Source organism: Spinacia oleracea, chromosome 1, assembly GCF_020520425.1.
Source record: "Spinacia oleracea cultivar Varoflay chromosome 1, BTI_SOV_V1, whole genome shotgun sequence".
Lineage (NCBI taxonomy): Eukaryota > Viridiplantae > Streptophyta > Magnoliopsida > Caryophyllales > Amaranthaceae > Spinacia > Spinacia oleracea.
Window position 1 is genome coordinate 50,996,049 of NC_079487.1, and position 72,089 is coordinate 51,068,137.

Consider the following 72,089-nt stretch of genomic DNA (forward strand, 5'->3'; position numbering starts at 1 on the left):
TAGGTCTGTCCGATACTAGTCTTCCCAAAGTAAGTATCTATGCAAATGATTGCGACATTGCCATGTCCACATAGTTCAAGAAACAGAACTACTAGTCATCTTGCATTTTAGTCGTCTAACGTTTTCTATGCGTCCATCTTTATAGAAAACTCCGACCAGGGACCATTTTCAACTTTTGACATTCAAGTTCACTTGATAGACATTTCTTAGTCACAGGACTGGTCCTGACAGTCTATCTTGAATATATCATCAATTTGAAGGGACTCATCATTTAATAAACCACAAATTAAATGGAAAAATGAATTCTATATCATTTAATAAACCTCCAACATGCTTGATTCCCGTAGCTGCAGTGTGCGAGTTGTGCTTCGCTTGCGGCAAAGGTTTAGTTAATGGATCTGAGATGTTGTCATCAGTTCCAATCTTGCTTATCTCGACTTCCTTTCTTTTAACGAACTCTCGTAGAAGGTGAAATCTACGAAGTACATGCTTGACTCTCTGGTGGTGTCTAGGCTCCTTTGCCTGTGCAATAGCTCCATTATTATCACAATACAAAGCTATTGGTCCTTTAATGGAGGGGACTACACCAAGTTCACCTATGAACTTCCTTAGCCATATAGCTTCCTTTGGTGCTTCATGTGCAGCAATGTACTCCGCTTCAGTTGTAGAATCCGCAATGGTGCTTTGCTTAGCACTTTTCCAGCTTACTGCACCTCCGTTGAGGCAGAAGACAAACCCAGACTGTGATCTGAAATCATCTTTGTCGATTTGGAAACTTGCGTCCGTATAGCCTTTAACAATTAATTCATCATCTCCGCCATAGACCAGGAAATCATCTTTGTGCATTTTCAGGTACTTCAGAATGTTCTTGGCAGCAGTCCAATGTGCCTCTCCTGGGTCTGACTGGTATCTGCTCGTAGCACTGAGTGCGTATGCAACATCCGGGCGTGTACATATCATAGCATACATTATTGAACCAATCAATGATGCATATATACTCCCACTTATTCGTCTACGCTCATCAAGTGTTTTTGGGCACTAAGTCTTGCTTAGAGTCATTCCATGATACATGGGTAGGTAGCCTCGCTTGGAGTCTGCCATATTGAACCTTTCAAGCACCTTATTGATATAAGTGCTTTGACTGAATCCAATCATCTTCTTAGATCTATCTCTGTAAATCTTGATGCCCAGTATTACTGTGCTTCTCCTAGATCCTTCATCGAAAAATATTTCCCAAGCCAAATCTTGACATAGTTTAACATAGGTATGTCATTTCCGATAAGTAATATGTCGTCGACATATAATACTAGAAAAGCATTTTTGCTCCCACTGACCTTCTTGTATACACAAGATTCGTCTGCGTTCTTGATGAAACCAAAGTCACTTACTGCTTCACCAAAACGTATATTCCAGCTCCTTGATGCTTGCTTCAATCCATAGATTGATTTCTTAAGCTTGCATACCTTTTTAGCATTCTTTGGATCCTCAAAACCCTCAGGCTGTGTCATAAACACAGTTTCTGTTAAAATGCCGTTTAAGAAAGAGGTTTTGACATCCATCTACCATATTTCGTAATCGTAATATGCAGCGATTGCTAACATTATCCGAATAGACTTTAGCATTGCAACAGGTGAAAAGGTTTCATCGTAATCCACACCGTGGACTTGCCTGTAACCTTTTGCAACCAAACTAGCTTTGAAAACATCAAGTTTCCCATCCTTGTCCTTTTTCAGTTTGAAAACCCATTTGCTTCCTATGGCTTGGTAGCCATCTGGCAAATCGACCAAATCCCAAACTTGGTTTTCAGACATGGAGTCTAATTCAGATTGCATGGCTTCTTGACATTGCTTGGAGCTAGGGCTCGTTATAGCTTGTTTGTAAGTCGCAGGTTCATCAATTTCAAGTAATGGAACTTCATAGCCCTCGTTCGTCAAAATACCTAAGTACCTTTCCGGTTGAGATCTATATCTTTGCGATCTACGCTGGGTTACATTTCTAGATGGTCCTTGATTCTCACAGATACTTCTAAAGATCTCTGAGTTTCATCCTGAATGTCATCTTGAGCATTCTCTAGAGTTTGTTGTTCAACTCAAATTTCTTCGAGGTCTACTTTATCTCTTTCCAAAAAGATACCATCTCGAGCAACAAACACCTTGTTCTCAGATGTATTGTAGAAGTAATGCCCCTTTGTTTCCTTTGGATAGCCCACAAGGATACATTTGTCAGATTTTGGTTGAAGTTTGTCTGAAATTAATCGTTTGACGTATACTTCACAACCCCAAATCTTAAGAAAAGACACTTTTGGAGGCTTTCCAAACCATAACTCATATGGAATGTTTTCAACAGCTTTAGACGGAGCTCTATTTATAGTGAGTGCAGCTGTGTTTAGTGCATGTCCCCAAATTCCTATTGGAAGTTCGGCCTGACCCATTATTGATCTAACCATGTCTAGCAAGGTTCTAGTCCTCCGTTCCGACACACCGTTCCATTGAGGTGTTTCAGGAGGAGTCAATTCTGATAGAATTCCACATTCTTTCAGATGGTCATCAAATTCATAGCTCAGGTATTCACCGCCTCTATCAGACCGCAGTGCCTTAATCTTTATGCCTAATTGATTCTCTACTTCACTCTGAAATTCCTTGAATTTGTCACAGGATTCAGACTTATGCTTCATTAGGTAGACATAACCATATCTACTGAAGTCATCAGTGAAAGTGATAAAGTAGCTGAAACCACCTCTAGCATTTGTACTCATTGGTCCACATACATCTCTATGGATTAAACCCAATAGTTTAGTTGTTCTTTTTCCAACTTTAGAGAAAGGTTCCTTTGTCATTTTTCCAAGTAAACATGATTCGCACTTACCATAATCCTCTAAGTCAAATGGTTCTAGAATTCCTTCCTTTTGAAGTCTTTCTATGCGTTTCAAGTTAATATGGCCTAATCGACAATGCCACAGATAGGTGAGATCTGAATCATTCTTTTTGGCCTTTTTGGTATTTATGTTATAAACTTGTTTGTCGTGATCTAATAAATAACGTCCATTGACTAATCTAGCAGATCCATAAAACATCTCTTTAAAATAAAACGAACAACTATTGTCTTTTATTAAAAAGGAAAATCCCTTAGCATCTAAGCAAGAAACATAAATGATGTTTTTAGTAAGACTTGGAACATGGAAACAATCTTCCAGTTCCAAAACTAGCCCAGAGGGCAACGACAAATAATAAGTTCCTACAGCTAATGCAGCAATCCGTGCTCCATTTCCCACTCGTAGGTCGACTTCACCCTTGCTTAACTTTCTACTTCTTCTTAGTCCCTGCGAATTGGAACATTAGTGTGAGCCACAACCTGTATCTAATACCCAAGAAGTTGAATTAGCAAGTATACAGTCTATAACGAAAATACCTGAAGATGGAACGACTGTTCCGTTCTTCTGATCTTCCTTAAGCTTTGGACATTCTCTCTTGTAATGGCCAATTCCATCACAATAAACACAGCTTGATGTGGACTTGTCCCGCTTTGTCTTCTTTCTTGACTCAGCATTGCCCTTGGACTTTCCACCTTTCTTGAAGGGTCTCCCTTTAGCCTTGAGTAAATCTTTGGCTTCACAGTCGAGTACTATCTCAGCCTTTCAGACAAGGTGAACAAACTTTGCAACTGTTTCTTCTCTTGGTTCACTTAGGTATAGTGTCTTGAAGTGACCAAACCCACTGTGTAGTGAATTGAGCAAGATAGAGACTGCCATCCTTTCGCTTATTGGTGTTCCTAGCAGACTTAGGCGATGAAAATATGAAAGCATAAGCTCCACATGGAACCTTAGTGGGACGCATACCCTTTGTTTAGTGCGAAGGAGCTGAACATGTGTTTCTTGGACCTCCATCCTAAAACATCTGTTATGAGAACTAACCTTTAGGCCTGACATTGATTCAATCAACTCATGCACATTTAGGTCCCTGTCCTCCGTGTTTCCATGACAGATATCCCGCAGATTCTTGATGAGAGTAAAAGGTTCGTAAGCTACAAACCTTCTAGCCCATTCATCAGGGATATTGTTCAGCATGAGACTCATAACCTTTTTGACATTCGCATCCCAGGCGGCATATCTTTCAGGGGTCATGTCTCTGGCATAGTATCTTGGCATGGGATGGAACAGTACATACTCAAACCCATTGAGTCTGACTACTTCGACCAACTAGATTAGCTTCCCATTCAAGAAAATTTGTTAGGTTCAGCTTGACCATAAGCTCAGAACCCTTGATGATGTTTTGATTGTTGTTTTCCATAGTTAAACTACAATTGAAAAAGAATAAACAAATAAATAACCATTCACAGTTTCTCTTAATAAATTCAAATTCTAGCAAACATGCATAATTTATCATTTATTAAGCATTTTATTCAAGTAATGAGTTCCGGCAGGTGTGAATAAAATGATTCCAAGATCCTTAAATCATCTAAGAAATCAGCACATTATGTATTTAGTCTCAATTCTAAAATATTTTAGGTAAGCAAAGCCTTTGCTAATAGTCTAGAAACTACTCTTGGTTGATAATATAGGTACATCTAAGAACTTATTAGGTAAACCTATCTCATTTGCCACGACATAAAATGACTCCTTACTTATATCGTTGAGTTTCACCAAAACTAACATGTACTCACAATTATCTGTGTACCTTACCCCTTTAGGATCAATAAGTAACACCTCGCTTAGGCGGAAACTATTACTAAGATTGATGTAAAGGTTTATCCAAGTAAGTGTTATTTTGGCATTGCACCTTTTAACTCAATTTTTAAAGTTTGGAACTTAAGGCTCTTACTATGTTGGTTAGATTTTAAGTGAACTAAAATCCTTAATCATGCAACATAATCAAGCCACAATCTCATGCATAATTAAGACATATTTAAAGAAATTAATAACTTAAAACATGCATAAGATATAAATGTGATCTAGTATGGCCCGACTTCATCTTGAAGCTTCAACTTCAAAGTCCGTCTTGAAAATGGATTGGAAAATCCGTCTTGAATTTCACCATGGGAGGCGCCATTTTCTTCAAATAGGATAAGCTATAATTTAAACTAATTACAACTATTTGATGGTACGCAGACCATATTTAAATTAAAAACTTTGGTGCATTAGACAAATATTACATTCAAATTAATGGTACGCAGACCATATTTTCTATCATATTTTGGCCATACTAGTCACTTTTCTGCAACCTGCAAAACAGTACATATACAATATATACCATTCACCCATTCATTTATCAATGAATGGCCCACATAGCTGGTTAGTAGAACATATTATGCATCACATAAATATTTGCAGCAATTAATCAAGGCTTCCAATAATCTACCAATTATTCAATCTTTATTAATTCTAATCAAGTTGTTTTAACCTTAAAGGATTGTAGACCTAATCAAGAGTTTATGACTAAAACGCTCCCACTTAAACCAATAAATTTACATGCTTTACTAATTTTAAACATAAAATTGTATTTCCTAGTCTAACCAGAAACATACAAATTTAATTAAAGTTTAAAGCTGATATAAATTATTAATTGAATCCTTTAATTTATTTTCAGTTGAATTAAATAAATAAATTTAAATTTATTCAAGGTTTTAATTTTAGTAAAATAATTAGTATAAATTAGAATTTATAACAATTTTTATGGTGGTTTTTAATCATGGATACCTAATTAACTCGTCAATTAATTATGAAAATCAAATCAAATTCTAAATTATTTGAATTTCAACAAATTAATTACAATTACAAATTAGGTTGTATAATTAACAATCTTAGGCACTTAAATTTGTTAAACATATACTGTAAGTCAATCAAAAATTACAAATTTTGCGTTCGAAAAACTAAAACCTCCGAAAAGTCATAGTTATGCTTCCAATTTGGGAATTCTGAGTTCGGCCGAAAAATAGTAATTTTATCAAATTTGTAGAATGCCTTTTACATATAGAATTGACACAAAAATCACTCGATTTCGTTTAGAAACGAAGAAACTGCCGAAAAACAACGAACATATAATTAAATAATCGCAAATTTGCAATTAATTACAATTACGAAATTAATCACCCCTTTTAATTCCTTGCAAATTTATAAAATTTAACCATGTTAAGCAATTATTATGGAATTAATTAGAGGCTCGTGATACCACTGTTAGGTTATGATACATATAATTGAATATAAATCATGCGGAAAAACCATAAAGCCAGGAATCCAAATTAATTGCCACAAAACAATTAGAATAATTTAGGATGCATACTCTTTGTAGCGTGCCCTCCCAACTGCGCCCGAACCGAACAAGAACAAGTCTAGGACTCCAAATGTCGTCCCTCCGTAGATAGTCCACAGCAAGCTCGGACCCGCCTTAGATTTAATTAACTAGAATTGCACCTAAGGTTCTATGAATAATTTTCGGATATTATGGCAAATAATATACTTTGTTTTAATCCTTAAAACTTGATGTATGATTGAAAATTATGTTGTCATAAATTTGTGAATGCCATCACATATTTATAGAGTAGGAATATGGTATTGGAATTCTACTAGGACTTTAAGAATCCTAATTCTTTTAGAATTAGAGTTCCATTAAAACTAGTAAATCAGAAAATTAATCTAATCCTAATCACTTAAGGATTCGAAGTATGCACAAACTCCAACACGCACACGAGCATGTCCCACATGCGAGCAGGCCATGCCCGCGCACACGCAAAGCCCGCAGCAGGCCTCGCAGCCCATACGAGCTCGCTGCCATGTGCTCGCAGCCTTGGCGCGCTGGGCCTGGCGTTGCCTTGGGCTGCTGTGACGCGCGCTGGGCTTGCTGGACGTGGGCCTGGCTTCGCGCCGGGCCTTCGTCTAGCAAGCTCTTCCGATGCTTATTCGTACGACGCGCTTCCGATTAATTTTCTGATTCCGGAATTCATTTCCGATACGAACAATATTTAACATTTCCGATTCCGGAATTAATTTCCGTTTCGAACAAATATTTAATATTTCCGTTTCCGGAATTATTTTCCGATTCCGATAATATTTCCGATTCTGACAATATTTCCGATTCCGATAATATTTTCCGATACGTACCATGTTTTTGATTCCGGCAACATCTACGACTTGGATAATATTTATATTTCCGATACGATCCCTATTTCCGTTTCCGGCAATATCATCGTTTCCTTAGTATCCATAATATGCGTTTGACGATTTCAGCTCCCACTGGAACCGAGATCCGTCGATTCCGAATATCCATAGATGGAGTATTTAGTTCCATTAAATACTTGATCCGTTTACGTACTATTTGTGTGACCCTACGGGTTCAGTCAAGAGTAAGTTGTGGATTAATATTATTAATTCCACTTGAACTGAAGCGGCCTCTAGCTAGGCATACAGTCCACTTGATCTCACTGAATTTATTAACTTGTATAATTAATACTGAACCGCATTTATTAGACTTACCATTAAATGCATACTTGGACCAAGGGCATTATTTCCTTCATCTTAGAGTGTGGGTATGTGAATTTGGCAGGACACGTGTTCCAAATTAATCGGTTTTGTGATTTGTTTTTTCTGAGTTTTTTTATAACAACTCATTTTTGTTTAATTAATTATGGTTCACGTGTCCCATCATGTCCTATTGTAGGCTTTCCCCTATCTGGCAGTACCAGTCTGCGGCGGGAGCGGAATTTAGGCATGCTGTGATGTGTTTCAAAACACATCACAGGGGCATTTTGTATACCATTCATTAAAAATAAAGTACCATTTCGTTAAACGGGGTACCATTACAACAGGGGAAAAAATAGGGGGGGGGGGGGGGTGCTGGCGGGGGCCATGGCCCCCGCCCATGGTAAGTTCAAGTATTAAATATGCACTATAAAAGCACTTGTTTAGTACTCTCTCCGTCCCTTAATACTTGCACCGCTTTCCTTTTCGGACCGTCCCATAATACTTGCACCGCTTCTATAAATGGAAATTTATACCAATATTTTATTATTTCTCACACTTACTTACTAACCCCACCTACACCCCTATTCCCTACAAAAATTCATTAAAAAATTCACACCCCCACTCACCACTCCCCACCTCTTACACATTTCCCACTAACTATATTAAAAAAATACCCCACTATCAACTAACACCCATTAAATTAATAAGTCAATTCAAATGTCTTAAACTCCGCGCCGGTCAAACCGATGTGAGTATTAAGGGACGGAGGGAGTATAGCTCAAGTGGTTATTCTCCTTAAAAATTTGAGGTACAAGGAGGTACAAGGTTCGATACTTAGCTCCCTCAATTTTATACTTAGTTTTTTTTTTTTTCAATGTTATAAAAATTATATGTAAAAATTTGGCCCCCCCTATGTATAATTTCTGGTTTCGCCACTGCATTACAATAAAAACATGTACCATTACGATAAAAACATGTGCCATTATGATTTAAACATGTACCATTGAAATTCAATGTATTTACATAAATGCCCCTGTGATGTGTTTTGAAACACATTACAGCATGCCGAATTTACTTCCTCGTCTACGGCCAACAAGACTCAACCTGCCCAAGAAAAATAACTAATAAATATTCTCTGATAGTGTGTCAAACCTCTGATAGTGTGCCAACCCATGAATTCAAGCAAATCAAACTTAGTAATATAACATATGATATACCACAAAAGACAGTTCAGTAAATATGTGTTTATTCAAAGTTATTAGTAAGCTAAACCTCAAAATTTAACAAAGATTAAAAAGACTTGTTATTAATGAAATCGGACAACTTTCGTGGCATATATTGTGGCACAATTGAAGATTTCTAGTAGTGAAAAATGTAATGTGATAGGCACTATTCACAACTTAGAGTTATTGATTTTCAATTTCCCGTAATAGTTTGTTTTCGTTTCTACTCCCCAATCTTTATCTACGAGTTATTATAATAACTAGTAACGATGATAGAGTATGAAGTTTTTATCATTATATAATATTTTTAAGATATCCATTATATCTACAATTATAATAGTATAAGATAACAAGAATAAAAATCACAACTATATAACATATGTAAGAGTCGTTCTCTTTACCTAAAAACTAATGCTCACGTCCAATAATAGATTCAAAAATAAAAGTTAAAATAAGGTCTTATCAGGTCAATAAGTTTCAACAAATTTCAACATATCATGTCAACAAGTTTACACTAATTATATAGTTTACTCTCTTGCAATCATGAATGATCATATCCAAATAGTACAATCCAGGGCAATCAATTTTAATCAGTTTCAAATAGTAGAATCCCAATTTTGATAACCTTGTTGTACTTCCCATATGCTAAAATAGATGTTACACTCACATATGCACAAAGTGGTACGAGTTTGAAATTATGATAGAAACCAGGATATCATAGGTTGTAGGTTGCACGAAAAAGGAAAACGAAAACATATCGATACTGGGAAACATATTTAAAGAAGCTCGAAATTTTGTTTATCGGCCAAGCGTTCCATTATTATCCTATAAAATTGAGAAATGTTTATTTCTAAGATGGGACATGTTTTGAGACGTTTTCAATTTCCGAAACGTTTTCGGAAACGGTGAACTTCCAAAGATTTTGTTTTCGAGCAACATAATATAGGAATCAAAATTGATTCATCATACCACATGTTTGGTTCGGTTCTATAATGAATAAGGTCTTATACTCTCTTGCAATCTACAGGACTTATCAAGTCCAATCAGTTCCTATAATTAAGTTTCAATCATGCCAATAAGGTATATAGTTTTACCCTTAGTTATGATGTATTTCGAATTAGATCAACTGTTTTAACGAATTAAAATATAGCCATTCGAGCCTAACCGACATAGAATTATATAATTTTAGTCTAAATAAGTTCAAACAACATAACAACAAAGAGAGTAACAAAATATATAAGTTACTTATTAGTTCAGATAAAGTAATATTTTATTATTCAATTAAATACTTAAGTACTCCATATGTGATATCGAATAAGATTCATTTGTTCAAACAAGTTACGTTTGATTTTTTAGTTAAATATTAAAATGCAGCATGGTACTCTTTATACCATAGTTTAAACAACTCGAAAGACCGAATACCCAATTTAATCCATTCCAAGTTTAAAACCGAATACTCAATTGTTTATCTCACCCCTAGTTATAAACACTTATCTTTTAAATTTTTAACTTTTAAAAATCTAAAAAACAAAACCCTTAGATTTTTATAAAAGCGGGATTAAAATTGAGAATGGCGGGCTTCCGCACATCTATAATTTTTGGGAATGGCGGGCTACCTCTCTAGTGAATAATTAGAAAAAAGAAAAGAAAAATAATGAAGCACACAAATTTCCACTCTCCTTCAACTTCTTCCCAACTCCGATCCCTACTCTTCAATGGATGAACTCCCTGCTCCACAAATCCATTCCAATTAATCAGTTCCATGAGCAACGCCAAATTCACTGGTGTTTTAACGACGTCAATCTCAACAAGTCCGAGCAATCAACACCCTTCATTCCGCCATCAAAGGTGATCCCTTATCTACCAATTCCTTGGAATCGGAGCTCTATAGTTCCATTGGCTAGAAATCATTAACTAATCCGTTCGTAAGGCGTCTCAAAGTTCCTCGGGCAATTTTCTCCTTTTCTCCCGCGCCTTAATTTTTTCCCCCAAATTTCTAGGGTTTATTTAGGATTCTTTCAAAGTTCGAATAATTTTTTAGTTTATCCCCAATTTGGTAAATTTGGTGGTTTGTCGTCGTTGTTTATTGAATTATTTCTCAAAGTCTTCCTCCCCGAATTTCTAGTGTTTTGCTGAGTTTTTGCTATACATTGTATTAGCTTCTTCAACCTTGTATTCTTATCAGTCCCCCCCCCCCCCCCCCCCAAATAATTTTTCTTTTGTTGATTGCACTTAGGTTTTGTGTTTTTTAGATAGCTTCAGTGCAGGTGCATTGATGAACTTTAGGCTATCCGTTTGAACCTACAAATAAGCAAGTGCAATCTTATTTTGTGTGTTGTGTTTTTGTTTATCGAGCAATCTACCACTTTCTTCCTGCTTTGATTTTTGTATGGCTGTAGGATCTTGCAGCTTATAGATCACACAAGCTATGCGTTGTCAGATTTTGAAGGTGACCACACCCCGATTGCCAATGATGAGTTTATCGGATCAGATGTCATCTTAGGGACCAAGAAAATAGAGGCAAGTCCATTCCAGTCTTGTTGATCTGTTGAACATCGTAGATCATCTTACATATCTCTAGTTAAGACTTATACATCTGCATATAATAATTTTGGGGGGGGGGGGGGGCAGTTGAATGTGCATCAATTGATTGTGCTGTTGGAGGGTCATCTATGTGTCGATTACTGTATGTAGTGTTTTTCTTCTCTTGTTTCTATTAACTACTAATAATAATATTCAGTAGTTATCAAGTGCCCCGACACTTACTGGACCCAGAATATCACTAGTTTCAGTCATGCAGGTATTTCATTATTCTCATCTCTTCTGATTTTCCTAAAAGATAAGCTATATAAGTAAAATCTAGCTACTGCAAGACCATACTCGTTTGTCGTGGATATTGATAGCTATTTTTCGTCATTTGATCTTACTTGTACTACAGGCAAGAAACAACACTCATGTTCTGGTCTCAGTCTCACTAAAACTTTTCAGTGACCGGTAAACTTGTCTAGTTGTCTGCCTCTATAAAATAACTTTATGTCTCTGTTCTCTTTTTTATTGGAGTTTATATTTATTTAGTTTTATATTATTGAATCATGTTTCCTTGCTCAAATTTTTTAAGATCAGGAGTGCAAAAGGCTGGGAGCTCGACTAGGTAAATACTTAACAGGGCATCAACTTGGAATTTTCTGTTTTGTGAGCATTTCATTTGGAGAGAATATTACAACTTTCTTCTCATTGGTTCAATCAGTTGCTATGCTGATCAGTATCAGTTTTGACCTCTAAAATTAACTCGTAAATCTTCCTTGGCTAGTCTGATGTTCTGAAACACACTTTTGAACTAGGTTATAACTGTTTCAGTTTTGAATATATCACTTATAATTGTAATTGTGTTATGTTACAGTTGCTGATGACCTCACTGTGCACCCTAACCTTCATGGTGGATATCTTGCTTTAATTTCATAGGTACTTTAATGATTCTCTTTCTTCTGGTCAGTAAACGAATGTTCTTCAACCTGCTTGAATGTTTTCTTCAGTAGATCAACTTCAATAATATAATGAAAATAAATTCATGTTTCCACATTTGAAACTTTTAGTATAGTACCCATATGATGTAACATAGTACTATACCAAAAATTTCCTTAATAGACTAATATTGAAGTTACTCTTAAACCGATGTTTTGTTACCTATCATAGTATCATGTTTATGTTTCCATTCAATACTAAAAATAAAATCCACCCGACTCATGTTGCTCCACAACAAGTATCTGATTTACTAATGTATTAGTTCGACATCTGTATCTTTGAGGGGGTCGAAAAAGCACGAGGCTAATGCGTGACCTCGTCCCTCGTGGGTGTGACGCTTCTTTTTGTCAAATCAAGTGTAATTGGATTTCCTGTGAGTTTACACCCAATTGACTAGTAATATAGGAGTCGCCATTCAGTTTTTAACGACAATGAGAAAAACTGACAAAACCCGGTTATCGTGACATAAAGGGAGTGCAATTATGTTTGACCACGACGGCCGTAGGTTCCCTTGTGATCCCTGGTGTGGGGATCTCTCAACATACACCCGCAAGGTAGAGATTGAGGGTTCGGGGGACTGTAACTACCGAGAGGAGTACTCGCTCTTCGATAACTCCAGAGGCAGGATATCCTTACTAGCTCAGCATAAATAATTGAAGGGACATGTGTTAACTATTAAACTAATCTGAGTTGATTTTAACAATATGCAACATATAATACTAATTCGAGCGCGATTATCTGATTTAGATTGTATTAAGGGACCTAGCATGATAATCCGATTTCCCAAAAATATTATATTTATTAGGCGTGATAGAACAATCAGATTCAATTAGTTTAACATATCATAAAAGGGCGAGGAAAGAAATTAAATCATGGAAAAGGGACACATTACGACGCACCCTTGAGAGGTGCGTCACGGTTCTCAGAAAACTAACCACTTTGACTTTGCTATTTCTCCTTTTATTTAACGAATCTCAAGTTACGGGACATTTCCTTCCCGCAGCAGGTACCGGCACCGGGGCCACATTTGCCGGCGAGTCACCATCATCGTCCGATGATACCGCTAGCCTTTTTTTTTTCTATTTGTAGGCCGGGCCTAGGGTTTCAAATCCCTAAAATAAGTCAAGCTTAATAACAATCTACGCTGACTTTCTGAAGCCCTACTTGCAACCTTAAAAAGAACCCTGATTTCTCCAACGAAAGCAATCGACATGATGATTCCTAGCGAAAACTCGCGAAAAGGAATCAAGCCGTTTACTAATTTGGGGCCAATCTTTCGCAATATACCTCAATACAGCACCAATTGATGGGGAGGATACGTTCTGTTCGATTTATGGATCGATTGCAACAGAAAGCGTGATCAATTCCGCAGCATGAGGCTTAGGCTTAGGGGTTGGAGTCAATACTCAGAATAATAATTGTGTGTTGTTCTTTTTTCACGTCGAACTTGGGCTATATTTATAGAAAAGAGTTCGTCGAAAGATAGAATTGTAGAGCTCTAATCCACGAGGAATTAGGAAAGAACACGTCCCAGGTAATTTCAGCGCCCAGGCCTGGGCGCCGAAGATTTCGGCGCCCAGAGCCAGGCGTTGAAATAGGATCTGGGCTGTTTTCTTAGTCAGATTCGGATTCCTAGAATCCGGAGTGTTTGAGACTTAATCGAGTCTTTTAGTGCGTATTAACCTTGTGACGAAATGCGTTTGGGCCCGTTACGAACTCTAGGCTCGTTAGGATTTTAATTAATACGTGACTCTTATTTTCGAATCATACTAGGAATAGGATTGTAATCTCTATCTCATTTAGGATTTATGTTGGAGTGCATCACCTAATTCTGACAGGTTTCTATCTTTTATGACTTGCCACTTTTAACAACTACCCATTACGGCAGTTACTATTTTTAGCAAGTTTCCATAAATAGTAGGTTCCTATAAATAGCAGGTTTCGGGTGAAATGAAAAGGGGTGATCGAGATTCGTTATTTTATAGGAGATGCGTTGTCAATTGGAGATTTATGCTTTCATCATCGAACCTTCACTTTCGGGAATGGGGACAAAAGTAGGTGTCTACAGTTAGCCCCCACTTTGACTAAGTCTTGGAGTAAGACGATGGTCAAAGTACTAGACGGAGTGCATCACACAAGCCATGGTGACCTGTTTTTTGCGAGGGTCTCACGAGCCCCCGACTGATAACATTTGACTTAAGGGTCATCACTTGAAGTGTCGACATATCCCTCACGTGTCATTGGGATTTGTCAACGGATAGTATAGAAACTCCCTCACTTTGTCATTGGAAGTATCCAAAGAGGCGTAGAAAACTCCCTCACTTTGTCATTGGGAGTAGCTACTTGATGTTTTCGAAATCAAAGCTATAAAGTGTAATTGGGCCTTGCCAAGCCCAATCACGAGGTAAAAATGTTTTTAAAGATTCTCATTTTCAGGGTTAGCTAAACGAGAAAACCCCCTTGTTTTTATGGGACGTAAAACGAAGGAAAATCCAGCACATCGTTCTTTTTTTGAAAAAAACGGAAAACCAATCCTTTAATTTTTGGAAAAAAGGAAAACTACTCACATCGCCTTTTTTTTTTTTTGGAAAAACGGAAAACCAATATTTTAAAGGGAAAGCTACTCACATCGCTTTTTTGGAAAAACGGAAAACCAATCCTTTAAAAAAAGGAAAGCTACTCACATCGCTTTTTTGGAAAAACGGAAAACCAATCCTTTAAAAAAGGAAAGCTACTCACATCGCTTTTTTGGAAAACCGGAAAACCAATCCTAAAAAAAAGAAAGCTACTCACATCGTTTTTTTGGAAAAACGGAAAACCAATCCTTTAAAAAAAGGAAAGCTACTCACATCGCTTTTTTGGAAAAACGGAAAACCAGAAAAGTTATCGCTGCAACGACTAAGGACCTGCGCGGCTAGTGACGCAGACCCCGCCGGCTGAAGATGGAGAGCCTTGTCCGTTGAGGGTGGACGTCCATGAATTCGTTATTCGATTTGGAACTCGCGCGGTTCGTGGCGTGATCTTGCCCAATTGAGGTGGGCAAGTCCCTATTTCATTGGTTCTTGTGATTTCTTTTGAGAATTTCTTTTCTTATTCATTCTCGCAGGAGCGAATTCTTTCGAGGGATGCTCGGATTTTCGTTGTAACCTGAATATGGGTTGACAACGTGCTTAGACGGACCATTGCTTTGTGGTCATCTTCTTTCGTGGTTTTTGAGCTAGTCTTTATGGCTCGATTTTGCCACCACTTGGGTCTTTGATCAGAGGACCACGTACAAGTATCAACGGCGACCTTTGCTCTGAGATCGAAGTCCGTTTTTCTTTAGTTTATCCAGACATGGGACTGTATATAGCGTAGTCCGGGAATATGATTTTAACTCCGCGCACTCTTTGTTGGAGTATATATTTTTTCGCGAGCCCCCGAGCACTTGGGCTTGTCGGTCATTTTTCGCCAAGAGAGGGATGTTTATAACGTCTTTTAATCATGTTTGGGGTCGCGCTCGTATGTGCGAGCGACCTTTATAGTGGTGTGCTATTTTGGTGAAGTCGTGGAGTGCGACTTCAGTTTTCGGGCGACAAAGTTTATTTCCCATAACATCCGGTTTGGCTTGGCCCGGATTAATCTTTTGACAGACAAACATTTTTTATTTTGAGAAACCAACGACTTAACGATTTTTTTTTTTTGGTGTTTCGAAGAATGACTTTGATATTTATTTTGCTCATATTTGTTTTGAAAAGTGTACACATATATTCCTTGAGACAAGTCTAAGTTTCGATCAAGTTTTAACATTCATTTTTGCTATTTGGGTGCTAAAGGTGCTTTTGGGATTGATCTTAATGCAATAGGGCCTCGTGTCTAGCAACACGGTTTTAAGTCCTATCCTGTTCCGCGTTTTGTGAAATCTGGGCCTTGGGCTGCATTTTCGGCGCCCAAGGCTAGGCGTTAATTATTCCGGCGCCCAGCCATGGGCGCTGAAAGTCCTTTCCTGGCGAATTTTGATTTTCGGATTTCTTAACGCGTTTCCCAATGGGATCAGGATGTCACTTGATGTCTTCAGCTATATATAGGGGCTAGATACGTCCCTATTTCCCATCACTCTCAATTTCCTTCTCTCTTGTAATTGTTGCGTTTTAATTACTCCTTGCTTTTGTCATGTCGATTCCTCCTTTCTCACGCCAACGGGCTGTTAGGCGTTGGCTACGAGCCCTTACTCCTACAGAAAAGGCTTTGTTGAAAGAATACCACTTAGAGGCACTTTTAGGCTTACAACAAATTAATATTGATTACAACTTTCTGCATGCAGCCCTAAGCTTTTGGGATTCCGATCATCATGTTTTTATTTTTCGGGGCAACGAAATATGTCCTTTGCCAGATGAATTTGCTGCGATCCTTGGTTATCCTACTAATGCTACTCCTGCCACTCCTGGCACCATTGAAGAGGGTAAAACAACCATAGGGGCTTTCCTAAGACTAGATGCTAACATGCTTGCTGAGATTGTTGTAGGTGATGAGGTTAATTTGGCAAAACTTGTAAAACATCATTTTAGGCCTAGTAAAAATATGACCGAACAGAAATTGAACATTCGGGCCCTTGTATTTTGCTTGTTGAATCATTATTTGCTGTCGAATAATAATGGCGAGTTCGGTGACATAAGGTTGATCCCCTTGATTAGCCAGATGGAAAGTTGCTATTCTATTATGCCGTTGGTTGTTGCCGAGACTTTGATGAGTGCGGATGAGCTGAAGAAGGTTGCCAAATCTGAATATTTTAAGGGGAGCCCCCAATTGCTGCAGGTAATCGATCTTTTCCTTGCGCACATATACGTTTTTTTTGTATATTTTTTATTCGCCCCGCATTGGAGCTGATTTTCAGCGCCCAGGACTGGGCGCTAGGATTTTCGGCGCCTGGCCCTGGGCGTTGAAACTGCGCCCCAGGAACCGTTTATTATTTTTTTGATCTGATCGTACCCGTTTTTTGCAGATTTGGCTCATGGAACGACTAGGCTTTTGGAAACTCCTGCCGATCCTAAACATTATCGCCCTATAGCCTTGGGTAACCGAAAATATTTGCACCGAGGCCAAGACGAGGCCGAGTGGGCCTCCTTTTTTACTCATGGTATCTGTTCTATTAAGTGGGTGGTACCGTGGTGGGGTTTGACTACTATGACGGGGGGTTCTGATGTATCGGTTTATGTTTCCTTGTTGGGGCTATCTCGGCCCATTTATATCTTCCCTTACCGAGTCATGCGTCAATACGGTTTAAGGCAGACTATCCCCTTTTCTGATACGGTACCACCTAAAGTAGCGGCCTTTTCACAAGCACAGGTTCAAGCATGGGCTAAGTATTATGATGGTCTCCCGCGTTGGGCCGTAGCTACAAATGGCTTTGTGGGTCTTTCTGAAAACTACAAGTTGTGGATGAGCTCCGATGATAAGGCTGTGAGGACCAAGGCTCGTAATGGGGAGCCGGCTGAGCTTTTGATACCTCGTATTCGGGTTAGATATGAGGGCCGTGATTCTGCCAATCCTCGCACCCATGGTATTAAAACTGTGAAAGCTCGTCCTGATCGAAAGCGAAAGGAAGTTCCTCCCCGTTCTAGTTCAAGGCCCAAGAAGATGCCTAACATGAAGGGGCCTGCCGTTGTTAAAGGAAATGCAGGCTCTCGCGGAGATCGTCGCCGGAACAATGTATGGGTTAGGAAGGCTCAACCGCCAGTAGAAACAGTAATCCAGTTGATGTTGATAATCCTTCCCCTACCATTGTCTGTGCCCTTGAGGCTGAGCGGGCTATAACCGAGAATGTTTCTGAAGCCTTGGCGTCTTTGGAAGTTAGTGTCCAGGAGCCAGTTCTTATCGAGATTGATATAGGGGCAGCGCAGAAGACTGTAGGGGTGGATCCTGCGAACGTTGCCCTCTACAAGACTTTATTTGATGATCCGGAAGAACTAGAGTAGTGTAGTTCTTGCTAGGGTGTAGCTGCCCTTTATTTATTTCAGTTGTGTTTGTTTTTCATTCCTTAGCACTTTGTTTTCCTTCTTATTATTTTTTAATAAAGGCGTATTTTATTTTCATTTTTTGTCTAACACTTTTTGCACAATGTATATATGTTTTTTTTTATTGGACCGAATCCTTGGTAAGGATTGCCTACGTATCTTGTCAGAATCAGGTCGCGCGTAGTTCTAGCTAGAATAAATTCTAGGATGCCGGATTTTAATAGATATGCCCTGAGGTGGAAGCATATTACTTAATCGGTCAAATGAGTGAAGTATTATCATTATTTTCGTCTGCCGCTTTTTTTTGCCGTAAGCCGCGTATTATGTTATTTTTTTGTACGGCTATATTTTTTTTTTGGTAAGCCTATTTGGATACGTGCTGTACCCCCCAAGTGTTCGTTATTTTTCCGTTATGTGCGGATAAAATGACGAGCACTTCTGGAAAAAAAATTTAGGCAGGCAGAGAGTTTCAGCGCCCAGGCTGGGGCGTCAAAGATTTCGGCGCCCAGCCCTGGGCGCTGAAAATGATTTCTGGCGGTCGCTTTTGACGCTTTGCTTCACATGTTCTTGCATTAATTTCTTTTTTTCTTCGTTTTGTACTTTGCTTTTTGCTCGTATTTAAAATCAATTTTGAGGCTATTTCGGAGGCTTTTTTGACTGTTAGCGTAATACGCATTTTTGTCCGGATTAATTTTTTCTATTCGTGACTCGAAACGGCTTTGAAAATGGAGTTAGGGTGCGGAAGATATGAAGATCTTTGTGTAAGCTTTTGGGTGGGTTGAGGTGTGTGTTAATGAAGGGTATGGTGGGGTTACATTTTATTAATTTCCTTTTTTAAGCAACATTTGCATTTGTTTTGGATTTGATTTCCTTTGATTTCTTTGGGTTGCATGGGTTGACCTTTATGATTACACGGGTTGACTTTTTATGTCTTGGAGATATGAAGGGGATGGTACGGTTTATTTTGTGGATTTCGGGAATTGGTTTCCATGTCACGACTTCAAGACCGAGTGGGCCTTGCTGTTGGGCCTAAAGTGGGCCGCCTCTTTGCAAGTACGTTTGGTGCTTTATTTAGTGTTAGAATGAAAGTTTTTTAGGAGAAATCTTACGCCTTTATTAATTTGGGAAGTAAGGGAAACACACTGAAATAAAATTGACCTATAATCTAAGGGGTCTTAGGACCATCTAAAGCCTTTATTTTTTTTTTCTACCAATCTAAAGAACTACTAGGTGCTTTTTACTAAGGTGTTCTATATGGCTCAAGCCTTGGGTTTAGTCTCGTAAAATCTTGGTCCTTCACCGGTACTCATCTTGAATTCTATTCCTTCTGCATTGACCCACTGATATGTCTTCACCCATCCGTTCTTGATCTCTTCTAGTGTTGATGCCGGAGAGATTAACCGGGTTGGATCGAAACCTTCATCTTGTAAAGCTAGGGTAGTCATCACAGTCTCGTCCTCCATAGGCCTCGATTCGTTAAACAATGTCCATAGAGCCTGGTTGTCCAATATTTCAGCTATTTTAGTCTTGGTGAGGTGGGGTGCCTCATCCAAGGTGTGGCAGTCGTGGGAAACTTCAATTCTGGGCCAAGTTTCAGTAAAGAGGTCCTGGCCCGATTCTTGAGACAGGTAGATATCTTCAGCATCATCATCCCACACATCGCATACTTCTCTCTCGATTCGATCCATAGGGACCACAGCGAGTGGTGCACCTTGAGGTGTAATGTACACCGTAGGGTCGAAGTTCTCATTGTCTGGTAGGTCGAGAGAGATGTGACAAGAGTCGAGTGGGCTCTTGTTGTTGTTGGGTTTGCCAACGTTGGGGAGAGGTATTATTTCCTCTATCATATCCTGGATCATGTTTTTTAGTGTCCAGCAGTTTTCAGTATCATGCCCATTCCCTTGATGGAACTCGCAGCGAGCGCCCTCGACCCAGTGCTTATTTTTTACTGAAGGGTCGGGTGTGGGGCCTATGGGCCTTAGTTTTCCCTGATTGGTTAGTCTTTGGAAAGCTTGTACTAGAGTCGACCCGAGTGGGGCAAACTTTCGATTTCGGGTCCACCTTCCCGGGCTCCTTCGGGTTACAGCATGGACCTTTTGGGCTTGGGGCATGGGGCCCCTGCGGTAGGTGCTACTCTTGTATGCAGGTTTGCTTTGTACTGTTTTTGTGAGGTCATCCTCGATCTTTATTCCCATATCATAAACCCTCTTGAAGGTATCAAGGTTCAAGTATCTAAGATGCTGTTTGTAAGTTGGGTCCAGATTGTCAATGAATTTTTGGGCTAATTCGGTTCCAGGAGGCCAAATGACCAGTAATGCAAAATGTTTGGCTTGCGTAGCCGCTAAGGATTCGTTTTCCATTTTTAGTTGGTTCACGAGCAGGGTCATTTGGGTTATTTGGTTCTGTACCTCTTCTATAGACATGTTTGAGGGTGCGAATCGAGTTTGGGGGAGCGGAGATCCTTGAAATGGGGAATGACGCATGGAGCTTGGAGTTACTAAACCTTGCGTTGGTGATGTAGCTTCGAGACGCACTAACCTTTGATTTTCAGATTGGCACCAAGTGGCAGGACCAGTCCTATGCATAAGATAAGCTAAAGTTTAGGCCCCAAAGTTTCAAGCATTACTTAGTCTAGACTTTGACTCTCTCTATTGGTTTTTTCGCTCTTTCTTTTATTGGTACACTCTTTGGTTTTTTGGTCATTCTTTGGATTTTCGAAACACTTGCCCGTGTGACATTCATAGTTATTAGCATGTTCGGTTTTGGTGCCAAGCATTGTCGTCGTAGGAGGCCTAACAACGACGCAAAGAGTTTTTTCTTTTTTTATTTTTTTTTTTCTAAGTCGCTTCTAGAATCGAGTGCTTTTTCTTACGCCCTCGTAGCATTTTTTTTTTTTTTAAGGAACGTTTTTTTTTGTGCTACGTATTTTCCTTTTGCGCGGGCACCGAGGCTGTTGCGCCTGACCAGAAGGCCAAGCAGCAACTTCAGTGCCCAGCGTAGGGCGTGAGAAATTCTGGCGCCCAGCCAGGGGCGTTGAAAATGCGTCCCTGGCTGGTTCTCGTTTTCTGTTTGCGTCTACTTTTGTTTATGCGACTTCGATTTTGCTGGCTTGCCTAATAACGTCCTTTACGCGTTTGTGCAGCGTTTGTGGGATTCGTTACAGGCCATCCCGAGCGTCGCTTATTTTTGTGGTGATCGTCCGGGTTTGCGGAACACGTATTTCGGTATAACTCTTTGGCAAATTGGTTTATGAATTTTTGGGCAATTTTTAAGGTCGTTGGTTTTTCTAGGATATTTTTTCACACATAATCATATATTTCGCTACACATAACTAACATTCCATCATGAGGCAATAATAATATGTCATGTAGTTCATGATAGGCTTCTATAGGTAGTTATTTGCGTCTGGCTTGGTACCGCTTCTATCGCAGATCCAACACATGCCCCGGTCGAGGTAGTGTCTTTAACAGACGAATTTCGCCAAGAGGCCAATCACGATGTAAGCCAAGGGGGCATGCACCAATGAGAGGGACCTAATGGGCGAGCGATTGGGTTTGGGACGGGTGTACTACTAGCGAAAGTGCCGAGTGGACAACATTCGAAGCGTATGCACCCCCTGGTTGGCGATGGGTATCCTTAGTCCCAACTCCCGAGATGAAACATCAAGGGAGCCAAGATTCGTTATGCGGTTCTGTCCGTTCACATTAATATGCTGATTTTCAGGTCGTCCCAACTTGATGGGGAAATAAACGCGGGGTAGGATCGTTTCACCCTTCGGCTATTTTGATTACCTACAAGCACGAGTATTTCCTTCACTATCCCCAGTGGAGTCGCCACTGTGAGGGGGTCGAAAAAGCACGAGGCTAATGCGTGACCTCGTCCCTCGTGGGTGTGACGCTTCTTTTTGTCAAATCAAGTGTAATTGGATTTCCTGTGAGTTTACACCCAATTGACTAGTAATATAGGAGTCGCCATTCAGTTTTTAACGACAATGAGAAAAACTGACAAAACCCGGTTATCGTGACATAAAGGGAGTGCAATTATGTTTGACCACGACGGCCGTAGGTTCCCTTGTGATCCCTGGTGTGGGGATCTCTCAACATACACCCGCAAGGTAGAGATTGAGGGTTCGGGGGACTGTAACTACCGAGAGGAGTACTCGCTCTTCGATAACTCCAGAGGCAGGATATCCTTACTAGCTCAGCATAAATAATTGAAGGGACATGTGTTAACTATTAAACTAATCTGAGTTGATTTTAACAATATGCAACATATAATAATAAATCGAGCGCGATTATCTGATTTAGATTGTATTAAGGGACCTAGCATGATAATCCAATTTCCCAAAAATATTATATTTATTAGGCGTGATAGAACAATCAGATTCAATTAGTTTAACAGTTCATAAAAGGGCGAGGAAAGCCATTAAATCGTGGAAAAGGGACACATTACGACGCACCCTTGAGAGGTGCATCACGGTTCTCAGAAAACTAACCACTTTGACTTTGCTATTTCTCCTTTTATTTAACGAATCTCAAGTTACGGGACAGGATACGTTCTGTTCGATTTATGGATCGATTGCGACAGAACGCGTGATCAATTCCGCAGCGTGAGGTTTAGGCTTAGGGGTTGGAGTCAATACTCAGAATAATAATTGTGTGTTGTTCTTTTTTCACGTCGAACTTGGGCTATATTTATAGAAAAGAGTTCGTGGAAAGATAGAATTGTAGAGCTCTAATCCACGAGGAATTAGGAAAGAACACGTCCCAGGTAATTTCAGCGCCCAGGGCCAGGCGTTGAAATAGGATCTGGGCTGTTTTCTTAGTCAGATTCGGATTCCTAGAATCCGGAGTGTTTGAGACTTAATCGAGTCTTTTAGTGCGTATTAACCTTGTGACGGAATGCGTCTGGGCCCGTTACGAACTCTAGGCTCGTTAGGATTTTAATTAATACGTGACTCTTATTTTCGAATCATACTAGGAATAGGATTCTCTCGTAATCTCTATCTCATTTAGGATTTATGTTGGAGTGCATCACCTAATTCTGACAGGTTTCTATCTTTTATGACTTGCCACTTTTAACAACTATCCATTACGGAAGTTACTATTTTTAGCAGGTTTCCATAAATAGCAGGTTTCGGGTGAAATGAAAAGGGGTGATCGAGATTCGTTATTTTATAGGAGATGCGTTGTCAAGTGGAGATTTATGCTTTCATCATCGAACCTTCTCTTTCGGGAATGGGGACAAAAGTAGGTGTCTACAGTATCTATTCAATCATCATCTCCTTTGTGAACTTAATTACTTGGTGGATGCTTCAAGTATTCATATCATATCATCATATGTGAACTTTCTTACAAAATTGCAAAGTGTTCTAGCATATGTGGGGATTAATTTAGTTCTTAAGGCTTTGCAGGTGACACTGAGTTTATGGTTTAGTTTACTCAAGTGTCGTAATATGCTCCACAGGTCCAATACTCATAGAATTATTGTATGATATAATCTTTCTACATACTAGCAACCTGTTCATTACATATTCTAGAAAGTTGGAATCTCCTTTGAGTAATGAGAAATGTTGTTCTTAGTTCCTGAATAGGCGATAAACGCTGGACTCTCCATTGAGTACTGAGATTGGTTTTTGATTCAAAGAATTATAATTTTCAGATTTAATGATTTATTAAAGTGTCAATTTTTAAGGTCAAAACATGATTTTATTAATGATCCACTAGTAGGATTTTAATTCCGATTGTTCAAGCGATTGATTCACATAATTTAATGACGATTTAAATTATGGGAATCAACTTAAATTTTCAGATTTGTTATAAGCTTTAAAGAGTTGATTTTTAATGATTTTAAAGCTAAAAAGTCAATGTTTTTATGCTAGGATTTGAGTTGACTATTTGAGACTATTAATTTAACGAATCACGGTCAATTTCTAATTAAACCAAGGGTTTTAGTTTCTTAAATAGTTTCTGGAAATTTAGTTAACATGATTAATAATTAAGTTTCTCCTTTGTGTTTATAGGAGTTGATTTCTAGTGAGTCGTGATTCGCACAGTGGCCCCCGTACTTAGGTATTCCAGGTACGTACAAGACTAGGGTGACCACCCATCCCTTGAGGACTTTGTGAAGTTTATTGAATGCGAATCATGTGAACTTATGTGTTGGAAATTCATCTATGTGAACGAGCATGTTATGAATTGGAGTATGCTTTATAGATTATGTTGAACTATCATGTTATGTACTTTTATAATCGTTGAATTATGTCAAGCATGTTGTTCAAGTTGGTTTACATGTATGAGTGTTGCGCATGCAAGTTATTATTATTATTATGCTATAATACGGGACGTCTAGCATATGTTGAGCCTACGGAATATTGCCGGAGTGCATTGATATTCTACCGCAAAGTGTAGAATATGTTTAGAGAGTCTATGTGAATTGAACTAAGGACAATTCGTGCTAAGGGCACACCTCGCTTGTTAATAGGCATTGTCGGGTGATCTCAAACAGTGTTTTTGAGAAGGAATAATGGGAGTAATTTCACTTGAGTCTATGTTTGATCACAAGTCCTAATGGATTAAAAATGAAGTGTCATTGTTGAGTTGTTTGATTGTTTATGTCTTGTGTAGAGTCTTGAGTCTCCTTGAACATAACCTACTAATTAACGTAAAGTGTAACCCGAATGAGCTTCAAAACTCTTGGGACGTATATACCTTGAGTATGAACAATGGGGGGCGTCTGGTCGGAGAACTTGTACTCCTTGAATGATACAAGACGTTGTTTCATTCTTTCGTTTTAGCTCGTTGTGCATTGGAATTCCGTCGGTATGGTCCGACTGTCGGTAGGAGTCCGACTTGTTATTATTTGGTGTATGGTGGGCTCCCATCACCCTTTTCTTTCCTTTCGAGGATACTTGATTTACCCGTTCGAAGCTACTTTCTTTATTAAACTGTGAGTCAAGAGTCGTGTCAAGTGTCGAGTCTTGTCTCCATGTTTACTTTTTTATTAAATGGCTTATGCATGTGGATTATTAATTCGTTGAGTGAAGAATGTAGGATAGAATGTTATTCTAGCTTGTTCGTACTCAGCTTTCGCTGACTTCGTGCTTCATGTCTTTTGGTCATGGCCTTCGCCTTAATGACCCTATGATGATCCATCGTTGTATTTGCGTTGTTGGGGAGTAGATTTTAAATAAGCAGGTTTGTAGAGATAACTTGCGGGAGAAGTTATCATGGGATTCGTGTTGAGAGTTTAATTCTTCCGTATTTTATAAACTCTATTTATAGTCATGGCTACTACTATTGCTATTATGGTTTGAAACTTAGTTAATGGATTTTATAAACTATTTAATAATTTGGTTTGGGCCTTGATGGTTCCAGATTGGTTTAATGACCATTAACTATTTAATATGTTTTGAAAGTTAGTTAAATTCCGCTGTGTAACCCAAAATTTTGGCTGCATAGCTATGCATGCAATTCTGCATGCATATGAGCTTCAATGCTTCGTTTTAGTAGTTTCAGCCTTCTTTTTTATTGCACTATTATGTTTCCTTTTAAAAAAAAATAAATAAAAAAATAAATAAAAATAATAAATTTAAATTTTTTATTACACATGTTTTCCAGAAAAAAACATCTCATTATTTTAGTAAGCTGGAAGCACACATAAGGAACAAACAAATGGGCATTTAAAGTAATTTAATGAACATTCATGTTCAGATAATGAACATGACATTTATTTTCTATCTCCATCCTCTATTTTAGTGGTTGTTGCCTCTTCTCTTTCTAGGCTTCTAATTTTTCAGCTTCCTTCCTTTCGGCTTCCACTTTTTTCGCTACAACGATCTCTTTTCTCTTTCTTTTTCTTACTTATTTGTAGATTCTTTTTTGGTTTGCTCCTGTCGTCAATTCTTCTTCAATTCTTACAGCCTCTCTTAATACCATATCTTCCATTTCTAAATCAGTCTTCTTCTTTTGTTGTCGCATTCTTATTGAACTTTTTCTTCCTGCAGGAAAATCATAATGTTTTTAATTGAACATTATTCTGTATAAGTTGAACATAAGACTTGAGAAACTGAACATCACACAAAAGTGTTCTTATTTATGAAAATATCATAGTTTAATTAATAAGTTGAATTTAATTGAACATGAGACTTGAGAAACTGAACATCACACAAAAGTGTTCTTATTTCTGAACATCATCTTTTATAAATTGAATTTTATATTTTATAAGTTGAACATGAAAAATTATAAACTGAATATGACAATATTTAGACAACGCACTTTTGATATTTTAGTAAAGAATAACAAACATCTTCTTTTTACTGTTGCTGCTTGCATTTTAGTTGAATATGACTCTGTACATAGTTCTTTATAAATTGAACATGAGACTTGAGAAACTGAATTGAACATCACACAAAAGTTTGAATATATATATTAGTTTTATAAGTTAAATTTAGCTGAACATAATTTTGTATAAATTGAACGTAAGACTTGAAAAATTGAACATCACACAAAAGAGTTGAACATTAATAGTTTTATAGGTTGAATTTAGTTGAACATGATAAATTATAAACTAAACGGGGATCCCTTTTTAGTGGCATATTCATCTTACGAGGAAAACACCCAAAAACAAAGTATCCTTACACTCATCCACTACCTTACACAAAATTCTCAGTGTATATTATCAAAGTAAACGCCATCAACCATTTTATAACTCCTGAAATTTCAATTCCAATACAAATCACACTAATTTCTTTAATAAGTTGAATTTAGTTGAACACGATTCTTTATAAGTTGAACATGAGACTTGAAAAACTGAACATCATGCAAAAGTGTTCTTATTTATAAACATATCATAGTTTAATAAGTTGAATTTAGTAGAATAAAATTCTTTATGAGTTGAACATGAGACTTGAGAATCTTGTTGTTATTAATTTCATCAAAAATATTAATTTGAACATCTACTATTACAATTTGTACATGACAAATTTTATACAACACCACTTCAGATCATTAAAAATAATGAACATCTACTTATAAAATCTGAACATGATTAAATTTCAAAGACACAGCAGGAACATTTGACATATATACCTTTACAACTTACACACAGAAGCTAGATTACTTTCATAGAGTTCATCATTTCCAAGGCCTTTAACGGTCGGCTAACTATTTTTAGGTCTGCATTTCAAGAGGAAAGTAAGTAAGCTAATCGTATTCACAAAAAAAGTGAACTAATATTAGTAAACTAATCGTATTTAACATATACGTAGTATTAGTTTTATATGTTAAATTTAGTTGGACATGATTTTGTACATAATTCTTTATAAGTTATATAAGTTAAATTTAGTTGGACATAATTTTTTATAAGTTGAATATGAGACTTGAGATAATGAACATCACACAAAAGTGTTATTATTTGTGAACATCGTCTTTTATAAGTTGAACATGATAAATTATAAACTGAACATAACAAATTCAGAATTAATATTCAGAAATAACTAACACAACCACCAAGAGCAACAATCCTAACCACAATATACTAACAACAACAACATTATCAAGTTACCATGTGTAGTTCATTCTACAATTCTGAACATCGAACTTTATAAATTAAACATCCAAGGTGATAGATCTGAAAGGCTGAAACACTAAAATTCACTGGAATTGAAGAATGAAACTAACAAAATCCAAATAATAAAATTAATCTACAGAAATCAGAAATTCCTATTATAATTTTTGCTGAAACTGAAATTTAATCAATCAAAGAAAATAAGTTAAAAAGTAGAATCGAAACATTAAAAATTACCGTAAAAATTATACCAGTTTACTGCAACTAATTGAACTACTCCATCTAAAGGAATCAAAAAAAACATTCAGATCTAAATAAAAATAGACGAAATAACTAATTTCGAACTAATATATTTTGTATATTAACACTTAAACGCAATTAAACTAAAGAAAAACACAAACAAAAATGAAAATGAAAAGAAATAATACCAGATTTCTTCGGCGTTAGCGACGACGTTCGGAGAAGCGTTCGTCGATGTTCGGAGAAGGCGTTAGCGCCGGTGGCGGAGAAGGCGGTGGCTCGCTTGGGAGGTGGCGCGGTTGTTTGGTCGTAGCTAGAGAAAATCGACGGCGGCGACGAAAAGTGGAGGGGAGGAGGCTGGATTGTTTGGGAGGAGAGAGAAGGAGTGACATCAATGGAGGAGAGAGAGTGAGAGGTTTTTGATGATTCAGAAAATGGTGAGAGGTTAGAGGAGAAAGAAAATAGGTATTTTATATAGAATAAGCATGTGATATTTTTCCCAGAAACACGGTCGTTTAATTGCATATGCACACATAGATGGGTGCATAGCTATCTATATATTAATTATTACGCTGTGTAATTCTGGTAAATAGCTTTAACCGTTATCACGGTGGCGGTAATATCTTAGTATTTTAAGTTGGAAAATGTTTTATAAAAAGCAAGGAATTATTAGGGTGTTATACACCCGTACAAGATTTGTGATAACTTTTTTTACTAATCAACTATATATATATGTATATCCAGCTGCTGTTTAGCTTAGTTTTCGATGGAGAGGAATGCTCTTATTGGATGGGCTGCTGTTTAATTACATAGCTTCTAAATGCAGAAAAGATTTTCTTTATGCAGAAATTAAAATTACCATAATATCCCTAATTAATAAAATAAAAATTTATTAAATAAAAAGTGGTGAAATAGTTTGGATTAATATATCTGTATCTGTGTGAGGACGGCATGTCGACATCCCCTAATTACTTTTTTTTTTTTTTTTGAGATAATTACTTTACTCTATTATTATTTTTTGGTGCAGGAGGGGAAGCAGGGCTTCCATAAAGAAGAAAAAAAAACGAAAATAAACAAGCTAAAGCAAATAAAATCTAAAGAACTAAGCTACTGGACTGCTAAACCCCTCGCCCCCTCAAGCTGCAAATCTGTAATTGCCGGGACTAAGCGGAGCTATTTAATTGATAGTATTTTTTAAAATAATTTTTATTAATTAATTAGGGATCTTTTTGTAATTTTGTTTTCTGCATAAAGAAAATCTTTTCTGCATTAAGTAACACCCTTATTATATTATTATCACAAATTTAATTGGTTTTAAAAAACTAAAAATAAAAAACTGAAACTAGTTGTGTGTTTTATAAAAACTAAAAACTACAAAACAAACACAATACCGAACAAGGCCTTAGATTTCGGTTTTATTTTTCGTTTGTTTTCTGTTTGATTTTGTGTTCTTTTTGGGCTCTGCAAAAAATATCCAGCTGAAGTTGCAATAGACATAACGATTAGGCTCGTAGCAATTTAGAATACACAAAGTCTTATTTACAAGTGGTGTACAATAAATATTGTACACCAAAGTAAAGTTGACTCAAAATGATTAAAAGTTATTTTTATGGACATGCTTGGATTGAGTGTAATGGATTGTAGGAGTAATAAAAGTCAAACCACTTTAATAAAAAGGCAATGAAGGTGAATTAAGGCGGTTGCAAGGAGGATGGTGTGGTGATATTGTGATGAGAAGTTGTGGTAGTGGTGGTGTTGTGAGAAGAAGGGAGGAAGGGGGATGTTATTAGTTATTACCCCCAAATTAGGGTAATAATCACCCTAGTGGGATGGTGGGTAACTATTCCCCCCATAATGAGGGTATTTGTTCCCCCTTTCCTTTTATTTTTTCCTTGCCAACACTAGCTAGCTTATTCACTTTGCCACCATTTCATCCCCTCATCATCACCTTCAATTACCTTATTTTTAGTTTGACTTTTATTACCCCTTAATGCGTTACCCTCAATCCAAACATGCCCTATATATGTAAAATTTATCTACTTTTTAGGGATAATTTTTTTTATTTTAATAAATATTATTTTTTCAAAATTACTAATAATGTATAAAATTAACCATTTACATCTTTAAAATGTTTATCTATCAACTTTTTTTCGTATAATATAAAAGTTATAAAAAAAATAGGTTAAAGTTACAAAAGTCTGCATAAAAGTTATGTTTGATTTACAATAAATTTATTGTACACCTCGTGCTCGCAAGAGCGGACTTGTTAGTGTTCAGATGATATGATCCAAACAAAATCAATCATTTCGCATTTCTGATGAACGTTAGAAAACTAACTGGAACGAAGTAGATAAACTCCAAGGCTTTTCCAAGTCATAGAATGGGAGCATATGCATAAAGTATGAAGCGGCCATGTTTGCAATGACAACTCTTAAGTCTTAATGACAAAGGAACAAAGGATAGATTCCCTTAGCTTTGAAACAATAAAAGGAAGTTAGAGACTCAGATCTAGCTTCATTGTTTCGACAATAAGGGACAGAATAAATCAGGTTTATTGGTTTAGTTTCAAAGCAAAAGGACGAGGAATAATTAACCCAAGAACAAGTCGACACCACATAATGCAGAAAAAACAACCTCCAACTAACTATATCTGTGGACTTATGGAGTGTATCACAGGCCTATATATGTCCTTCAAAATACCTTCAACTTTATTAGTAAATCTTTGTTTTCTCTCGCTGTAAAACATGCATGATCACAACTAACTCTTTATCTGAGCATATATTCATTCTAATTTCTAACTAAACCTTCCCATGCATACTTAATACTTTTAAAGATGAACATTCCAGTTTAGAGATGACATTTAGATAATTCTTACCTAGAATAGGCGGGTATAAAATAAAGTATCCAGTTTTGGTTTATATTTCAATAATTCATAGTTATTTGGTACACATTCTTGATGAAATTCAGCAAACATTGATCCAACATGATACTTGACAGTTGACACTTGTTCATCCTACAAGTGGTCTTGTCATGTAAAATCAAGAGGAAGCTAGGAGCATTTTTCTTATCCTTAAGGAGATCTAAAGCAGAAAACTTGGCCCTTATCCACTGCATCTGCATGTTTACTAAGCCTATGCTTCTTTCCATCCTTTATAAATTGGCGCTAGAACGTCAAAGAGCCATTCAAACTACAAGAACTTCATTACCTCAGAATACAAAGTTCCATCATGGCTAAACAACCTTGATCTTAGCTAGCTTTCCTATAGTACACAATCTTAGCTAGCTCAGTAAAATGGAGAGAGTAAACGAATTGGCAAAGACTAAGGCAGCTGTGATATTCAGCAAGAGCACAGACTGCATGTCTCACAGTATCGTCACACTTTTTCATGAACTTGGTGCAAGCCCAGCAGTTTATGAGCTGGATCATCATCCTAGAGGATGGGAAATGGAGTGGGCCTTACAACATTTGGGCTGTAAACCAACTGTACCTGCAGTCTTTATTGGTGGAATATATGTGGGATCAGCAACCGATGTGCTTGCTGCTCACCTTAATGGTTCTCTCAAACATAGGCTCATTCAGGCAAAAGCTATCTGGCTTTAACAACTTATTGCTAAAGAATAAAGTCATACTATTATGCTTCTATCCAAAGCTTTTCCTTTCAAAAGCTTTTCGTATTTACAACGTACTATAACGAAATGTACAAAGCTCTAATACAGTCACAGTTACTAACTATGTAGGGGACTAGGGATTCAACAGGACATCAAGCTCTGTATATCATCCTGTATTCAGGTGCAAAATCAATACTTGAATTGAAAATTAATGCATATTATATTATTATGTCCAAACCTCTATTATAATCTACAGTTACAAACTATATAAAACCGTCAAGTTTAGCAAACAGTCTGCATATCATCCTGTATTATGGTTCAAAATCCAATAAATGAAAATTAATGCATATTCTTGGAAACATGACTCAAAATTTGACAGAAATACCAACTAACTATCTTGGGGTAACAAAATTCAAGATATTTTCTGCATAGATTCAGATTTTCATATGACATGATTTTATACGCCAGGAAAGAAAAATATATGAATTATTACACTTACACCAACACTAACAATGGTCTTAGAATCTTTGTTAAACCAATACTTTTGACTTCTCTGCCTCTTTTGGTAGTCAACATTCTTCCAAAGGAAGAAGACAGCTCAGTTTTATGGCCCTGGGTGCTTGGAAAAGAAAAGAGCATAAGGTTCCTATATTATTTCAATAAAGCATCTATATGTACATACAGAAACTGTGTTGAACTCGTGTTCGTTCACTACTGTTATTACCAGTATACTATTCTTTGTTGACTATTATTAAGTAAGAACATGATTTGAAACAAGATGCTGCTAAATTGATACTTGTTTCCCATGCATAATTGAGGCTTTTGAAGGGGGGGGGGGGGGGGGGGGGGAGATTCATCCCGCGGATTAGAATCTGATGCTACAGGTTAGAAGCCATGATTATACTATAGCAAAGTGATTTTAGAGTAAGCAGGACTAGAATTGAAGCTGATGCGCCTCACACTACCACTACCTCTCCCTCCACTTCTCTCAAGGGGACAAAAAATTGAAAAATATGATTTATGTTGAAAAACACATGGGAAATCAGGGAATATAAGAAATAGGTGGCTTCTTATTGTGCATGAACAAAAGCTAAAGTTTGCATGGTTATGAACATTCGTTACCTTCTGAATTGATAAGCCTTGTATAGATTTTTTGTTATCGAAAAATCAGCAAAGATGTGTAAAGAATGGTTCCAATAGAAATAGGAAGAATCTTGCAGGCCCATCATATGTGAAAGAATCAGGTCAAGTTGAGGAGAATCACGGCCCATCAAAAGCTAATCCTGACAAATCTTCTCCACATAGAAATCGGACGATGTAGATTTCAGAGAATCTAGAAGAAAACAAACCACCCTAGTTAGTACTTAGTAGTAATTACATCTTTTTAATTTCTTTATTAATGTACTGTAAAATATGTAGTTGCAGTCACCATCATAGTGCAAAAAACCCAAGTTGTCCTTGAAAAAGCAAATGAGAAGAACATTTGGTGTATTATGGTGGCCGGCAACAGATTTAGTACTTAGTTAGTCAGTTGATTAAAATGACAGGACAAATTAGTTTAATTATGTCAAGCAACCAAGTTGATCACTCAAAGAGAAGTACATAATAGTTCCAATCTCGTAGAAAGTAACTTAAAAAAATTTTAGCATCTAACAAAAAAGCACAATATCTTTTCAGTCTTCTTGGACAGAAGAGGAGCCCTATACTCAAACTACCCTTATAAATAGTTCATCAGGGTAATGCAAAGTTCCACCACCAAACCTAGAAAACATTTATCATATTTCTTTCTTCTATTATCCTTTGTATCTCACAAAACATCCTGCTTCCCAATAAACTCAGTTCATAGGACTGTTGGCATAACAAATATAAGTTGTGCCACAGGACCTCTGACATTGAGTAAAAAGAAGCAATAAGATGGATAAGGTGCTAAAGGTGGTCTCAGAAAATGGTGTGGTAATCTTCAGCAAGAGCTCATGTTGCCTATGCTACAGCGTTAACATTTTGTTCCAAGAACTCGGGGTTACCCCTTTCACCTATGAGATTGACAAAGACCCTGATGGCAAAGAAATGGAGAAGGCGATCATGAAGCTTGGTTGTAACACACCGGTGCCAGCAGTGTTCATTGGTGGGCAGCTGAAGGGGTCCACCAACGAGATCATGTCGCTACACCTAAGGGGTGCTCTCATCCCATTGCTCAGGCCATACCAGGGTTTTAACTAATCATAATATCATATTTTCTATTGCTAGCTGCAGGGTCAAAAGAAATCTTTAGGTGAATAAAAGTTTAATTAGATCAACATGACAGTTGTCTAAGTAGATGGTCTATGTTATTTTACATTTAGCTAGTGTTTCAGATGGTTTATGAGCAGCTAATGCATGTAATATTTCATTGCAATGAAAGTCATCTTTATTCTATATAAACTCAGCCCTCTGTCAATGTTAGCCTTTTGATTTTCTAGTACGGCTTAAATCAAATGTAACAGACATTGAAACATATAGTATTTAGAGAAATCCAATAAACCAAAATGGGAATAGGCTGATAATCAGTCGAAAAAAACCTACCTTCATTTCCAAATCTCAGCCAGTAAATTCAATTCTATGCTATTAATCTATCACATGGTACTGATATACCAAAATGATGTTTGCTTCAAGAGCTAGACTATAAACCGTATCATGGAGATTGAGCCAATAATTAATCAACTATCCTAAAGAGAACTATAAGTAATTAGTTCCAAGGGAGCATGATAATTTTCTGTGTTAAAGTAGTGTTAAACATGATGAATAAGCAAAATATTAGAATCTCATTATGATCTTTTTAACAAAGCTAGTATTTTGCAATATTAATTAGTAATAGGAACATGCATGGTCTAAGATACTCCAGAAAAGGTCTGGTCATTTCTAGAATCTCTGCTCAATCACAGGTTGATGTTAACAGCGAGAAAAGCTGTCCAAAAAACTAATATCTTCCTCTGAACGAAAGTAATAAAGTGCACAGGAAAATATTTCAGTAACAAGAAGAGAACATATAATATGAAACTTTTGATATGTTCTCCTACCACAAAGAAGCACAAATTTAAAAAGACAAGGAGGAAGTGCCCTTCTTTTTCCAACTTTGTGGTGCTCCTACTTGCATCTTTTTATCTTAGAATATTTGATGAAAATGGACATTAGCAATCTATTCCACAATTCCCCTTTTAGAGAATATATACAAGTATGGTTTATTGACGTATACTATTTCGAGACCATTAATCCTCAACTTTCTAATGCTACCACTTTGTAGTTTGTAGTTAGTTTGATTATAAATAATTCAGTTAGAAGACAAAATATGTATCTTCAAGGACAAGATCTAACTCTGATGAGTCACAAATTCTGATGTTTCGAGAAGCAGCTCCTCTAACAACAACACCACAGTCATCTAGGGTACTACGACATACCAACGCCACCATAAGTTTGAAATACTACCACACAAATTTTAATGGTATTCCTAAAATTGTCGAATTAGACTGCATTTGTTCGACTCCTGAAATCATCTAACTTGAGTCACGTTTAAAGGTTAGTTAGAGTAACCGAAACAAGTGGTACATAAAAGAATTTTATAAAGGGAGTATTCCATAACAACAAAAGAGAACCAGCTAGCCCTAATTTTACAAACATGTTGTTGTTACTTGTTAGCTTGGAATCAGAAATACCGTTGATCCTGTACCAATCAAGTCACCATCATGAAAGATCACTTAGAATCTAGATGGATACTATTAATAACGATATGTTGATCCATCTATCTTTAGGTGATAAGTATGAAAGATTCTAATTCCGTTTTCACTAGTACAAGTTAGCTCATACATTTAATTTAAACTGATGTTTTTTCACTAAGCTGCATCACTAATTTTTGGCTAAAACAGAAGAATAGTGGCTAGTTTGGTACATGTAAATTCACTGAGCTTTTTGTTTCCTAGGAGCTGAGGGCCGGTAATTTAGTCAGTACATGTAAATTCTTTCTGGCAGTCTCATCCTGTGGGGCCATCTAACAATAACATATTGTGAGTTTCAGGCAACTTCTCTTATCTTAGAGATTCAATTTCTTAGATTGCCTAGGAAGTATAATATTACCCAAGACTTATATCTTTTGAGAAAATTCCATCTATTTGTCACATGTCTCAATATTCATACTCTTGTAGTAGCTGCAGGAATGTGTATCCAGAAAGAAACCTGCAGGAATTGAATTCATTATACGATTCATCTCATCTCCTTACACTACATTAACTATCTCATATCATTTGAAATACTGTGGTTAGAGTATGACATTCAACTAAGTATCAAAACAATTTCATAATTTATGACCTTGCTTGCTTGCTTTCCCTAGCACCCGCATTCTGGATAGAAAAAACTGAACAAAATGGCACAGATAGTATCTATAAGAAGCAGTAAGCTAGAGTAGCAACTTTAACTTCTGCACCTCAAAATAACTGAAGAATAATACACCACTTTTTCTTAGCTAGAAAGGCAGAGTAATTATTTGTTTTCCTTTTCCTTCTTGGGTAGAAACTTGTAACAGAATACTCTGGTCATGAAATATCTTCTCGTGCCTTTCCTAGGATTCCTATCTACAATCTTATGTGAAGAATCATATCGGAAATGTTTTGTTTCAACTTTAAAAGCAGAAATTGGCAGTGGGCATGTATTCTGAAGACACTGTAACAGACCGAAAAAGGGTTCAAGTTGTTTAAGAACAGGAAAGCGCAGTTAATGATACACTAATGACCTTGAGCTTGTTGGAAGTTCTTGGTTGAAACAACAAAGAAAAGACTGCAAAGGTGAAAGGGGGAAAATGTCTCACATCCATAAAATATCAATTGTAGAAGACTTCTGCATTTTAAGCTCGTACCATGGTAGAAGCCTAAGTTTTGTCGGACAAAAAAAAATTACCTCTTGGGATGATGTGGATGTTCCCCGGATGACTCGTACATGTAAGAATTTTGACACGTTTTTTCGCCGGAGATTTATGTTGCCGGAACAAGTGCTTGACGGAGTGGTGCTAGTCGCCGGATTTCGGGTCAGCGGATTTTTGGGTCGTCGGAATTTGGGCTGGAGTGGTGGCTCCCGGAATGTTGTAAGGTTGAAGGTAGGTTGTATGGTTGGAGGTGGGTTGTATGGTTGGAGGTAGGTTGTATGATTGGAGGTAAGATGGTGAGTGAAAGTAAGGTGAAAGGTAAAAAAGTGAAGGGGTAAATATAGAGAGGGGTAGTTGTGATACTTAATAGGGCGGGTGAGTATTTATGGGGCGGGGTTTAGTAAGCCCCTTTTTTTTTATGTATGAGGATTTGAGTGTATTACTTGTGTCGGGTCGGGACAGGGGACTTGGGGAATGTGATGTGCGGGCGGACTTAATTGGCAATGCAATGCGGGGCGGGTTGTGGGCCATTTTTTTTGTTCGCCAGCAGTTAGCTTAGTTCTACTGCACCGAAATAGCGTGAAATTGTCTTTTACAGCAGTGGTTCAGCCGCAACACGACAATGGTGCAGTTTGTAAATTGCAAAATCGAGATAAGTTGTTCTAATTGTTTTATTTCGTAAGAGAGCTTGGGGTTGTTGTCATTGCACCCTCAAGAACCAAAACTATAAAAACTAACCTTAACAAACTCACTCTCGCTCTCTCACACTTTAGAATTGTCTTTTACAGTAGTGGTTCGGCCACAGTGCGACAATTGTTCAGTTTGTAAATCGCAACATCGAGATAAGTTGTTCTAATTGTTTTATTTCGTAACAGAGCTTGGGGTTGTTGTTCGTTGCACCCTCAAGTACCAAAACTATAAAACTAACCTTAACAGACTCACTCTCGCTCTCTCACACTTCTGAATTGTCTTTTACATCAGTGGTTCGGCCACAGCGCGACAATTTGTAAATCGCAACATCGGGATAAGTTGTTCAAATTGTTTTATTTCGTAACAGAGCGTGGGGTTGTTGTTCGTTGCACCCTCAAGTACCAAAACTATGAAACTAACCTTAACAAACTGACTCTCGCTCTCTCACACTTCTGAAATGGTATTACCATGAGCTGACGGGATTATTTGACTAAGGGTTTGGACTTTTCAGACACATTTAATAAAATCAAACATTATTTCCGAAAATTCAAACTACAACTAATAATCGGTGGCACACATGTGATATTAAAATATATTAAAACAAAATACAATTAAACACGATGAAATGGTGTTTTAGTTTAAAACCTTCATCTCATACAGTGTATCAAACTATTCAAAATCATACAGTGTATCAAACTATTCAAAATCATACGTAGTAAGTTTTAATAAAGCAACAATAAATTATAACTAGCTCTAAATTATAATTTTATGGCAAATTATTAACTTTAGTTTTTAACTTAAAACTATATCAATACTTGAATTGATGTGTTATAAATTGTGATTGCCATCACCTATTTATAGGGTAGGATTATCGGAACTAGAAACCTACTAGGATTCAACTTATCTAATTCTATTAGAATTAGATTCTAATTAAATCTATTTATTTTAGTGTTTGACTCAACAACTAATTCTAGTAGTTTCAGGAAAATAGTATAATCGGATAAATCCTAGAAACTTAAGGATTCGTAACATGCACGAACACACCAACACGCACGAACAGCCCACGAGGGGCATGCCCGCGCGCGCGGTGGGCTGGCTCGGCCCAGCAACTGCAACGCAGCCCACGAGGGGCGCGCCAGCTTGTTGGCCTTGCCACATGCTTGGCCTGGCCTTGCGTGCTTTGTCGGGCTGCTGGCTCGCCTGTTGTGCGCGGGCTTTGCTAGGCGCAGGCCTGGCTTCGTGCTGGGCCTTGCGTCTAGCAAGCTCGTCCGATGTTTATTTCATACGTCGCGCTTCCGATTAATTTTCCGATTCCGGAATTCATTTCCGATTCGAACAATATTTAATATTTCCGATTCTGGAATTAATTTCCGTTTCGAACAAATATTTAATATTTCCGATTCCGGAATTCATTTCCGATTCCGATAATATTTCCGATTCCGACAGTATTTCCGTTTCCGGCAATATTTCCGATTCCGGCAATATTTCCATTTCCGATAATATTTTCCAATACGTACCATGTTTCCGTTTTCGGCAACATCTACGACTTGGATAATATTTATATTTCCAATACGATCCATTTCCGTTTCCGGCAATATCATCGTTTTCGGAGTATTCATAATTTGCCTTTTGACGATTTCAGCTCCCACTGGAACCCAGATCCGTCTATTCCGAATATCCATAAATGGAGTATTTAATTCACTTAAATACTTGATCCGTTCACGTACTATTTGTGTGACCCTACGGGTTCAGTCAAGAGTAAGCTGTGGATTAATATTATTAATTCCACTTGAACTGAAGCGGCCTCTAGCTAGGCATACAGTTCACTTGATCTCACTGAATTATTAACTTGTATAATTAATTAATACTGAACCGCATTTATTAGACTTAACATTGAATGCATATTTGGACCAAGGGCATTATTTCCTTCACAACAGACTTCCAAGCTCAGTGATAGACAACAAAATTCCATATGACGTACTTCACAAAACCCTTCCCTTATATGATAATTTGAAGTCTATTGGATGTCTTGCTATGGCTAGTAACCCAAGTAAAATAGCTGATAAATTTCAATAAAGAGGTGTACCATGTTTAATGTTGGGTTACTCTGTAACTCAAAAGGGCTACCAACTACTGAATTTGACAAATAAAATAGTGTTTGTCAGTAGAGATGTGAAGTTTTTTTTAGCATGTCTTCCCATACAAGATTTTCAAACCACAAACAACCAGAAACCCACAAAACACCCTTACCTGTAATGATTGGATTGAATATGGTAGTGACACCTCTCATACTAATGAACACATACACCACCACCCTCACTCATTCTCACCAGAAAATCCACCATAACTGATAAACCTCCAAGCTGGCACAGTGATTACCATGTTGCAAACTATGCTTGTCTAATCCAACCCTAAAAAATCCAAACCGTGACTCAAACTCAAGCCACCTATGACTTCTTCTGTTTTCTAGCTAAAATAGTTAAGAATGTTGTTCCAACAAACTATAAAGTGGTTGTGAAAACACAAGAGATGGGTGGATGCTATGAATGAAGAATTAGATGCCTTATAAACCAATAGCACTTGGAAAGTCACTGACCTACCACCTGGTAAGACAACTATTGGCTGCAAATGGTGTACATAACCAAATTTCACAGAGATGGAAGGGTGAAAAGAGACAAATGCAGACTAGTTGTGCTAGGAAATAGACAAACATATGGTGTAGATTATGAGGAAACTTTTTCCCCAGTAGCCAAAATGGCCAATGTGAAATCTTTCCTTGTTGTAGCATCTTTAGAAGATTGGTTTGTACACCAGCTGGATGTTAAGAATGCTTTCTTGCATGGTGGTTTGCAGGAAACAACCTATATGAAGTTCCCTCCTGACTACTGTGGCAAAGGGGGAAGAATTGTACTGGTTCAAGGAGAGGGGGAGCAGTCTCAACACAACTCTAACAAAGTTTGCAAACTCGTGAAGTCTTTATATGGTCTCAAGTAAGCTCCCATGCAATGGTTTGCCAAGCTAAGTGAGGCTCTAAAAAGTTTTCAATTCTCTCAATCAAAATCTGATTACACTTGTTCACTAAACAAGCTGGAAAATCCTTCACTGTAATTCTAGTGTATGTTGATGATCTGTTTCTGGCTTGAATGATGTGCAAGCTATTAATGACACCAAAGCCTTTCTCTCCTCTCAATTTTACATGAAAGACATGGGTGAAGTCAGGTACTTTCTTGGGATTGAGGTAGATAGATCTCATCAAGGAATCTTCCTTTCTCAAAAGAATTATATACTTGATCTACTTGAGGAATACAAAATGAAGAATTGAAGACCATTCAAACTTCAAATGGACAATCACTCAAAGATGTGACTGATGACATAGGTGATGTCCTTGACAATCCAGAAGCCATATCGGAAATTGCTTGGAAAGCTTATCTATCTCACCATAACCAGATGTGACACTGCATATACAGTTCATGTTTTGAACAAATTCATGCACTAACCAACAAATGTCCATATGCAAGAAGCTAGAAAATTGCTAAGGTACCTAGCATACAACAAAGATCAAGGCATTTTATTGTCAAGTAAATCCAATGCTCAACTCACTGCTACTGTGACATCTGGATTCTACATTCTCTTGGGTGAGTCACCTATCTCAAGGAAATCAAAAAGACAAAGTGTTGTCGCAAGAAGTAGTGCAAAAGTAGAGTACAGATCAATGGTCTTAACTGTATATGAAGTAATGTGGCTCAAACATCTCCTTAGCTCCTTAGTTATCTGGGGATTAAAGACCTAGTTACAACACTAATCAAATGTGACAATCAAGCAGCAATTGTCATTGCAGCCAACCCTGTTCATCATGAGAAGACTAAACACGTGGATATTGACTGTCACTTCATCACAGAGAAAGTTGTTGAAGGTTTGATCCAACCTATCTATGTTTCATCTCAACAACTAGCAGATGTCTTCACCAAACTGCTGCCTACTCATCAACACAATCACCTTCTATGCAAGCTAGGAGTTCAGTATTTTCACTCTCAACTTGAGGGGGAGTATTGAACATAGGCCTGTGAAAGCCAAAGAAATGAAGCCCAGCTCAGCTTTGGAATTGTAAGAATTGTGTATATGTGATCATATACCTTGCTAGCCACTTTGTCAGCCATATATGGCAACATGTGATTTGTCCTAGTTGCCATTTTGTATCTTTCTTGGTTGATACTCTAACATGCTAGTTGTCCTAATTCCTATTGGTTGTAGCAAATAATTAGGACTGTATAACAAGCCTTGCATTCCTCACTTTGAGGCATGCCTCAATGAATGAAATGTTGCCTTGGAGCAATTGCATTTCTTTACTGCTTTAAGCAAAAAAGCAAAATACAGCAATGTCTTCAAATGTAAACATATTCACCAAATCGGACAAATAATCACCAAATCGGACAAATAATCAGCCCAATAGGCAAGGAAGCACAAACAAACCCTCAAACTTGACATATTAATTATTGCAATTTAAGAAATATCATTTTATTGCAGCAAACTTGATAATCACATAAATCATAGAACACCAAACTTGATAATTAGTCTCTTAGAACATATTCAATTGAAGCAACCTCCCAAGTCCCAACTACAGAATAGCTCGTAGTATATGCAATGAAATCCCCTTCCGGCACATACCTATTTGTTAGCATTTTCAGGGTTAAGACTGTAACCCATATGTCTTCCTTGTTTTCCCCACAAACAAATCTCCTGATTTAATCAATCCAGGAAAACAACCACTCATAGTAAAGCCATTGATTTCTGCAACAGCATCTTTCTTTCCCAGTGAAACAAATGCTATAGATCGACCAGGCTTGTAAACGGCCATTTTCTCCTCGGTTCCTCCTACAAGCAACAACTTCATATTCTTTGCAGTTAAGTCAGCATGTCTCATAGCCAAATAACCTTGTTTTAGTTCCTGCAAAAGGAATGGAGATTAAGCTGGTATGCCTATGAAAATATATTGTACGGAGTACCATCTAAATTTAAACATGCATGAATTTATGCATGCCACCTCACACATTGCATGCATACAGTTTTCAATCATTGTTCAGACTCCTCAAAAGAACAGAGTCGCTAAAATGACTGAGACTAATATGTTGGGATGTCAAACTGGACTCTCTGACATGTAGATAAAATATTGTTAATTATTTTAGGCAGCCATAAGAACTTTTCAGGTATAGAAACCCAAAAAGAAAACAAAAGCAAGATTAATAAAGAATTATTCTCCAAAAGTGTGCACAAAATCTTGAATTTCATTTTATGGAATCCTAGGCAGAAATGGAAGCTCGTGCAAAAAGCCATTGCACAATTGAGAGACAAAATTTGCCTAGTGTAGTATTGTGCAGCGCAAACCAGAAACAAATTAGTGGATGAAAAAGTAGATCATATGACTTTCATTATACTGTCACAATTGTCTATAACCAATTAGTCTAGATGAGAGGAAAACAACTTGAAGAAATTTGTACATGTTGAAGAAAACAACTATTCTAAATTTTAATATGATGAATATCCAGTGGCTCAAAGAAAAAATATATGTGAAAAGATATAGGAGGACTCACTGGAAGATTTGTAATATCACCAATAGCAAAGATGTTTCTATGACCATCGACCCTCAAGTGCTTATCAACAATCAATTTCCCATGCATATCCAAATTGTTCATTACTATTGTATCCTTGAGCCATGAAGACCCTGACTGAATCCCAGTGCAGTTGATATAATGATCAGCAACTATTGTCTCTCCACCAGAAGTTTGATAAACACCTTCTAAAGTTGGTGTCAAATTGACAGATTGGTTAAGGATCACTTCAACTTTCTTTGAGGTCAACCACTCCAAACCCTTCTGTGATGCCTTGGACCCAATAAACTGAAGCAGTCTAGGTCCACGATGAACCAGAGTAATTTTCTTATCAGGAAACTCATTCACTATTTCACCAGCAAGCTCTACACCACTAGGCCCACCTCCAATGATCAATATTGAACTTGAAGATTTTATCTTATCAAATGCTGCACCAATTAATACAAACACAAATTAGATCAGCTTTGATGGTCATTAATCATTATTGCTTAGCCCCAATAAAGTATTTTGGAACAAAATACAAAAGTTTGGAACAAAATGTATTTTATGATTTCTTATGAAGTATTAGAAGTTAGATAACTGACCTTCTTGGTACTTGATAAGCCCTTCAGTTCTGGTGATAGGATCAGAATACACGTGACCTGTGGCAATTACAAGGTAATCATATGGAACACGATCACCCTTTGCAGTTAAGACTTCACTCTCTGTGATATTTGCCGCATAAGAAGTAATTAACTTCACTTGTGGCAGAAATTCACTGTAGTCTACTGTAGACCTTTCAGCAAATGATTGATCCACCATTGATCTCATGGAAGCCCATATGATCTCAAAATACTCCTTTCTGTTCAATTTTTTTACAGATACTTGTCAAATTACAAAAATATGAAGAGAATATAAAGTACAAAATAGTATCTAAACAAGGAACAATGTAAGCATAACAGCAGAAAAAAAAAACTAGACTCCACTGATGCATGACTGCATCATCCAGCCCTCCAACAATGTAAGCATATTGGGTATATTGGACTATTAGAGCCTTACTAGGCTATTAAAGGTATTAAAGCCAATAGATACACTCATACACAGGACTGCAGGAGCTTCCAAGTCTAGGTTTATCTGTGTTATCCTTATTTTATAGCAGTTCATAAATAAATTAAAATCTAGAAAGTTAATTTTAGTCAGTAAAATCAAATTTATTCAATCAAAAACAGTAATCACATTGAACAAAAGTACTAGTAAATCGATAATTTTTAGTTTCAAAGAGTAAACATTAAGTACGAACAAATATGAGGTGTGATGTAAATAGGATTCAAATTTTGTAAAAGTTTCATAAATCATTATTCCGTATTAACCAAGGTTATCAAAATCGGGATTGTACTTTGAATCGAAAGTGACTCTTAGAATCGAATCATAAATCGAATTGTAGAATTGATTTTATTTTCAAATTTCATTGAATTTTACATTATAGGTGAAAAACATACTTATTGAAATACATAGTTGTTTACGAGCTAAATAAGCAATAATTAACAATATTTATCTATTGTAGAAAAACGTGTAGAATCGTAAATCGAATCGTAAGACCATATTTTAAATCGTAGAATCGTAAAATTCTACATTTGAATTGCGATTTTAATAATCTTGGTATTAACTACCCCTTTATAAGGTTTACACGTTTCTTTTTCACCCGTCCAAAAAGAACGTTCACACTTCTCGTTTAAGTAAATTTTGCGTGTGTTCACAAAACCATAATCTCTTCTTTTTAACAAGTGCATCATTCAAAATGATACTCCCTTTGTCCTTTGATACTCGTTCCCAGTTTGACCGGCACAGGATTTTAGGCAATTTAATTGATTTATTAATTGATTAGGTGGTAGTTGATAGTGGAGTATTTTTTAAAATATAGTTAGTGGAAATGTGTCAAATAAAGTGGTGGGGTTGGGGGAGGTTTGAATTTTTTAATGTTCTTTTTACGAATAAATAAAATATGTAGGTCCATGATTAAGTAAGATAAATTATAGAAAGGGACAGAAGCGCAACCATTGTAAAGTTCCTCAGAAAACTTTAAAACAAACAATTGTAATCCCTTCCTACATCACTTTTCATAGTTCCTTAAACTGAATTCCTCAAAGTTTTTACTCAATTCATCTTTAAGGTAATTTTTTGACATATTCTTTTTCTCTCCAAACCCACCTACAAGGCTAGAATTCTGTAAGGCTCCCTAAATACACATATTTCCCCGGACCATGTATTGGACCGCTTGGCAATACTAAATACACATTAACAATAAAACCGCTAAAATCTTGGTATTGGACAAACTTCCTTCTACCGAGTCAATTCTATCTTACAACTGGTCGGTTTACGATTACTGTTTGCACACAATTACTGTTTGCACAAATGTTAAAACAATTTTAATCGAATAAGAAAAGAAAAAAGACATACGGATCTATTAAAGTGACGTGGGCATGATTCTGAAGATGCTTAGCAACAAGAGCACCAGCAATTCCTCCTCCCACCACTACCACATTTTTCGGCGATTTCGAATGCATTTCCTTTGAATAAGATACTGCCACAACAACAAAAATTGACTCGGTTTTCAAAATTAAATCAACATATTAACCAAAAAGCTTACTTATAATAAGCAACCGAACAAGAACAAATTCAAAACAGAAAAATGAAGCAAAGAATTCTACAACAAAAACCTGCATTGCGGTATTGGAGAACAATTTCGATTTCGAATTTTAATCTTACAAATGAGGGAAAGTATTTTATTTTTTAACATGAAAAAGTTTGGTAACAACTAAGAACGAACCTGTTTCGACTTTCGACCGTTAATCTCGATAAATCAAATTGATTGTTGTTCGCTGAATCGTGGAAAATTATAGAAGATGGTTGAATTAAATAAAAATGAAGGGTTTTAATAAAATTTTGATTTTGATTTTGATTTTGATTTTGATTTATTTTGAGGTAAACTAATTGCCTTTTTATAAAAATGAATGAAGAATGGTGAAACTGTGAAAGGAAAGGAGGGAGTTGGTTCTGAAACTGGAAGCAGCTGCTGACGTCGAGGATGGCGTGTCTATCTGTTACAGAACATCAGAATTAGCAAATGTTTCTAAAAACTTCTATTAGTTATACTGACGTCGGCTCTGCCGTCTGTTTTTGTTTTTAACAACGCCATTGCTTTTCCACTAATTCTTAAATGAACTTGGTCCACACTAAATTTATTGTGGACCACGCCTTAAAATAAAGTCACCAATTTGTTCCTAATTTATTTTGGTATTTTATTAGGATTATTATAAAAAGAAAAATATTAAATTAGTATCGTTGATACATCTTCTGCTTGAATAATGTGATTTTAAGTCACAATTCGCTTTTAAAAACATAGGGTTACTATGCTTCAAAAAATGGTTACTATGTTTAAGAATTTTGGTGTTTAATTTATTATAGTTACTATATAAACGATAAAGGTCACTATGAATGTAAAAATGGTGCTAGGGAAAACTATTGATTTTAGGTCCACACTAATATTATTATGGACCAGGTCCACGCAAGAATAATCCTTTTTTTTGGCTTTTCGAAGGCGATGAATTAATTCTAGTCGCTCATTTTAGCTTCGGTAATTTTTATTTAAATCGCCTTATCAAAAAACTTGTTTTTGATTTTTTTTATTAATTGCTTTCATTGCTTAACTGATTAATTACAGTACTCAACTAATTAGTTTTAGTGCTTAACTAATATGACACCAACGCCTATTTTTGTATAATACCGCCTTATATTAAAGTTTGTATTTTACCTTTAAATCTAAATACTTTAATATAATTTAATGATTTAAAATGTTTTTTTTTTCTTTAAATTAAATGCCCAATTTTTTTTCCTGAAATTAATTTTTGTAATTATAAATTTTCTAAAACTAATTATTTGTATTTTTTAAAATCTTAGGAAAATCAATAATTAGGAAAGATATGATACGTATCATAGTTGCTACTAAGAAAAAAGGATCTTTTACGTATTTGAATTAATATTCATAGACCTAGTGTCATAAGCACCAATTCGCTGGTCCAGCTATTTCAGAAGTCCGACACCACATTATTAGGAAAGTTACTCAATAAGTAACTTAATCTCCTCTTACCTAAGCTAACCAATAATTTGCAAACGACCTCGTCGTTCTTCATACTTCATCGTTCATTCACATCGGGGTTTGTTCATCGTTCATCGAAAAAGAAGAAGAAGAAGAAGAATTTATGATCTGAATTTGTTCATCCGAAATTCTAGGTTTTCGGTTTCTTAGATCTGGAAATCAACGGGGATGACGAAGACGATGGTGTTGATGATAAGGAAGTAAATAGCAAAGAAATTTGGTGCATACGTGTTTGGGAATTTACAGCGATTTATTGGTTTCCATGGTCGGATAGATAAACGACATACGTTGGTCGTTGGCAGGAAAAATGGAAGAACGACTGAACTGAAAATCGCCGGGAGTGGGTTTATTTGATCTGGATAGCCTCGGTGGGTTGAAGAATAAATAAAGGTTTAGGGTATTCCCGTCGATTTATCGGTTTTCATGGATGGAAATTGTAGTTATGGAAAAAGTTGCATGTCAGTCGCCGTCATGGGGGAAGGAACTGAGCTATGTTGCTGATTGTAGTATGTAGTATCCAAACATTTGTTGGAAGTTGCTATCCTTACATATATGGACATTACCAACATTGTGTATGGACATCACCTAATGTGATATAAAAATGATGATTTAGGTCAATGTGTCCGTATTTTTTCCCCTATTTTGTTCCAATATTGAAACCCTTTTACTCTGTTTCTTGCCGCTCCCCTCGACTTTGTTGTTTAACCCACTCCAAAATCTGTACATTCAACCCCTAAATTCTAATCTTTTGAAAACTAATTTTATGCTCTTAAAATTCAATTTCACCACCTTTCGCCTATCTGTAACCCACTCCTCGTGTGAATTACTAAACCCTAATTGAATTGTACATTAATTTATAATTAGTAGAATTTATAATGATTATAGTTTCTTTGTAAATGCAAGCGAACATTTCCCAAGTACTTTACAAATATAAGTAAGCCTTGTGCTGTATTTTTGTTGTTTTTATTTGTACGATTATTGTCTAGATAAATTTACATTAGATTAACTAAATTAAAGGGTGGAATTAGCATGATTCAAGTTTTTCCGTTAACTGCTTCGCTTAAGAACTTCAAACTACGGTGTTGGTCATGTCTAAAGAGATACAAGATGCAAATGGAAAGGGTTCCCATCATAGTGTTTTAGAAGTAACGATGATGGTCCATCAACCAGTATTAGAAATATTCGCTTCACGACATCCCAGTTTCCTGATGGGATTGACACTTTAATAGAATCCCCATTACTAGATCCGCTTAATAAAAAAGAAGAAAGATCATGTAACAAGTGCAGTGGAAAAAAATACTACCTCTGTTCCGCAATAAATGCATCATTTTTTATTTGGGCACTATTCATCAACCAACTTTGACAATCATTCTTTCACATTATGTAAGAATTAACATAGTCAAGTAAGATCTTGTTAAATTCGCATCAATGCGAGGATTCTAAATATCAAGTTTTTATAATTTTTACTTACACGCAATTAGATGATTAATATTCAAAGAAGTATATTGAAATATGTGGAAAAAAAATGATGCAAGTATTGTGAAACAGAGGTAGTGCATGACAAGACTCCAACTATTAAGAGTCGTGACAAATCTGGCGGTATAACCTACAATGTTAATCAGCTAGAGTGAAAATATACAAGGAGAAAAGCACCTCGTCGTGGTAACAAAGATAAAGAACTGGGAAATTACTAATTTCTGCATTTATGTTAATCTTTCGTAGTTATCACGGGGTATTGGCCATTACTGATTATTTGAATTTCATCCTGTTTTGAGGTGGATATGACTAAACGTTCCCTTGCATATTACCAATGTTGGTATTTGATTGATGTAAAATCCAACTGACTCGTGCTTGTTTGATATTCATGTAGGCGGGAGAAGAAGAAGAAGAAGAGTAGACAATCGTTGGTTGTGAGAAATCAAGAGAAAATGAGATTATTAAGGAATGTGTACCTCCGCCCAAACTAAAGAAGGGTAGACCACGCAAAATCATGTTGTTATGAAGGAAGGTGTACCTCAGCAAAAGCGAAGAGGGGTAGACCACCCAAAAGTCTTGTTGTTATTAATCCTAGAGAGGAGGTATATCTGTAGGCGCCTACATTTGACCGTCGTCCCGAATTGGGAAGTTCAATGATGTAACGGTAACCCATTTATCCACAACGGATCTCCTGATTAAGCAGACGAGCATCCTGCAACTAACTGAAATGATCTCCCGGAGAAAAACTTCTATTAATTGATAGTAATTACCATAAATAGTAATTGTATGCTAAGAAGCTGTTAAATATAAAACCCGAAAATTTTAATAACATAATATTCATAAGAATTACTCCTTCTGTTCCTTAATGTTCTTCTCGGTTGGAATCGGAGAGGGGATTAAGAAAAATGGAATCTTGGTATAATTGGGTGTAAGAGTAGTGATTAGGTGTAAGAGATTCTACTTTTTGGAATAAATGAAAGAGAGAGAAAATAATAAAGAAAAAAAAAAGGAAAGGGAGATATTTTATTAAAAGAATCATAAAATAAGGTGCGTGAATGAATTGGGGTGTGTGAATGAATTAAATAAGGTGGGTGGGGAAATCAATGAAAATAATTGGGTAGGTGGATGGAATAAAGGTAGGATATGGTAGAAAATTAAATTGTAAAATGATGGTAATCATTTCCAAAAATAGTAAAGATTACAACTGGGAAAAAAAAGGAACGCCAAATCGGGAAACGGGAATAACATTTAGGAACATAGGGATTAATACTGTTGTTCTTGCGCTTGAGAGGTTTCGAAGAGTGGGCCTTCTCCTTCTCCTTCGACGCCATGTGAAGATCTCGAAAGCAGCAAGGAAAAGCTTCAGGTGGCAACACCAAGCAACATGGACATAGGATACCTAAACATGTTACTCGTGCGAACTCAAAGACCACCAAAGCTCCATCAATGGTGGTGGATGGCATTCTGAAAAATTGGTTTCAGACCCGGATGATCAAACTCACCCAAAACAGGATTTTTCGGAAATTCCGACTCCTAAATCATCACTTATTGCTCTACAACAACAATCTCAGGTCCGTCGCGGCACACCATCGACCGGTGATCTACGTTGGATCCCCGCGTGTTGCGCCTAGAACAGGCGCGGGCCGCCAGCCTATGGCGCTTGGAGTTCAGTGGCCTTCGCCTGTCCCGAGGCTGAACATTTCCGCATCCATTCAAAAAAATCCACTTCGTCGTTATAATAATTTTTTGCAGGTGCAATCAACCCTTTAGTTACGTAATTAGCGCCACTAATCGTATGATTAATTATATTTATTATTCGACTAACAATTTATTTTTGCGGGGAGCAATAATTTGGAGCAAGGGTTGCCCGCCGGATCAAGCTGTGTGTGCCAGTTGCTGGCGCACTACATTTGATCCAGCGGGACCGCTTGCCTCTTGCATGGCACGCTAGGTCTGGCATTGTTAGGTTATGATACATATAAACGAATATAAATCATGCGGAAATAACCATAAATGCCAGGATTCCAAATTAATTGCCACATAACAATTAGCATAATTTAGGATGCATACTCTTTGTAGCGTGCCCTCCCTAGCTGCGCCCGAACCGAACAAGAACAAGTCTTTAGGACTCCAAGTGTCGTCCCTCCGTAGAAAGTCCACAGCACGTCCGGATCCGCCTTAAGATTGACCAACTAGAATCGCCCTTAAGGTACTAATAATACTCGGCTATTTGGGGCAAGTGTTTGGCTGAATTTTTGCTCAAATTCTTACCTTTGAATACTTCAAACTCGTTATAAATTATGAGCCTTAAACTCATATTTATAGGCCATGGAATAAGCAATCGAATCCTACTAGGATCCGAATTTAATTAAATCAGAATCCTAGCAGAACTCTAATATTAATTAATTTATCTTTTTAGGATTAGGAAATTTAATCATCAAACAAATCCTATACGCTTTAGGTTTCGTATGTGAACACAAACAAACACGCACGCATAGCAGCTCACGAGGGGCGCCATGCGCGCGTGCACAGCCCGAGCGACGCAGCCCACTTGGCCACGAAGCCCACGAACTGCCGCAGCCTTGGGCGCGCGCTGGGCCTGCCTTGCGGTGGGCCTGGAGCAGCCTTGGGCGCGCGTGTTGTGGCGCGTGTTTCCCTTGCGGGACGTGGGCCTGGCTTCGTGCTGGGCCTTCGTCTGGCAAGCCTCGTCCGATGCTAATTCGTACGACGCGCTTCCGATTAATTTCCCGATTCCGGAATTCATTTCCGATACGAACAATATTTAACATTTTCGATTCCGGAATTAATTTCCATCTCGAACAAATATTTAATATTTCCGTTTCCGGAATTATTTTCCGATTCCGATAATATTTCCGATTCTGACAATATTTCCGTTTCCGGCAATATTTCCGATTCCGGCAATATTTCTATTTCCGATAATATTTTCCTATACGTACCATGTTTCCGTTTCCGGCAACATCTACGACTTGGATAATATTTATATTTCCGATACGATCCATATTTCCGTTTCCGGCAATATCATCGTTTCCGGAGTATTCATTTATTTGCCTTTGACGATCTCAACTCCCACTGAAATCAAGATCCGTCGATTCCGAATATTGATTAGATAGAGTATTTAATGCCATTAAATACTTGATCCGTTTACGTACTATTTGTGTGACCCTACGGGTTCAGTCAAGAGTAAGCTGTGGATTAATATCATTAATCCACTTGAACTGAAGCGGCCTCTAGCTAGGCATACAGTTCACTTGATCTCACTGAATTATTAACTTGTATAATTAATACTGAACCGCATTTATTAGACTTACCATTAAATGCATACTTGGACCAAGGGCATTATTTCCTTCAGTCTCCCACTTGTCCTTAGGGACAAGTGTGCATTTCCTAATTCCTTTGTCGCTCGATGCTTGCTCTTGAACATAAGGTAAGAGTTGTCATCCTTATTATGTCCAGAGGTGTTTCTCGGTTTCAGAGTTCAACTGATCAAATAAACAGATAATCATAGCCTATGATTCATCTGAGCACGGCCATGTATTTTACAGTTTCTAGCTCTCCGAGTGTCCTTGTACAACTTTCAGCATCTCATCCCGATTTATGGGAGGACAATCCCAATCTTGCGATCTTGAGATTAGACTTCGTTTGATAGGTGATAACCTGAGCGTTGCCTTTATAGCCTCCTTTTACGGTGCGACGGTTGACAACTTCAAAGTAAGCAGTTCTCAAACAAGTAATCTCAAATCACTCAGGATTAGTGTCTAATAATTTTAATCAAATTTACTTATGAAAGATTTTCATCTCTTACAGTAAAGTTTCATAGGTCTGTCCGATACTAGTCTTTCCAAAGTAAGTATCTATGCAAATGATTACGACATTGCCATGTCCACATAGTTCAAGAAACAGAACTACTAGTCATCTTGCATTCTAGTCGTCTAACGTTTTCTATGCGTCCATCTTTATAGAAAACTCCGCCCAGGGACCATTTTCAACTTTTGACATTCAAGTTCACTTGATAGACATTTCTTAGTCACAGGACTGGTCCTGACAGTCTATCTTGAATATATCGTCAAATTGAAGGGACTCATCATTTAATACTAAACCAAGATTAAATGGAATATGAAAATACATTTCATATATGATAAATGTTCAACCCCAATGTTTTACAACCATGGGCCTCAAACCCATCTTTAAAATAGTTCGTGGAATTCAAAGCTATGCTTGATTTCCAGTGCTACAATGTGAGTGTTGTTTCTCACTTGTTGCATAGGTTTAGTTATCATGCTTTGCCAATCTTAATATCCTTTTCGTCGAATGTTCTTCGAGATAGGATAATAAGATCTTTTGAGTATGTTTATTTTGTGATCTAGTCTTTCTTGGTACAATAGTGGTTCTACGCATTTTGCAATGAAGAACCATCAAATCAGCAGACATATGATCCACCCAAGTTTAGTAAAGAACTCTTTAACATAAACAACCCTGTTTTATTGCTTCTTAGGCAATAATTACTTTTACTTCAACTGTATAGGTTGTTAGTGATGCTTTGTTTGGATTTTCTTATCCAAGCAGTTCACGGATATGTGGAAGACTTTTCAGATGTATCTTAGAACATAGAAATTAATATTTAATTTCCCACGCAACAACTCATGGTCTCCAATCCATGTTGCCCTTTTAAACCACGATGCTCTATAGCTCGTCCTTGCCAATGGTTAACTCCAAAGGGATCTTGCTTGATCCTTTGCTAGTGTTTATGCGTGTAGCATCAATTATTTAGCATATCTTCATTTCCTTGAATCAAGAACTATTCTTATGTACCTTTTCAAGTACCATAAGTTTTTCTTGATCTCAATCTAGTTGATCTTTACTTAGACCAATAGAGATTGGTATATGTTCGTCATGCCCAAAGTCATACGATACGTTTTGGCGATCCTCATATTATATTATACATGATAAATTCTTTTGCAGAATAATTCTCAATTGAATTCTATTCATGTAACTTTAGCTCATTCAATTTCAGTAGATACTGAATCCAGCTAAATGCTTTGACATATAATATAGGTTAAGAATCTCATTCAGATCCTTTGATGTTTAACTTAGTAAATGCTTATACATTGTTCAAACATCTATTACTTAGATTTATTCATATGGGTCGAATATCTCCAATGGAGTCTTTTGTGTTTGATTTAGTAAATGCCATTACTTAATCTAAAACAATATTATAAGATCTTTGTAAATAGATCTTTGTAAATAGTATGTACTAAGTTTCGCCTTGATCCATCATTGATGAATAATTTCAAAATCTAAGTCATTAGCATTTGAATGTTATTTCACAATAGAGAGATATGTATGTGATACACATAGGACCAATTAAGTTTTATGTACTCCCACTAAACTTCTTATATATCTATAAGAATCATGTACATTTTATGAAACTAAAATACTTATTAGCTTCACTAAAATACAGTTCTAATTCCCAATTGCTTGCTTAAATCCATGCTTAGATTTCATAAGCTAGCATTCATTTCAAGCATTACTTGGATCCACAAATCCTATGACATGTCATGTACATAGTTTATTCCAACATTTGATTGAGGAATACGTTTTGTCATCCAATTGCCATATGTACCAATATGAATCATTGCTTGATTTATAGACTTGAGAATTACGATTATGCATGAGGTTTCAACACAATCCACACCGTGAATTTGCTTGTAACCTTTAGCGACTAATCTAGCTTTGTGTGTGAACACAATTCCATGTTTGATAGTTTTTATCCTTAAAACAAACTTGCAACCAATAGGTGTGAAACTATTCTTGCAAATCAACAAAATTTCAATTTTGTCATCAAAACATTGAGTATGTTTTATGGCCTCTAACCATCTAAAACATTTGAGTCTATATATGGCCTCTAACCATTTTAGGGAATCTGGGTTTCGTCATATCTTTCTTACAAGTCACAAACTCATTAATCTACATGATAATAGTTTGACTGCAAGTTGTAGGTTTTCTTCACTATCTGATAGAAGAATCGCATAGCTTCAGTGACCTGAACTCCATGTTTCTTCACTATCTAATAGAAGAATCTCATAGTTTCAGTTACTTGAACTCTATTCCTACTTGGGTATAGAACATCGAACAATAGAATATCAACAGACACTTGAAAGTCCTTTGAATATTTTCTTCTCCTTGAAGTACTTGTAAAGTCTTCTAAGAGATGTCTATTCTTTAAAGCCACTTCTGAAGTCCTTGAAGAATAAGTGTTCGGATTTCCTGAAGAACTTCAAAAAGTCTCCGGGATGTCCGTTTATGTTTGTTGTTCGCCTCGAAGACTTTCGAGGTCTATTTTCTCCCACTTGTCATTTTGGAAACGAATCTCCAAAAGGACATTATTTCGAGCAAACAAACATTATGTTCTCAAAAATTCGTGGTAGAAACAATACCCTTGTGTCTCATTTGAATAAATCACAATGAAACATATATCTAGACATGGGCCTTAGTTTGTCGAATAACAAACACTAAGCTCCCACTGAGTTTAGCCACTCTTTAGATATATTTATGAAAAGATATTCTGAAATTACTTTTCAATAGCTTTGACGAATTTGGTTTAGTTTGGTGGTAGTTGAGAATTTTGTTTAGAAATTATAGGAAAATTCTTTATGATTCATCATTAATCGAATCAAGTACTAATTGACTTCGATCATTCCTACGTAGATATGCCATATCTTATGGAGCTAGATCGTGAAATTGCAACACACAATCATTGATGATCATTTTTGGTCTTAAAGTAATCATCGTCATGATCTAACCTAGATCTTTATGATTTCTTGCCAAGTGGTGATTTTATACTTTTTCTATGAATCTTTGAACTAGCCAAACAGATTCAAATTTATATCACATTGAGTAAATAAATCTATATTCACTCAAAACCATGTGAAATAATATAGTCATAAAATCTTTCTTTAGCTTTGAACTCTATTGTCTAGGCGTTCTAACAATAGTTCATATCTTTTGTTACTTTCAACAAGTAAGGCTCTCTGGGCCTCCACCAAGGACCAGTAGGTGTGGAACGGCTTCCCCTCAGCCTACGGGTGAACAAGTTAGCCCAAGGCCCATACAAGTACGAAATACAAAACTCAAAACACAGTACAAGACTCACCATGCCAGCGCGAGGCCGCTGAGACAAGTGCCAATCCGGCCGAAACACCAGGTCGGAAGGGGTCCAACCAGCACCAGGGAAAGCAGGCGCATCTCGGGGAACCATACCCCCACCTGGCGCATTTATTGCAGCCGCTTCGTCATCCGAAGCGTCTTCCTCAGCAGCTCGAACCACAGATGATTCAACGAGCTTTCTCCGAGTGTGACGAGGCATACTAAATCAAGCAGCATGCAAAGTGTCAAAATTCTAAACTGGGGGCTATCCTATACTGGCCCACACAAGGTCAAATGATGCAAAACAAAATCCCCAGTGGACCTCTAATTCAAGATACAAGTTCTACACCAACGCCTAGGCTATCCACGCCGAAGCAGGTATTCAAGTTCTACACCAACGCCCAGGCTACCCACGCCGAAGCAGGTATACAAGTCCAACATCAACGCCTAGGCTATCTATGCCGAAGCCAGCATTTCAAAACTCTACAAATAACCTCAAGGCATCCTAGCCTATTTCTCTGCCTGAGACTCTGCCAGGTCACCAGTGAGACTACCATCTAGGTACAACATTCAAGAAGATTTCTAAAAAAAAATTCAAAACTACAAGTTCCAACAGTTCAAGTTCAAGTGGCTATCAAACAGTTTTCTACAAGATTCAAGAAGCTTAAGCATACGAGCATCATTTCAAAGTACGAGAAAATCAAAACTACATGCAATCCTAGAGTTATTTCATAAGCAAAACATGAAATACTTACATGGACAAGGCAAGAACAAGACCAAGGGGAGAAGCTAATCTACCTTTGAGAGAAAAGAAGCAAGAAATCAAGAGAGTGTGCCTCAAAATGGCACGGCAAGGGGCACTTATATAGTGCAGCCCCGCGCCAGGCACCGCCCCAGCGCACTGCGCTGCCCTGCTGCATGCGCGGACCTGCAGTCGCGCGGTCTCCCGTGCTGATTGCACGTCCTTTGCTGCTACGGTCTTCCGCACCAAGCATCAAACGTCGCATCGAACCATCCATCAAAAATACGGGTATACACCTGTATCTCCAAGTACAAACAGATGAATATTTCAAGAAAGCAAAGTCCAAAAAATACAACGACTCAGGCGTACAACTCCCAACGAACCCAAGCTCCGGGAAAGTCAGTCGAAATTCAAAAATTTTAAGGGCCAGTAAAAAGCTCTTATCCCCAGCAAAGCACATCCCAACGGATTAATTCCGGGTGTTCAAGTTCAAAAATTCAAGATTCAATTTCAAGATCCAAAGTTCAAAATTCAAGATTAAAAAATTCAAATTTTCGATGTCAAGCTCCGTCCTGGACTAAAGGCGGAAAAATACAAGTACAAATCGGAGTCATCACCAACCGCACCGAGGTAGACTCTATCCTTTTTCTAACGCCTGTTTTATGCAGGTACCGGCGTAAAAAGAGTGGTCTCGATTGCAGAACATCTTGACCATTCTCCGTCCCTTTCTAAATACTTTGACTTGCGCTTTCCTAACCGAACGCTCAGTCAAAGTGGGGGCTTCTATAGACACCTAATTTGTGTCTCCCCTTTGGGATGATGACGATACCATTATCCTTGCTAGGTAATTGGAGTAACTCTAGGCGGAAATCCCAATTGCTAAGAACATCTCCAAAATTCAAGGTCCAAAATCCAATCCCCAAGACGTTCCCCTCCCGGAACTCGGTACAAAATACAACTTCCAAAATCAAATTTCAAAATCCAAGTACAATCTCAATTAGTAGACCATCCCATTGGTTTTACTAGGCCTTTTCCACTCAAAATCATATAAGGCAAGTCAAATTCGGGCGCCGACCCACAAAACCGAGCATGCCGGGCCCCGTCCCGTAAAACCGGAATTCAAAAACCGGAGAAAGGCTTGTTTTTAGACGCTAAACCATGCCTTAACCTCCAATCAAATACAAAACGCCAAACCTAGTACAATTCGTACAACAGGTACAGCGCTACAAGACGAAACAAGGACGATACCTCGTCCTTGCTTTGGCGGCATTCAAGCCACGTAAGCAGCGCACAGCGCTGGTCTGGCGCCAGGCTCTGGCGTGTGCTGGCATTTTGCACCATTCCCCTCCTATAAATACCCCTCATTTCCATCGAAAAAAAGGGGGCACAACACATACAACGTCGTAATTTCGACATTACTCCTCACAATACAAATTCAAAAACTCCTCAAAAACACATACAAAATTCTTAAATTCAAAAGCAATTGGGAGCTCATGCCTAAACCTAACTAGGTAAATCCGAATCCCATTTCAATCAATCATGCTATTTTGATTTCAAATGATTAGCAAGTTGGTGTTTTTTTCCATAAAAAACACCACTTGCAACAATCATACATGTTTTTCAAAAATACAAACTTTTTCAAAATACAAAATACAAACTTTCAAGATTCAAGGATGTTCAAAGTTGCTTGCATTCATCTCTTTGGATTAGAATCACCTTCAAGCATGGAGTAATCAAAGATGACACCTTTTAGCATTTAAAGGTTTAATCTTTTGAGATTCAAAACTCCATTTTTCAATATACAAGTTCAAGTTTTCAAATTTCAATCATTTCAAGTTCAAGTTTCAATCTTTTCAAGTTCAAACCTTTCAATGTTCAAGCTTTCAATTTCAAGTTCAATATGCAAAATCTAGGACATTTGGGTTGAGCAACCTCTCCCAAGTTGAGATTTTTGGCTTTGAATTCGTGTCGGGCGCACTTATTTTTAAGGAGCCGCTTGGCGTTCGAATCTCATGTGCCCAAGTACAAGTTTCAATTATGCAATTTCAATATCGCAATTTCAACATCGCACTTTCAATTATGCCATTTCAATACCGCAATTTCAATACCCCACTTTCAATACCGCACTTTCAATTCCCCAATTTCAATTATGCACTTTCAATTCCGCAATTTCAATTCCGCACTTTCAATTCCGCACCTTTACTTGCCTAGTCCATTTCTAGGCAATGTGGACCTACTCCCTAGTCCATTTCTAGGGGGTCTTGTATTTACTAATTCCGCATTTTATTTAGTATTGTGATGTTGCTTTATTGCTTTCATCACCAACATGCTAAATACAACAAACTACAAAGGTTACATCACGCTTAACAAAGATAATTTCTTGGACAAACCGGCCTTAGGTTCCTTAAATTAATCTTTAAAGCAAAGTGACCACCATACAATTAGAAATTCTATTTGCTCTAAATTCAAACCCACATAGTCTAATCTAGGGTGTATTTTCGAAATAATGTTGTGCCAACGTACTTGAATATTTCTAAAGCTCGCCGAATAAGAATTTTTGTTCCCGAGCCCGGATCTCACCCATCCGTTTCAAGGATTCAAGGTCTTATCCAAAAATAGAGTCAATTTGCGGTCCTCCCAAACGGGACCTAAAATAAAGTTTGGTGGCGACTCCTTCGAGGTGCAAAAACAATTCAACGGTTCTCTAAACGAACCGCCGCGTGCCAACCCCCCCCCCCCCCCCTTGTAGGAAACGGGGGAATGAACGGAAAACCCCCCCTACAGAAACCAAGGAAGTTTGATTGCTAGGTCACTTCTCTTTAAACATAAACTTTTAGGTATAAACGAAATCGTAAACTTCTTTTATTTGTTCCTTGTTTTCCTATTTCTTGTACCCTTTCTTATAGTCTTAAGAATTGTCTTCTCTAGTGTTGATTTTTATACTTTGTTAGACATGTCCAATGTCACTCCAACAAGGTGTTCTTACCATTTAATTTATGTTGAATATTTTGCTTCAACTAGATGATCTTACCAGAAGCTTCTAAAGTTCTCTAAGCATCGATCTATTCGAATGTCTAGGGACTAGAATCATTCGAGAATTAAATGGATAAAGATATTAGGTTGTTAACCATTAGTAAAGCTGAGCATTTAAACTCAATACTTTATGATCTCAAAACTACATTGTAATTTGAGTTCACAAGCACCAATCGGTTTGCCATTCAACTTGATACTCGAAAACAACCATAAAAGTCGCTAAAAGAAACTTACATTTTAAATTTCTCATTTTCTCTCATTTCCGTGAATCGTTCTTGGATTCATTAGCAATCGAGGAAATTTACTGTTACCTTTCTAAAAGGATTTACTGCAGTGCAAGATATTTAATTATAAACAATAATTAAAACGTACATTGAAGCATGCTAAGTCTAAACATTTATCATGAGTAATAACTTGAAATTAAAGCAATCATGCAATTCAAACAAGTTATTAGCATTTTATTCAAATTTATTGTTCCGGCAGGTGAGAATAAAATGATTCCAAGATCCTTAAATCATTGAAGAATTAAGCACATTATGTATTTAGACTCAATTCTAAAATATTTTAGGTAAGAAAAGCCTTTGCTAATAGTCTAGAAACTACTCTTGGTTGATAGGTACGTCTAATAACTTATTAGGTAAACCTATCTCATTTGCCACGACATAAAAGGACTCCTTACTTATATCGTTGAGTTTCACCAAAACTAACATGTACTCACAGTTATTTGTGTACCTTACCCCTTTAGACTCAATAAGTAACACCTCGCTATGGCGGAAACCTATTACTAAGATTGATGTGAAGGTTTATCCAAGTAAGTGTTATTTTGGCATGGCACCTTTTAACTCAATTTTAAAGTTTGGAACTTAATGTTCTTACTATGTTGGTTAGATTTTAAGTGAACTAAAATCCTTAATCATGCAACATAATCAAGCCGCAATCTCATGCATAATTAAGACATATTTAAAGCAATAAATAACTTATATTAAAACATGCATAAGATATAAATGTGATCTAGTATGGCCCGACTTCATCTTGAAGCTTCAACTTCAAAGTCCGTCTTGAAAATGGATTGGAAACTCCGTCTTGAATTCTCCATGGGAGGCGACATTTTCTTCAAATAGGATAAGCTATAATTAAACTAATTATAACTATTTGATGGTACGCAGACCATATTTAAAAGCAATAAAATTTGGTACTTTAGACCAATATTACATTCAAATTAATGGTACGCAGACCATATTTACTATCCTATTTGGGCCATACTAGTCACTTTCCATAACCTGGAAAACAGTACATATACAATATATACCATTCATCCTTTCATTATCATGAATGGCCCATATAGCTGGTTAGTAGAACATGTTATGCATCACATAAATATTTACAGCAATTAATCAAGGGCATCAATAATCTATCAATTATTCAGTCCTTATTAATTCTAATCAAGTTGTTTAACCTTAAAGGAATGTAGACCTAATCAAGAGTTTATGACTAAAATGCTCCCACTTAAACCAATAAATTTACATGTTTTACCAATTTTAAACATAAAAATGTATTTCCTAGTCTAACCGGAAACATAAAAATTTAATTAAAATTTAAAGCTCATATAAATTTATAATTGAATCCCTTTTTAATTTATTTTCAGTTGAATTAAAATGAATTTAAATTAATTCAAGGTTTTAATTTTAGTAAAATAATTAGTATAAATCGAAATTTATAATAATTAAATTATACAAAATTAAATTCCTATAAAACAATATAATTACGAATTTTAAAATTAATTAAAATCGTTTTCGAACTAAAAATTTTGAAACTAAAATTAAAACGCGTCAATCGTAACACGACGAGGCACTTGGGCTTGCGCCCAAGCCCCATCGAGTGTACGAGGCAGCAGCGCCCCTCGATTGAACGTATGGCATCACGCGAGTAGGCCACACGCAACGCAGCAAGCCCTGGCCACGCTGCGCGCAGCTTGCCTCACTCGACGCGTCTGGTTGCTTCGCTGGGCGCGGCAGCGCGCGCTGTGGCGCAGCACGCTCGCTGCCCACACGCGACTGCTCGCCTGGCTCTCGCCAATGCCCATCGCCCACTCGCCCACGTTGCACACAAAACTCGACACAAGGGCGGCGTGTTGCCTTGTGCTCGTGTGCCATGGCCCTTGCTCGCTGCATTGTACCGCATGGGCGACGAGCTCCCTTGCTCGTCGTCGCATGCCCGCACTATACAACACCCCTTAAGGGTAACACGTAGCGTCCATTGCTTTGTGGGTGCAAGTTTTATGAGCGAATTTCATAAAAATTAAAAATTCTATTTCAAAATTAATGACAAATTAATAAATCATATTAATTTCATAATTTTAGGGCGAAAAATCGAAAATTTATTAATCAATTAATTTCCGATTATCATGGATTCAAATCTAGGTCATAAAAATTTAAAATTCATCATAAATTAACAATTTTTATGATGGTTTTTAATCATGGATACCTAATTAAATCGTTGATTAATTATGAAAATCAAATCAATTCTAAATTATTCGAATTTCAACAAATTTATTACAATTACAAATTAGGTTGTATAATTAACAAGCTTAGGCATTCAAATTTTTTAAACATATACAGTAGGTCAAACAAAAATTCAAGATTTAACAACAAGAATCGCAAATATTTAATTTAACATCTTAAAATTACAAACTTTTGCGTTGGAAAAACTAAAACCTCCGAAAAGTCATAGTTAGGCTTCGAATTTGGGAATTCTGCGTTCGGCCGAAAAACAATATTTTTGTCAAAATTTTAGAATGCCTTTTACATGCGGAATTGACACAAAAATCACTCGATTTCGTTGAGTAACGAAAAAAGCTGTCGAAAAACTGCGTACATATAATTAAATAAACGCAATTTGCAATTAATTAACAATTACGAAAATTAATCACCCCTTTTAATTCTTTGCAAATTTGTAAAATTTAACCATGTTAAGCAATTATTATGGAATTAATTAGAGGCTCGAGATACCACTGTTAGGTTATGATACATATAAACGAATATAAATCATGCGGAAATAACCATAAATGCCAGGATTCCAAATTAATTGCCACATAACAATTAGCATAATTTAGGATGCATTCTCTTTGTAGCGTGCCCTCCCTAGCTGCGCCCGAACCGAACAAGAACAAGTCTTTAGGACTCCAAGTGTCGTCCCTCCGTAGAAAGTCCACAGCACGTCCGGATCCACCTTAAGATTGACCAACTAGAATCGCCCTTAAGGTACTAATAATACTCGGCTATTTGGGGCAAGTGTTTGGCTGAATTTTTGCTCAAATTCTTACCTTTGACTTCAAACTTGTTATAAATTATGAGCCTTGAACTCATATTTATTAGCCATGAAATAAGCAATCGAATCCTACTAGGATACGAATTTAATTAAATCAGAATCCTAGCAGAACTCTAATATTAATTAATTATCTATTTAGGATTAGGAAATTTAATCATCAAACGAATCCTATACGCTTTAGGTTTCGTATGTGAACACAAACACACACGCATGCACAGCAGCCCACGAGGGGCGCCATGCGCGCGCGCACAGCCTGAGTGACGCAGCCCACTCGACCACGAAGCCCACGAACTGCCGCAGCCTTGGGCGCGCGCTGGGCCTGCCTTGAGGTGGGCCTGGCGCAGCCTTGGGCTGGCGTGTTGTGGCGCGCGTTTCCCTTGCTGGACGTGGGCCTGGCTTCGTGCTGGGCCTTAGTCTAGCAAGCTCGTCCGATGCTAATTCGTACGACGCGCTTCCGATTAATTTCCCGATTCCGGAATTCATTTCCGATACGAACAATATTTAACATTTCCGATTCTGGAATTAATTTCCGTCTCGAACAAATATTTAATATTTCCGTTTCCGGAATTATTTTCCGATTCCGATAATATTTCCGATTCTGACAATATTTCCGTTTCCGGCAATATTTGAAGGAAATAATGCCCTTGGTCCAAGTATGCATTCTATGTTAAGTCTAATAAATGCGGTTCAGTATTAATTAACAAGTTAATAATTCAGTGAGATCAAGTGAGCTGAATGCCTAGCTAGAGGCCGCTTCAGTTCAAGTGGAATTAATGATATTAATCCACAGCTTACTCTTGACTGAACCCGTAGGGTCACACAAATAGTACGTAAACGGATCAAGTATTTAATGGCATTAAATACTCCATCTATGAATATTCGGAACCGACGGATCTTGGTTTCAGTGGGAGCTAAGATCGTCACAGGCAAGAAATGAATACTCCGGAAACGATGATATTGCCGGAAACGGAAATATGGATCGTATCGGAAATATAAATATTATCCAAGTCGTAGATGTTGCCGGAAACGGAAACATGGTACGTATCGGAAAATATTATCGGAAATGGAAATATTGCCAGAATCGGAAATATTGCCGGAAACGGAAATATTGTCAGAATCGGAAATATTACCGGAATCGGAAAATAATTCCGGAAACGGAAATATTAAATATTTGTTCGAAACGGAAATTAATTCCGGAATCGGAAATATTAAATATTGTTCGTATCGGAAATGAATTCCGGAATCGGAAAATTTAATCGGAAGCGCATCGTACGAATAAGCATCGGACGAGGCCTGCCGGACGAGGCCCAGCACGAAGCTTGGCCATCGCCCAGCAAGCCAAGCGCGCCGCACAAACAGCCACGCCAGGCCCAGCGCAAGGCCAGGCCCAGCAGGCTGCGCAGCGCGCACAGCGCGCATAGCACGCGCAGCGCGCAGCGCGCGCGGGCGCTGCGTGGGCTGCTGCTCGCGCGCACGCATGGGGCCCATCGTGGCTGCCGTGCGTGTGTGTGCAAGTGTTTGTGTTCGTGCACGTTTCCTAAAACATGCAGAGTTCGGTTAATGATTAAATTCCTAATTCTATTTGATAAATTAATTAAATTAGAGTTCTTGTAGGATTCTAGGTTTAATTAATTTGTATCTGAATAGGATTTCGATTCCCTTTCCATACCCCTATAAATATGAGGCTAGGGCTCACAATTTATAACAAGTTTCAAAGTATTCAAAAAGTGAGTTTTTTAGAAAAAACTAAAACACACATCTTGCTCATAAAAGTGCCGAAATTTTCTAGTACCTTAAGGGCGATTCTAGTTGGTCAATCTTAAGGCGGATCCGGACGTGCTGTGGACTATCTACGGAGGGACGACACTTGGAGTCCTAAAGACTTGTTCTTGTTCGGTTCGGGCGCAGCTAGGGAGGGCACGCAACAAAGAGTATGCATCTAAATTATGCTATATGATTATGTGTAAATAATATGTTGTCCTGGGTTAATGGTTGTTTCCGCATGATCTATGTAATGTCATATGTATCATAACCTAACAGTGGTATCACGAGCCCCTTATTATTTTCATAATCTAAATTGCATGAACATGGTTAAATATTACAAATTTGCAAGAATTAAAAGGGGTGATTAATTTTCGTAATTGTTAATTAATTGCAAATTGCGTTTATTTAATTATACGTACGCAGTTTTTCGGCAGTTTCTTCGTTACTCATCCGAATTGAGTGATTTTTGTGTCAATTCCGCATGTAAAAGGCATTCTAAAATTTTGACAAAAATAGTTTTTTTCTGCCGAACCCAGAATTCTCAAATTCGAAGCTTAACTATGACTTTTCGAAGGTTTTAGTTTTTCGAATGCAAAATTTCGTAAATTTAAGATGTTAAATTAACTATTTGCGATTTTTGTTGATAAATCTTGAATTTTTGATTGACCTACTGCATATGTTTAACAAGTTTGAATGCCTAGTCTTGTTAATTATGCAATCTAATTTGTAATTATGATTAATTTGTTGAAAATTAGAATAATTTAGAATTAATTTGATTTTCATAATTAATTGTAATTTAATTAGAAACCTATGATTAAAAACCACCATAAAAATTGTAAATTTATGATAAATTTTAAATTTTTATGACCTAGACTTGAATCCATAACAATCGGAAATCAATTGGATAATAAATTTTCGATTTTTTCGCCCTAAAATTATGAAATTAATATTATTTATTAATTTGTCATTAATTTTAAATATAAATTTTAAATTTTTATGCGATTCGTTCATAAAACTTGCACGCACGAAGCAATGGACGCTTCGTGTTACCCTTAAGGGGTGTTGTATAATGCGGGCATGCGACGACGAGCAAGGGAGCTCGTCGCCCGTGCGGCACGAATGCAATGAGCAAGGGCGTAGTGCACGAGCACAAGGCAGCAGCCCTGCCTTGTGTCGTGTGCCACGAGCAATGGACGAATGGGCATGGGCGAAGGGCGAGCCAAGGCAGTCGCGTGTGGGCAGCAAGCGAGCTGCGCCACAACGCGCGCTGCCTCGCACAAGAGCGCGCAGCCTCGCGCGCAGCGAGCGCAAGCTCGCGTGCCACGAGCGCTGCGCCCAGCATTGCTCGCGCGCACAACGAGCGAGGACTCGCGCGCACAGCGAGCGATGTCGCCCGCCCAGCGAGCGATGTCGCGCGCCCAGCGAGCGATGTCGCGCGCCCAGCGAGCGATGGCTCGCGCGCCCAGCGAGCGATGTCGCGCGCCCAGCGAGCGATGTCGCGCGCGCACTGCGAGAGATAGCTCGCGTGCGATGAGCGCTGGCGCGCGCAGCGAGCACCAATGCGTGCGGAGGCTTGCGATGGGGATGCAGCAGCTATGCGACGAGCGCATGGGCTGCGCGCACATGGCCAACAATGGCTGTGTGCGTGCGGCCCATGGGCGTGCAACGCGTAGGGTGTTTGCGTTACGATTAAAGATCGTTTTGAATGTTTAATTTGAAAATTTCAGTTCACGTAATTTTAATTAATTTTAAAATTAATAATTTAAATTATTTTCTTGGATTATTAATTTTGAATATTGTAATTATAATAAATTTTATTTATTCTAATTATTTTACTAAAATTAAAATCATGAATTAATTTAAATACGACTGAAATTAAATTAAACTTTTTGGATTCAATTATAAATTTATATGAGCTTTAAATTTTAATTAAATTTGTATGTTTCCGGTTAGACTAGAAATACATTTTTATGTTTAAAATTAGTAAAGCATATAAATTTATTGGTTTAAGTGGGAGCGCTTTTTAGTCATAAACTCTTGATTAGGTCTACAAATCCTTAAGGTTAAAACAACTTGATTAGAATTAATAAGGACTGAATAATTGGTAGATTATTGGTGCCCTTGATTAATTGCTGCAAATGTTTACGTGATGCATAATGTGTTTTACTAACCAGCTATGTGGGCCATTCATGATAATGAATGGGTGAATGGTATATATTGTATATGTACTGTTTTGCAGGTTATGAAGTGACTAGTATGGCCCAAATAGGATAGAAAATATGGTCTGTGTACCATTAATTTGAATGTAATTGGTCTGAAGTACCAAAGTTATTTTTCAATTCAAATATGGTCTGCGTACCATCAAATAGTTGTAATTAGTTATAGCTTATCCTATTTGAAGAAAATGGTGCCTCCCACGGAGATTTTCAAGACGGACTTTGAAGTTAAAGCTTCAAGATGAAGTCGGGCCATACTAGATCACAAATATCTTATGCATGTTTTAAGTTATTTATTGCTTTTAAATATGTCTTAAAATGCATGAGATCAAAAGCTTGATTATGTTGCATGATTAAGGATTTTAGTTCACTTAAAATCTAACCAACATAGTAAGAGCCTTAAGTTCCAAACTTAAAAATTGAGTTAAAAGGTGCCATGCCAAAATATACACTTGCTTGGATATCCTTTACATCAATCTAGTAATAGTTTTCGCTCAGCGAGGTGTTACTTATTGGTCCTAAAGGGGCAAGGTACACAAATAATTGTGAGTACATGTTAGTTTTGGTGAAACTCAACGATATAAGTAAGGAGTCCTTTTATGTCGTGGCAAATTCGATAGGTTTACCTAATAAGTTCTTAGACGTACCTATCAACCAAGAATAGTTTCTAGACTATTAGCAAAAGGCTTTTGCTTACCTAAGATGTTCTAGGATTAAGTCGACAAACTGTGCTTAGTTCTTCAATGATTTTAGGATCTTGGAATCATTTTATTCACACCTGCCGGAACACATAATTTGAATAAAATGCTTAATAAACATTGAATTATGCATGTATGCTAGAATTTAAGTTTATTAAGAGAAACTGTGAATGGTTATTTATTTGTTTATTCTTTTCAATTTTAGTTTTTAATATGGCAAACAACAATTCATTCAACATTCGATCAATTCTCGAAAAGGAGAAGTTGAACGGGAAAAACTTCCTTGACTGGCAAAGGAACTTGCAAATAGTTCTTATGCAGGAAGAAAAGGAGTATGTCCTGGATGAGGCGATGCCCGAAGCTGCAGGCGACGGGGTCACTCAGGCAGCCCTCAATCGTTGGATTGATGCCAACAAGGATGTGAAATGTCTAATTCTCGCCACCATGAGTGCGGATCTGCAGAAAACGTTCATCAACTCAGATGCTTTCACAATCATCAGTGAGTTGAAGAACATGTTCCAAGATCTGGCTCGAGTCGAAAGATTCGAGACTCATAGGCAAATTCTTGAGACCAAGCTTAAGAAAGGCGAGCCCGTAAGTCCACATGTTCTCAAAATGATTGGACTCATTGAGAATATGAGTCGGCTGGATCAGCAATTTTCTCAGGAAATGGCTATAGACACCATCCTCCATTCTCTTCATAGCGGGTATGATCAGTTCAAACTGAACTACAGTATGAATAGTCTGGACAAAACGCTCACTGAGCTTCACGGTATGCTGAAGACCGCTGAAAAGACGCTCAAAAGTGATAAGCAGGATGTGCTTATGGTGCGTGGGGGCAAGTTCAAGAAATCTGGAAAGAAGAGGAATGCTAAGAAAGGTGGCAACAAGGCCAGCCCAACTAAGCAAACTGGCGCCAAATCTGCAAAGAGGAAGGTCAGTCAACCCACTTCTGAATCCGAATGCTTCTACTGCAAGAAGAAGGGGCATTGGAAGAGAGATTGCTTGAAACTAAAGGAAGATCAGAAGAACGGAACAGTCGTTCCATCTTCAGGTATTTTCGTTATAGACTGTATACTTGCTAATTCAACTTCTTGGGTATTAGATACAGGTTGTGGCTCACACTTATGTTCGAATCCACAGGGACTAAGAAGAAGTAGAAAGTTAAGCAAGGGTGAAGTCGACCTACGAGTGGGAAATGGAGCACGGATTGCTGAATTAGCTGTAGGAACTTACTATTTGTCGTTGCCCTCCGGGCTAGTTTTGGAACTGGAAGAATGTTTCCATGTTCCAAGTCTTACTAAAAACATCATTTCAGTTTCTTGCTTAGATGCTAAGGGATTTTCCTTTTTAATAAAAGACAATAGTTGTTCGTTTTATTTTAAAGAGATGTTTTATGGATCTGCTAGATTAGTCAATGGACTTTATTTATTAGATCACGACAAACAAGTATATAACATAAATACCAAAAAGGCCAAAAAGGATGATTCAGATCTCACTTATCTGTGGCATTGTCGATTAGGCCATATAAACTTGAAATGCTTAGAAAGACTTCAAAAGGAAGGAATTCTAGAACCATTTGACTTAGAGGATTATGGTAAATGCGAATCATGTTTACTTGGCAAAATGACAAAGCAACCTTTCTCTAAAGTTGGAGAAAGAGCAAATGAACTATTGGGTTTAATCCATACAGATGTATGTGGACCAATGAGTACAAATGCTAGAGGTGGTTTCAGCTACTTTATCACTTTCACTGATGACTTCAGTAGGTATGGTTATGTCTACCTAATGAAGCATAAGTCTGAATCCTTTGACAAATTCAAGGAATTTCAGAGTGAAGTAGAGAATCAATTAGGCAAGAAGATTAAGGCACTGCGGTCTGATAGAGGCGGTGAATATCTGAGCTATGAATTTGATGACCATCTAAAAGAATGTGGAATTCTATCAGAATTGACTCCTCCTGGAACACCACAATGGAACGGTGTGTCAGAACGGAGGAACAGAACCTTGCTAGACATGGTCAGGTCAATGATGGGTCAGGCCGAACTTCCATTAGAATTTTGGGGACATGCACTAAATACAGCTGCACTCACTATAAATAGAGCTCTGTCTAAAGCTGTCGAAAAGACTCCATACGAATTATGGTTTGGAAAGCCTCCAAATGTGTCTTTTCTTAAGATTTGGGGATGTGAAGTATACGTCAAACGATTAATTTCAGACAAACTTCATCCAAAATCTGACAAATGTATCCTTGTGGGCTATCCAAAGGAAACAAAGGGGTATTACTTCTACAATACATCTGAGAACAAAGTGTTTGTTGCTCGAGATGGTGTCTTTTTGGAGAAGGATCACATTTCCAAAATGACAAGTGGGAGAAAAGTAGACCTCGAAGAAATTCGAGTCGAACAACAAACTCTAGAGAATGCTCAAGATGACATTCAGGATGAAACTCAGAGATCTTTAGAAGAATCTGGTGAGAATCATGGTCAATCTAGAAATGTTACCCCGCGTAGATCGCAAAGATATAGATCTCAACCGGAAAGGTACTTAGGTATTTTGACGAACGAGAGCTATGACGTTCTATTACTTGAAAGTGATGAACCTGCGACTTACAAGCAAGCTATGACGAGCCCTAGCTCCAAGCAGTGGCAAGAAGCCATGCAATCTGAATTAGACTCCATGTCTGAAAACCAAGTATGGGATTTGGTCGATTTGCCAGATGGCTACCAAGCCATTGGAAGCAAATGGGTTTTCAAACTGAAAAAGGACAAGGATGGGAAACTTGAAGTTTTCAAAGCTAGATTGGTTGCAAAAGGTTACAGGCAAGTCCACGGTGTGGATTACGATGAAACCTTTTCACCAGTTGCAATGCTAAAGTCTATTCGAATAATGTTAGCAATCGCTGCATATTACGATTACGAAATATGGCAGATGGATGTCAAAACTGCTTTCTTAAACGGCGTTTTAACAGAAACTGTGTTTATGACACAGCCTGAAGGTTTTGAGGATCCAAAGAATGCTAAAAAGGTATGCAAGCTAAATCTACGGATTGAAGCAGGCATCCAGGAGCTGGAATATACGTTTTGATGAAGCAGTCAGTGACTTTGGTTTCATCAAGAACGCGGACGAATCTTGTGTATACAAGAAGGTCAGTGGGAGCAAAATTGCTTTCCTAGTATTATATGTCGACGACATATTGCTTATCGGAAATGACATTCCTATGTTGAACTCTGTCAAGATTTGGCTTGGGAAATGTTTTTCGATGAAGGATCTAGGAGAAGCACAGTACATATTGGGCATCAAGATTTACAGAGATAGATCTAAAAAGATGATTGGACTTAGTCAAAGCACTTATATCAATAAGGTGCTTGATAGGTTCAAGATGGCGGACTCCAAGCGAGGCTACCTACCCATGTCTCATGGAATGACTCTAAGCAAGACTCAGTGCCCAAAAACACTTGATGAGCGTAGACGAATGAATGGGATTCCATATGCATCATTGATTGGTTCAATAATGTATGCTATGATATGTACACGCCCGGATGTTGCGTACGCACTCAGTGCTACGAGCAGATACCAGTCAGACCCAGGAGAGGCGCATTGGACTGCTGCCAAGAATATTCTGAAGTACCTGAAAAGGCACAAAGATGACTTCCTGGTCTATGGTGGAGATGATGAATTAATTGTTAAAGGCTATACGGACGCAAGTTTCCAAACCGACAAAGATGATTTCAGATCACAGTCTGGGTTTGTCTTCTGCCTCAACGGAGGAGCAGTAAGCTGGAAAAGTGCTAAGCAAAGCACCATTGCGGATTCTACAACTGAAGCGGAGTACATTGCTGCACATGAAGCAGCAAAGGAAGCTATATGGCTAAGGAAGTTCATAGGAGAACTTGGTGTAGTCCCCTCCATTAAAGGACCAATAGCCCTGTATTGTGATAATAACGGAGCTATTGCACAGGCAAAAGAGCCTAGACACCACCAGAGAGTCAAGCATGTACTTCGTAGATTTCACCTTCTACGAGAGTTCGTTGAAAGAAAAGAAGTCGAGATAAGCAAAATTGGAACTGATGACAACATATCAGATCCATTAACTAAACCTCTGCCGCAGGCGAAGCACAACTCGCACACTGCAGCTATGGGAATCAAGCATATTGGAGAATGGCTTTGATGTCTCTGTTTAATGTTTTAAAGTTTTAGAGTTTAAATCTTTGTAAAACATTATTGGTTAATCATTCACAATAAATGAAATGAATTCATTTTTCCATTTAATTTGTGGTTTATTAAATGATGAGTCCCTTCAATTTGACGATATATTCAAGATAGACTGTCAGGACCAGTCCTGTGACTAAGAAATGTCTATCAAGTGAACTTGAATGTCAAAGGTTGAAAATGATCCCTAATCGGAGTTTTCTATAAAATTGGACGCATAGAAAACGTTAGACGATTAGAATGCAAGATGACTAGTAGTTCTGTTTCTTGAACTATGTGGACATGGCAATGTCATAATCATTTGCATAGATACTTACTTTGGGAAGACTAGTATCGGACAAGACCTATGAAACTTTACTGTAAGAGATGAAAGTCTGTCATAAGTAAATTTCATTAAATTATTAGACACTAAATCCTCAATACCTGAGTGATTTGAGATTACTTGTTTGAGAACTGGTTGCTTTGACGTTGACCAACCGTCGCACCGTAAAAGGAGGCTATAAAGGCAACGCTCAGGTAATCACCTATCAA

General features: G+C 37.4%; 5 protein-coding genes and 1 long non-coding RNA gene across 7 annotated transcripts; 4 read left to right on the forward strand and 2 right to left on the reverse strand.

The window, feature by feature from the left end:
• The first annotated feature begins 10,213 nt into the window (after positions 1-10,213).
• LOC110793718 (uncharacterized) lies at positions 10,214-12,517 on the forward strand. The gene is made up of 3 exons (XR_008925895.1): positions 10,214-10,524; positions 11,076-11,967; positions 12,077-12,517. It is a non-coding gene; the product is annotated as an uncharacterized lncRNA (long non-coding RNA).
• A 3,596-nt stretch (positions 12,518-16,113) lies between these two features.
• LOC130465876 (uncharacterized) lies at positions 16,114-19,128 on the forward strand. The gene is made up of 2 exons (XM_056834693.1): positions 16,114-16,992; positions 17,180-19,128. The coding sequence occupies exons 1-2, from the start codon at positions 16,351-16,353 to the stop codon at positions 17,243-17,245; spliced, it is 708 nt and encodes a 235-aa protein (XP_056690671.1). The 5' UTR covers positions 16,114-16,350; the 3' UTR covers positions 17,246-19,128.
• Positions 19,129-25,790: 6,662 nt separating this feature from the next.
• On the reverse strand, positions 25,791-28,607 carry LOC130465877 (uncharacterized). Of its 2 annotated transcripts, XR_008925896.1 has the most exons (3): positions 28,187-28,607; positions 27,281-27,367; positions 25,791-26,190 (listed from the first exon to the last, which is right to left on the reverse strand). XR_008925896.1 is itself a non-coding variant. In XM_056834694.1 (2 exons), exons 1-2 carry the CDS (start codon positions 28,521-28,523, stop codon positions 27,303-27,305), a joined length of 402 nt encoding a protein of 133 aa, XP_056690672.1. In that variant the 5' UTR covers positions 28,524-28,607; the 3' UTR covers positions 27,280-27,302. The 2 variants fall into 2 exon arrangements, 1 of the variants encoding a protein (XP_056690672.1); XM_056834694.1 differs by lacking the exon at positions 25,791-26,190 and having other exon boundaries at positions 27,280-27,367.
• Positions 28,608-31,164: 2,557 nt separating this feature from the next.
• On the forward strand, positions 31,165-31,844 carry LOC110793717 (glutaredoxin-C11-like). The gene has a single exon (XM_021998616.2). It carries the CDS (start codon positions 31,291-31,293, stop codon positions 31,597-31,599), a length of 309 nt encoding a protein of 102 aa, XP_021854308.1. The 5' UTR covers positions 31,165-31,290; the 3' UTR covers positions 31,600-31,844.
• Positions 31,845-33,345: 1,501 nt separating this feature from the next.
• On the forward strand, positions 33,346-34,028 carry LOC110793716 (monothiol glutaredoxin-S9). The gene has a single exon (XM_021998615.2). It carries the CDS (start codon positions 33,522-33,524, stop codon positions 33,825-33,827), a length of 306 nt encoding a protein of 101 aa, XP_021854307.1. The 5' UTR covers positions 33,346-33,521; the 3' UTR covers positions 33,828-34,028.
• A 7,624-nt stretch (positions 34,029-41,652) lies between these two features.
• Positions 41,653-45,914, reverse strand: LOC110793720 (uncharacterized). The gene is made up of 5 exons (XM_021998619.2): positions 45,598-45,914; positions 45,228-45,351; positions 43,376-43,632; positions 42,774-43,219; positions 41,653-42,130 (listed from the first exon to the last, which is right to left on the reverse strand). The coding sequence occupies exons 2-5, from the start codon at positions 45,332-45,334 to the stop codon at positions 41,873-41,875; spliced, it is 1,068 nt and encodes a 355-aa protein (XP_021854311.1). The 5' UTR covers positions 45,335-45,351; positions 45,598-45,914; the 3' UTR covers positions 41,653-41,872.
• Between the last annotated feature and the right edge of the window lie 26,175 nt (positions 45,915-72,089).

Bases quoted from the DNA above. Each gene is read 5' to 3' on its own strand.
- LOC130465876 (XM_056834693.1), top strand. From the start codon at position 16,351: ATGTCGATTCCTCCTTTCTCACGCCAACGGGCTGTTAGGCGTTGGCTA. The intron at 16,993-17,179 runs GTAATCGATCTT...CGTTTTTTGCAG, and splicing joins GGAGCCCCCAATTGCTGCAG to ATTTGGCTCATGGAACGACT.
- LOC130465877 (XM_056834694.1), bottom strand. From the start codon at position 28,523: ATGCAATTAAACGACCGTGTTTCTGGGAAAAATATCACATGCTTATTC. The intron at 27,368-28,186 runs GTATTATTTCTT...CTTGAAATGCAG, and splicing joins GCTAACGCCGAAGAAATCTG to ACCTAAAAATAGTTAGCCGA.
- LOC110793717 (XM_021998616.2), top strand. From the start codon at position 31,291: ATGGAGAGAGTAAACGAATTGGCAAAGACTAAGGCAGCTGTGATATTC.
- LOC110793716 (XM_021998615.2), top strand. From the start codon at position 33,522: ATGGATAAGGTGCTAAAGGTGGTCTCAGAAAATGGTGTGGTAATCTTC.
- LOC110793720 (XM_021998619.2), bottom strand. From the start codon at position 45,334: ATGCATTCGAAATCGCCGAAAAATGTGGTAGTGGTGGGAGGAGGAATT. The intron at 43,633-45,227 runs GTATGTCTTTTT...AAAATTGAACAG, and splicing joins CACGTCACTTTAATAGATCC to AAAGGAGTATTTTGAGATCA. The intron at 43,220-43,375 runs GTCAGTTATCTA...TAATTGGTGCAG, and splicing joins GCTTATCAAGTACCAAGAAG to CATTTGATAAGATAAAATCT.